General features: G+C 39.9%; 1 pseudogene; it reads left to right on the top strand.

Annotated features, from left to right (window-relative positions):
• The first annotated feature begins 27,225 nt into the window (after window positions 1-27,225).
• On the top strand, window positions 27,226-28,244 carry LOC137235103 (GPI mannosyltransferase 3-like; annotated as a pseudogene).
• The last annotated feature ends 43,845 nt before the right edge of the window (window positions 28,245-72,089 follow it).

Here is a 72,089-nt window from a genome sequence, read left to right as displayed (position 1 = left end):
TACTACTAATACAATTCAGTCCTAATGCGTTAAAGCCCAACAAACACTTCTTTACTGTATTTGGAAATAACTTCAAGTTTATAAAAGAAACGAAGTGAAAACGTTTTCAATATTAAAAATAATTTTAATCTTCTTCAATAATCATTTCGCAAGCGTCGAGACTGAATATTTGTTCATGATTTAGTTTTCTAAACAAAAATCAAATGTATTGCTTTAAAAAAAAATATATGTAAGCATACATTTTTAAGCTTCGAACCAACGTGTCTTTTCGATTATTTTACGTTTTCCTTCAAACGTTTTGTAAACGAAAGATCAGCGTTTTAAGCTTCATATCTATTTTCGCACATATATAAGTACAAATATATAGGACTAACTACATATATGACTATGCGAACATATACGGCTTCCCAGCCGGCAAATTTCAAGTAGACATCATACCCCAAAATGATTAAAACGTTCAGATTTAAAAGTATTTTCGGTTTAAAAGGAAATTTATTGTCAGGTAAAAAATGTATCTTAAATGTGATTATGCTTAAATAATCATTTCTGATTCATATCTCATACAACATAAGATCTTCAAAGAGAAGTAAAATTTCAACAAGTAGAATGGTCATTATTCAGTCAACCGATAAGCCGAAAAGATTCAAAACGCTGAATGAAAAATGATTAAAATTGTTGATCACCTAAAGTAAACATATTCGCATCAAATATGATTCCAAAAGATGATTGAAAAACTATATTTAGGTTTTGATCATCAAAGTATTCATATGGTTCAGTGGTTATCTCTTTGTTCAATTAACTCATTATTTAATCAGAAAGAGTAACCAAATTATACCGAGATGTAGAGAAATTCATAAAGGTCTACTGATTGTTTGGTTGGCGCAAACGCGGATTGAAGGAAAAAAAGGGAGGGAACACCCACGGGTTTCAATCTAAAAATTTATTACAGTTAAAACCCATACAATTATACAAGCCCCTCTTGAAATCCTATCATACAACCTAAGTACTCACATCAAAACTAAAAATAATATAAATTACAATAACAAACGTGCATATTAGCTCACCTCTTACCACATGGACCATGCCAAGGTGCCATTATGGTGGGGCTGTAATATTAGCCACTGGGATTGTATATGCCAGATATGAAGCGGCAATGCTGGTATTGCCTTCACACATTAGGGCTGCATCTCTGTCAATGGCTATCTCTTGCCAACGTGCGGTGTATGTACTTCGCTACCTAAATTTACGCAAAATACAATTTTTAATATTCCAGAATACAATGCTAATAAATTAAACGAATTATCTCATACCTTTAGGAGCCCACTGACTATTACGATGCTCATTCAAATGTTGCAATATTGCTAGACGTGAATCGGTGGAGAATAAACAATCAGCTGCCAAACATTTGAATACACCAAAATAGAAGACACCATTTGGATAATGACGATCCGTTTTATGAGTTGAATTGGACAGCAACATTTTATTATTGGCGCACTTTTCTTTGTTTATTGGAGGCGGCAATAACCACATCTCTTCCCTTCCTTCTCCGGTTTTTTTTTAATGGCACCTAACGCTACCGCATGTTGGCAAGCGGTTTCTTTCGGTGTCTTTACATCGGCAGCAGTTGTGTCGATTTTGTCCTCCAGCCTTTTTAAAAATTGCAGCAATGTCATTTTCAGCTTGTCCATATTCAAAACTATTGTCTGAAGACACTTCTTTGATTTCGACGTCTGGAGTGGATGGAATTCTTTGATCTTGCGTTATGTATTCATCAGGTTCGTATTTTGATAGTAGTTTGAAACGTTCTGTACTTGATGGTATCAGATCTGTTGGATTATGTTGATTTGCTTCACATGAGTTCGATTCATTGGCTTAGAGTTTATCATTTTTTACCAACCCGCGCTGACGTTTCTGCCAATAAAATATCATGTATGCTGCTTTGCGTGCCTTGCGTTGTTCTTCAGTAGATAAATACTTCGTATCTTCTTCAATGACATCTTTTAACTTGGAATTCATCACGGAATCTGATGTAAAATCCAGATTCCGTAACAGAATCCGCTACCGAATCACCGCGCTGCCGTTTTTGCGAATCAGCTTTCATGAACGCTTCGCTACCCCTACGTTTCGGTTCAATATATTATGGATCCTTGGTAACAGAGTCCACTGACGAATCAGAGTCTTTTTCAATGCCGTACCGACGTTGTTGCCGATAAAATCGCATGTACGCTGCTTTGCGTGCCTTGCGTTGTTCTTCAATAGATAAATTTGTCGTATCTTCTTTGTTGATATCTTTAAATTAGATTTGATAACAGAATCTTCTGCAGAATCAGATTCCTCACAGTAACTCATCCTTCTTTAAAAGGCTTAATTAAGATCTAAGATCGATCTGCAAAAATCGATTTCCTAGACGTTTTCAATTAGCCTGAAGCTGCGATCGTATTAAACGGCATCATTCCGTTTAACATGCAAATAGTTACGCAGGTTGAGTCGCTAACTATATTTGTATTCCTATTAATGAAGCAAACAACGGTTATTTCACTTTGTAACTTGCTCTACAATGCTCCCAGCTAGAATACAACCAATTAGGATATATAGTGCACACACAGTATATTGGTTTTTACCTGTAACAGCGAAAAACAACAATGGAAGCAACCCATATCTTGCAATTTATTAACTTCTACCTATTATGTTCGTACTAACAATATTATTGATCGATTACGGTAACCTCAATTGGAGGTATAAACTTCCAAATATGCTCCTGCTGCTCGTGATAGCTAGCTGGGCTTCCTATTATGTCGCAAAATTGCATACCACGCAAGCCATTATCCAATCTTTGCACAGTATTCTGTTGTGCTATGTGGGGTTTAGAGCAGCACTGTATGCTTGCCTTAAAACGACCTGTAGCCCGTTTCTGTATCCTCGCGATACGAATTATATCGCAAAAAGCAACCCTGATGCATTCTTATCGCAAGGTAGTGTTTCTGTACGAGTGGTGAATATGTATTTTCGTTATTTCTTGCGATATTCATATCGCTAGCTCCGAAGGTGGTGATAGCATACATTTTCTGTAATTTGAATTTCACTACAATTTGTGTGCTAAGCCGCTTTTCATTTTTTCATTCTTGAGTTTGTCAATTTTAGCATTTAAAAAAGCTGAAACAGCATAAGTATTTCACGGTGAACGTGTGAATACTTAATAGAGAACAGAAATTTGTTTTTTAGTCGAGACTGAGCAGAATAGCGAGGAATCTTCTCTGAAGAAGTGTGAATTTGGAGGAAGAAATATTGATCAATTTATTATATACATCTAAGAACTGTCCATACATATATCAGTAATGGAGTTGGATGCCAAGCTTTTAGTTTTAAAGAAAGTATTGCATGAAACTAGGTTCATACGACGTGATTAACCAATTAACCAAGCTTTTAGTTTTAAAGAAAGTATTGCATGAAACTACGCTCATACGACGTGATTAACCAATTTTCGTATACGGTTTATTTGGACAGCGAAGTCGATATTAAATGGAATATTTCACTGAGAAAAGCTTTTCCGGCACTTATACGAAATGATGAAGACCTTTTCTTGTTTTGTAAATATGCTGTACTTATACAGCGTGAACAAAAACGTAAAATATTTTCTAAACCAACCAAAAAAGCTATTAGGTACATCCTGGTATGATGATCAATCACAAGACAGAATACGCGAAATGTGGCTAGCACATCGTGGTGCACATGGTTATACGAATAAATCATTGCATAAGCTTTGTCATATTAGTGATGAAACAATTGGTGCTGTGGATGTTGTTACGCCCTTCTTTAAAACTTGTACTGAAAACAGCTAAACAAATGGAGATGCAGGAGAGCATGTGGAAAATCATATACACGCCGATGCCGTATCAACGGTAGCAAGACAGAAAAGGATGTTAAATCAGATGGCGGCGATGTCGAAAAGACTAAAAGTAATACAGAAATGTCGGAATCAGCTATATTGTTTGTGAGAAAATTGCGCACAACTAAAAATAAATTCGAAGCATTTAAAATTGTACGTAAATTCAACCTACGTTTTAATCAAGTGCCAGTACTGTAGCATGATACAGTATGCCTTTACGCCAATGCATTTTTACTGACTCAAATGACCACTTGAGTTCATTTGCATTGACCAAACCATTCAATCACCCAACTTATGTATGAATCATACATTGAGTTCATTTGCACTTACCAAACCATTTAACCAACTTATGCATGAATCACAGTAACGGTATTTAAGTCACTACACATTATGCTGACTAACCATTATTTATTATGAAACTATGTACATTGTAGTATGTAAGCATTAATGTAAGTACGTATGTGTAGGTTAAGAACTTTTGTATAAATAGGAAAGAATTTCTTTAATAAAGAGAATTATTGTCAGACTTTCAAGCTGAAACCTTTCGTCTTATCAATTTTAACTTTTCATGGCGATCCTGCCAGTTCAGATGAAATCAGCACAACTGCTAAAAACGATCTGACTGGAAAAGATCCTGCCAGTTCAATCTTTTAATTAAAAAGTTGCTGATCAAGCAACGCTAAGAAGATTTTATCGGTAAAGATCCTGCCATTTTGAAAAGGCAGGACATTAAAGAAATCCTGTGAAATTGGCAAAACCAATACTTTGGAAGGAGCAAAGGATAAATAACGCATACCCAAATGCAAACACAAACCAAGGAATTATTTCCAAGCAACCAACCAAAATCAATTTAACGCATTAGCATATACGCAAACGCAATTGCAAACACAAACCACAGGAATTATGTTCAACCACCTAATAGAATGCATTAATTTCAAACAATCAACATACGAGCAATTTTGACAGGCGATATTTACATCTTTTACAACGCATAAAAGGATGGAATAAATCTGAGCAATTTAGCAGCAAAACAGGAAACAACTGGCAGCATAACTGGCGAGCGGGCATAAATCAAGTGGAATATCTACAATAACAATAGATCAGCACTAAGACTGGCAGAGTAAAATATGAAGATTGGCAACCAGCAACATTCTAACTGGCAGCAACATAAAATATAAGTAGGTATAAAATTTAGAAACAAATTGGGCGGCCTTTATTGACGCTAAACTATTAGCTAAAATGAAAGTTTTTGCTTAGGAATTTTTTTTAAGTATGGTAGGATGAAAAAAAATTTATTTTTTTTTTTTCAAAAGTTCTATGTCAGCCTTAAAAATGGCACAAACTAAACCTAACAAGTAAGGAAGGTTAAGTTCGGGTGTAACCGAACATTACATACTCAGTTGAGAGCTATGGTGACAACATAAGGGAAAATAACCATGTAGGAAAATGAACCGAGGGAAACCCTGGAATGTGTTTGTATGACATGCGTATCAAATGAAAGGCATTAAAGAGTATTTTATGAGGGAGTGGGCCATAGTTCTATAGGTGGACGCCATTTAGGGATATAGCCATAAAGGTGGATCAGGGTTGACTCTAGAATGCGTTTGTACGATATGGGTATCAAATGAAAGGTGTTAATGAGTATTTTAAAAGGGAGTAATCCTTAGTTCCATAGGTGGACGCCGTTTCGAGATATTGCCATAAAGGTGGACCAGGGGTGACCCTAGAATTTGTTTGTACAATATGGGCGTCAAACGAATGGTGTTAATGAGTATTTTAAAAGGGAGTGGGCGTTAGTTCTATAGGTGGATGCCGTTTCGAAATATCGCCATAAAAGTGGACCAGGGGTGACTCTAGAATGTGTTTGTACGATATGGGTATCAAATTAAAGGTATTAATGAGGGTTTTAAAAGGGAGTGGTGGTTGTTGTATAGGTGGTCGCCTTTTCGAGATATCGCCATAAAGGTGGACCAGGGGTGACCCTAGAATATGTTTGTACAATATGGGCATCAAACGAAAGGTGTTAATGAGTATTTTAAAAGGGAGTGGGCCTTAGTTCTATAGGTGGACGCCGTTTCGAAATATCGCCACAAAGGTGGACCAGGGGTGACTCTAGAATGTGTTTGTACGATATGGGTACCAAATTAAAGGTATTAATGAGGGTTTTAAAACGGAGTGGTGGTTGCTGTATAGGTGGTCGCATTTTCGAGATATCGCCATAAAGGTGGACCACGGGTGACCCTAGAATTTGTTTGTACAATATGGGCGTCAAACGAATGGTGTTAATGAGTATTTTAAAAGGGAGTGGGCGTTAGTTCTATAGGTGGATGCCGTTTCGAAATATCGCCATAAAAGTGGACCAGGGGTGACTCTAGAATGTGTTTGTACGATATGGGTATCAAATTAAAGGTATTAATGAGGGTTTTAAAAGGGAGTGGTGGTTGTTGTATAGGTTGTCGCATTTTCGAGATATCGCCATAAAGGTGGACCAGGGGTGACCCTAGAATTTGTTTGTACAATATGGGTATCAAAGGAAAGGTGTTAATGAGTATTTTAAAAGGGAGTAATCCTTAGTTCCATAGGTGGACGCCGTTTCGAGATATCGCCATAAAGGTGGAGCAGGGGTGACCCTAGAATTTGTTTGTGTAATATGGGTATCAAAAGAAAGGTGTTAATGAGTTTTTTAAAAGGGAGTAATCCTTAGTTCCATAGGTGGACGCCGTTTCGAGATATCGCCATAAAGGTGGGCCAGGGGTGACTCTAGAATTCGTTTGTGCAATATGGGTATCAAACGAAAGGAGTTAATGAGTATTTTAAAAGGGAGTGGGCCTTAGTTCTATAGGTGGACGCCTTTTCGAGGTATCGCAATAAAGGTGGACCAGGGGTGACTCTAGAATGAGTTTGTACGATATGGGTATCAAATTAAAGGCATTAATGAGAGTTTTAAAAGGGAGTGGTGGTAGTTGTATATGTGAAGGCGTTTTCCAGATATCGACCAAAATGTGGACCAGGGTGACCCAGAACACTATCTGTTGGATACCGCTAATTTATTTATATATGTAATACCTGCCAAGATTTTAAGGGTTTTTTATTTCGCCCTGCAGAACTTTTTCATTTTCTTCTACATAATATGGTAGGTGTCACAACCATTTTATAAAATTTTTTCTAAAGTTATATTTCGCGTCAATAAAACAATCCAATTACCTTACCATGTTTCATCCCTTTTTTCGTATTTGGTATAGAATTATGGCATTTTTTTCATTTTTCGTAATTTTCGATATCGAAAAAGTGGGCCTGGTCATAGTCGGATTTCGTTCATTTTTCATACCAAGATAAAGTGAGTTCAAGTAAGCACGTGAACTAAGTTCATTAAAGATAAGTCGATTTTTGCTCAAGTTATCGTGTTAACTGCCATGCGGAAGGACAGACGGACGACTGTGTATAAAAACTGGGCGTGGCATCAACCGATTCCGCCCATTTTCACAAAAAACAGTTAACGTCATAAAAGCTATGCCCCTACCAAATTTCAAAAGGATTGGTTAATTTTTGTTCGACTTATGGTGTTAAAAGTATCCTAGACAAATTAAATGAAAAAGGGCGGAGCCACGCCCATTTTGTAATTTTATTTTATTTTTGTATTTTGTTGCACCACATCATTACTGGAGTTGAATGTTGACATAATTTACTTATATACTGTAAAGATATTAAATTTTTTGTTAAAATTTTACTTAAAAAATTTTTTTTTTAAAAGTGGGCGTGGTCCTTCTCCGATTTTGCTAATTTTTATTAAGCGTACATATAGTAATAGGAGTAACGTTCCTGCCAAATTTCATCATGATATCTTCAACGACTGCGAAATTACAGCTTGCAAAAGTTTTAAATTACCTTCTTTTAAAAATGGGCGGTGCCACGCCCATTGTCCAAAATTTTACTAAGTTTCTATTCTGCGTTATAAGTTCAACTCATCTACCAAGTTTCGTAGCTTTATCTGTCTTTTGTAATGAATTATCGCACTTTTTCGGTTTTTCGAAATTTTCGATATCGATAAAGTGGGCGTGGTTATAGTCCGATATCGTTCATTTTAAATAGCGATCTGAGATGAGTGCTCAGGAACCTACAAAATTCTTCTAAGATCTTTATAATTCCATATAAATAAAGGAAAATAAATCAGCAAAATGACATAAAAATTAATTAAAAAAATTTTTTTTTTTAAATTGAAAAAAAAAATAAAAATGCTAAAAATTTTTTAAGTTAAACACATTTTTCCGTTAAGAACAAAAATTGTCTTATACTTTAATAATGTTAACTAAATAAACAAGTAAAATGGAATGCATAGAATAAATAATAAAATCAAAAATTTTATTAAAAATTAAATTTAGTTCATTTCTCAGAAAAATAATTATAGAAAAATTTTCAAAATGTCTTGGTGGACAAAGATAGCACACGGCATATTGATAGCATTAGCCGGATATGAACTAGGGAAGGAAAATTCAGCAAGTTCAGAAAATAAAGTATCTGAAAATAGGATAGTTAAATATGAGCCACCAGACCAACTAGACACAAAAATTGCCCCAAAAATTCCAGATGTTTGGATAGGAGCAATGATTTGCGTAGTCGGGCTATTGATCATTGCAATGGCCACGATACTAAGAAAATATTTGAAAATCAAATATATGCAATTGAAAAACGTAAATTCTTTTTACCCAAAACTGCGGAAGAGCAATAGACAATTCAAATTAGACCTTCAAATAATAACCCCTAAAACGTCGCAATTTACAGTAAAGGCAGCCCTGCCTAAAGTGAACAACAAACCAAAAATTTGCATAAATTCCTTTGAGTGTTCCTGACAAAGATGGTCATGAAGCAATAGGAAATTCTAGTACAGTGGAAGTAAGCAAAACCTAACGAAAAAAAAATACAAAAAATTTACAACCAGCCAATAAAAAAAAAAATGAAGAAAAAGTCACAAAGAGAACATATAAAAATATATGTGAAGCGCTATATAAATTTGCAGCAATAAGACATGTCTGGCTGCTAAAATGGTAGCGTAAGTAATACAATCAACCTGATTGTAGATGATAAAATTGACTTAGGACAATTACTTATCAGGCTGTACACAAGTTGTACAAATGCCGCCAATCCAGGACTTGAAATTTATAAGGAAAACACAGTTGTCCTGAGGGACAAATTGGTGAAAGATAATGGAATATTTACTCGAGTAGGCAAATTTTAAATAATAAAAATAGGTACCCAAGTTCTCAAAGATCAAATAATTGCACTAACCAAAGAGGTTGTGTATGTGACAATCCCGGTATAAAAATACAAATAATTCTTCATAAAAGTCATGACGATTCTGTCTTGGTGGCCGCCGCAGAAATCGCATGACGAAAAAAACCAAAAATATATTGCTGGAAAATACGAAGAAAACATGAAAAGAACACTTATAGATATGAAAAAATCTTGCATCCACTGTACCTTCCGTTTACCCGTTAATTAAAACTACTATGCTCTTCCATCAATCACAACCCCAAACATTTTTTTTTTCGCACAATGAGTGACAGACTTCTTACTTTATGTGTCCACACAATGAAAGTCGTTGTTAATACAAAAATCGATCATCTTTAGTTATTAGAAATAAATATAAATATTTAGGCACCTGGGTCCCCTTTAAGAAAACCTCGCAATTCAAGAGGTCATAAGCACTACATAGTAGAAAAACATATTTTTACTTTAGCCACAGGTGGAATAGGAAATATTAACAAGAAAATATTTTTAATCTAACCTTCAGTAGAATAGGAGACTTAAATAATTTTTTTATTTATTTATTTATTTTATTTATTACGACTCTTAGAGCCTAGATCAACACTTAAAAATATTATTGCATTAATTAACAATAATTAACAATATGTACTATGAAACATGAGTTTGAATTTGTATTTGAAACATGTAACACAAATCCATTCGAATCCTAATATTTATTTTATATTCATTGACTTCGCGTGAGCATATAATTTTTCTTAAATAAGTTATTATCACAATTCTTAATATTTGCAGGTAATTCGTTGAAACATTTTAACCCTCTGTAAAAAATACTATTTTTTTCAGACTCCTTTCTGTAATTGGGTAATTTAAAATCATTTCTCTGCCTCGTATTTCTGTCATGAACCTCGTAGTTAAATTTAATATTTGTTTTTAGATAATCAAATTTCCGGTTTTTATGTTGTATATAAACTTCATACTGTGGAAAAATATTTGCTGGTTTACGCTGATCCAATCCAAACTTTGTAGCATATATTTAATGGGGGTATCAAAACCTTTCCCTAATATAAAGCGCATAGCTTTATTCTGCATTTTTTGTAGTTTATCGATTTGCGAATCTTTCAAGATAAAGGAAATAGTAGAACAATATATGAAGTATGGCTCAATATGGATCTATATACTTTTGCTTTGTAATAACTATTCAAGTTTCTACAGGTTCTTTGAATGAAATAAATTTTTTTAGCCATTTTACTTGTTATATAATCAACATGGCCATCAAATTTTAGTTTACAATCTATTTGAATGCCGAGATATTTAATCGTCTGCACCTTTTCAATTTAAGTATTATTTATATTAATAGTTTCAAAATGAGCAATATTCTTCCTTGTTATTACCATATATTTAGTTTTTTCAATATTAATTTTTAGTCTGTTACCACACAGCCAAAGATAGAGAGCATCTAAATCACTTTGTAGTTTTTCTCTTATTTCATGTTCATTCCTACCATTTATGAATATTAGTGCATCATCCGCGAATAGTTTTATGGTAATGAATTTCAATATAGACTTAATATCATTAATATAAATATTAAATAAAATTGGAGCTAGCACAGAGCCTTGGGGCAAACCAATCTTATCGTGAACTTCGTCTGATAATGCTGAACCAATTATTGTTCTTTTCTTACGATTTGTTAAGAAATTATCAAACCAGTCTAGTTCAATGTTTTTAATACAAATGCTTGATAATTTTTCTAATAATATTTTCTGATCGATAGTTTCAAAGGCTCTTTTGAGATCAATGAATACTGCAATAATCGACTTTTTGTTATTAAGTTCTTCTTTCCATTCAGCTATAACCATGTTAAAAGCTGTTTCGCAAGAATGATTTTGTCGAAATCCTGACTGTTGAGGTATAAGTATCTTATTATTTTCTAAATATTGAACTAATTGATTTTTAACTACCAGCTCTAAAATTTTCTAATCACTGGACAAAGTATTTATTGGTCTCAGCTCCTCTGCTTTAATAGTATTTGCAACTTTTTCTATTGGTACTATAGTCGAGGTTTTCCAAATCGTTGGAAATATGCCACTGCTTAAACTTTCATTTATAATTTGAGCATAGAAAAAAGCTAAATAGGGGTATTGCGTCTTTCACAACACCAACTGATAACAATTATTTTCCCCCTCTTTTGGCTTTAAATTTACTGACAATTTTTAATACGTCATCCGTGCTAACTTGGTCAAAATTAAAGACACAATTAGTTAGACTAGGTATATTGGCTTCTCTAACAAATACTTCTATATTACTACAAATGTCTTGGATGCTATCTACAAAATATTTATTTAAATTGTTGGCAATTTCCGATTCATTATCATATATTAAACCATTTATTACTATTTTCTTTATTGATGAAGTTTCCTTTCCCATACTTATTGCTGTTTCAAATGTTTCCACATCATTTTACTATCGTGGCTATTACTATTTATTTTATGTTCCATATGTTTGACTTTTTTAATTTTCACAAGCTCTTTGTATTTTTTTTATGTTTCTGTACTCATCCCATTCTCCTGAAGCTTTCGCCAGTTTATACAGTTCAAATTTATATTTATTCATATTGGCTAACTCATTGTCATACCATTTATTCATTAATTTTAATTGAACTACTGAACAAATCTCTTCGCTTCACTCTGCACTAAATAAAAGGGTTCAAAGTTTTTCTTAAAACATTATAAATTCCTTTAATATTATTTAATAATTAAGGTTTATCCTTTTAGTTTTGATAAATATTGAAATTAGATATTCGCTCTTCACAGCCTCACGATATTAAATTTTAATATACAAGAGGTAAACTCAAAATAAACGTATATATCAGAAGACGCGTCCGCGGTTGCCGATTGATAGTGCAAGACTGGTCGGTTGCCGTTTTGTTGATGGCGATGGCCCTTCGTGGGTGTTGGCACCTTCCAATTCGCCGCGCACGGCCGCGCGTAAGGATGGCGCGCGCCGCCATCTAATTAGGGATGTAGGCGGCTTAAACATCCTGCCCGCCCTGCAGGGAGGTGCTAGTGAGTACCTTCTGCAGTTCCTGCAGGGCGCGGATGGTCTTATCTAAGGCGCGACTGGTGTTGCGCCGTTTGCAGCCCTTGTGAAGTGCGCGCGATCGTGCGCTCGGCCGTCCGCTCCGTTTTGGGGGTTGCCGCGGGTTTGGTTACCGGGTGCGCCTTTTGTGCCCTACAGGCGCAGGTGGACTTCTTCTCTCTTTTCTTCTTCGCTGATTTTGGTTTTCGTGATACTCCCCTTTTTTTAAAGTTGGGGCTTTGTGCTGCCCTCGTCGTCCTTTCGGCCCCTCGTGTAGGAGGGTATCATGCGCCGGACTGCACGACCCTCGGGAGTCGCATTCACCCGTTGTATGTGTGAAGGCTACGCAATTGTAACAATAACCCTGTGCCCTGGCCACTTTTGCACGCTGCGGTGGCCGCATCGCCTTAAAAGCCGGGCAGGTCCGCAGCGCGTGGTAGCGGTGTCAGAGCCGACACTGAAGGCAGTTGTCGGTCTCTGCCGTGGGAGCCAGTGGACATGCTGGTCGAGATGTCATGATGGTATCGTCCTGAAAGTACAAGAGCAGACAGAGAAACGAGAAGTAGTTGTATACAGCGGATGATAAACGGAAATTTAATTATACAGGGGAAACGTATATAAGTTAGAGCGCTGTGCTCAAAGAGTGCTCCATTGGAAGGAAGCACAGTTTAACTAAGGGGCGCATGACAAGCCCATTTTGAGTGCGAACCTCTACAACCCGAGCATGGTTGTCAGGGCCGATGCCAACGTTCTCGATTCGTCCCAGACACCACTCGGTGGGTGGGAGCGAATTTTCTTTAATTACGACGAGGTCGCCTGGTTGAGGAATTCGCTGTGGCGTTTGCCATTTATAGCGCTTCTGAAGGTCCTTCAGGTAATCCTCTTTCCAGCGTCGACTGAATTGGTGATGAAGCGATTTGACTTTTTCCCATCGATTTATCTAGGAGAAGTCTTCCCCTTTTGGCTCAGGAATGGCTAATAGCGGTGCACCTCGAAGGAAGTGACCCGGAGTGAGCGCTGTGAAGTCAGCTGGATCTTGGGATAGTGAGGTTAGAGGCCTCGAATTGAGAACTGCTTCAATACGCACCAACAGCGTCGTGAATTCTTCGAAGGTAAACTTGTGGGAAGCAGCGTTTTTTTTGAAGTGGGTTTTAAAATTTTTACTGCGGATACCCACAAGCCGCCCATATGAGAGGCGCTGGGTGGAATATACTGCCAGTTTATTCCCTGGTGGGCATATTTCTGGACAATGTCCGCGGAGCATTCGTTAAGAAATTTAACGAAGTCGCGTTCGAGTGCGCTTTGAGCGCCAATGAACGTTGTACCATTGTCGCTCATCATTTTTGAGGGGTAGCCTCGTCTGCCAACGAATCGGGCGAATGCTGATCGAAAGGCTTCGGTGGTAAGGTCCGAGCATAGCTCGAGGTGTACTGCCTTTGTGGAAAAACTGACGAATACAGCCACGTACCCTTTTATGATAGTGGTCGACCTCAGAACCGATGCCTTTATTTGGAATGGACCTGCAAAATCTACTCCTGTGGTGGAAAAGGGGAGCGAGAAATTGCAGCGCTCAGGTGGTAGCGATGCCATTATTTGCGTGCGCGTTTTCTGTTTGAAAAGCGTGCACAATTTGCATTGAAAAATGCATTTCTTTATAAGTGGCTTTAGTTTTGGTACGTAGTACTCTTGCCTCACCATTTGGAGCATTAACAGCATTTCTGCATGAAGAAGCAGGCAGTGTAAAAACTCTAGATACAACTGGCAGAGCCTTGAATCCGGAGGAAGGATTACTGGATGCTTCTCGTTGTATTGCATTGTAGAATGTTCCAATCTTCCACCGACACGTAGGAGCCCGTATCCATCCAGAAATGGGTCAAGAGCCAGAAGGGAACTCTTTTTGTTGATTGGCATATTGTTTTGTAAGGCGCTCTTTTCCGCCCCGAAATGGTGAGTGTGCCATTGCCACAAGCCGCGTTTTCACATGTTGCAACTATTTGTACCTCAGATGGGGATTATGTGTTTTTGCCACCGATTTGAATTTGTTGCAGACATTGTTCGCAAAGCGGAACACGTATGCAATCACACGGAGAGCTCGAGAGTATGAGGAGAAACGTTGGAGAATATCGTCCTCTTCCTCGAGTGCGTGATATGCTTCGACCTTGCGTTTCTCGGGTGGAGAAGCGCTACCTGCTTTCGGCTTTGGCAATGCCGAAATGTGGCAAGAAAGCCATTGTGGTCCGTGCCACCGAATTGGAGAGCCTATCAAATCATGCGGCTTGCAACCACGTGTGCCAAGATCAGCAGGGTTGTATTGGCTAGATACATGGCGCCAGGTGCCGCTGGGAAGATATTCTCGAATTTGAGAGGTAAGGTTGGCCAATAAGCCTTCCAGGTCGATGGAGATTTCTCTAGCCAGGCTAGTACAATCTCAGAATCTGACCATAAGAAGGACTGCACCACATAGCTCTAAGCGAGGTAAGCTTACAGTTTTTATGGAGGCAACTTTGCCTTTCGCAACCAAAAGTGAAGATTTTATTTGGTTGCCCACATGTGTGCGGATGTAAATCGCTGCGCAATATGCTTTTTCCGAGGCATGACAGAACCCGTGGATTTGGGTGTCTTGCCCTGGAACGACATTAACCCATCGAGGGATTTCGATGTGGCAAATGGCTGGCAGATTTTCTGCGAAATGTTGCCATTTTGATAATGCTGTGGGATGGCGCTTTCATCCCAATCGCTGCCATCCAGCCAGATTTCTTGGAGAAGCATCTTGGCCTGGATCATAACTGGCGACTGCCATCCTGCCGGGTCAACAAGTTTTGCAACAGAGGATAAAATTTGTCGCTTTGTGACCGCATTTTGGGTGTGTTCCGGCAGAATGGTGTATGAAAATTTGTCCGTGAGCGTGTTCCATCGAATGCGAAGAGTTTTGGTATTGGAAGTGCTCTCAAATTTCAAGAAGTTGGAGTCTAGAAGATCCTCGTTCGGAAACTGTTCTAATATGGCCGGGTGATTAGCTGTTGATTTCTTTAGTATGAAACCAGCTGATTTTAGGGCGTTTAACACTTGAACGAGTGATTCAGTGGCGTTATCAATGGTATGACTTCCGGATAGGATGTCGTCGACATACGTTTGCGTCTTGTGAATTGTTGCGGCCAACGGGAATGTCGCTTTCGTGTCATCGGATAGTTGATGCAACGTACGAATAGCGAGATATGGTGCGCAATTGACGCCGAATGTAACCGTTTTCAGATTGAAATCGCTAACAATGGAGTTGGCCGATTTGAGAAATAGGATTCGCTGAAAACCTTTGTCGTCCTAGTGTATAAGGATCTGACGGTAAATTTTTTCAATGTCTCCATTGAACACATACTTATGCATGCGCCACTGTAGAATTAGTAGCATGAGATCAGGTTGGAGAGTTGGACCAGTGTATAGCACGTCATTCAGGGATTTTCCTGACCCAGATTTTTTAGAGGCGTTGAAAACCACACGAACTTTGGTGGTGACCTTATCTGGTTTGACTACCGCAAGATGTGGCAAGTAAAATGAGAAGACCTTGCCATTCGAAGTTATTTCGCATGGGTCGGTAGATTCCATGTGATCAAGGTCGAGATATTCTTGCAGCACATTGTTGTACATTGTACCTAACTCCCCCTTTTTCTGAAGCGACCGCTCCATGCTGAAAAACTGCTGCACAGCAGCCGGGTGGGATTTGCCGAGGGAGAGTTTTTCAGGAAACTCTTCCCTGAATGGAAGTCGCACAATGTATCGACCGTTTGGTGCACGTGTCGTGGTTGTTGCGTATATCTGCTCACACGCTTGATCCTCGGGGGATATCTGTGGAGGTTGTGGAATTTCCTCCTCTTCCCAAAATTTTCTCAGTTGAGAACTGAGTATCTCGTTTGACGCTTGGACTTGCGTCGAGAATGACACAACATTTTCAGTTATTCGACCACTGAGAATCCAACCAAGAATGGTTTGTTGCGCAAGTATGCTACCGCCCACCTTTTTTATACCTTCCAGCAGAATTTGTGGAAGTATGTCGCTGCCAATGACCATATGTCAGTCTGACCCGGTATGTGGCAACTGGGATCAGCGAACTCAAGGAGTTTCAACTGCTGCCAGATTTTGCGACTAATGGTGGATGTTGGCAGATTCTTTGTGAGTTGCGGCAACACAATGGCATGAGCCTTTATCCTCTTCATGGCCTTGAATGCAACCAGTGTCAAAGGACACAGTTTGGAGGACTTTTGTACGACTTGTCCACCCATGCCAGAGATTTCAAACTTTGAATGTTCGAATAGAAGTTTCAACCGTTTTTGAACTTTCGAGGAAATGAAAGTTCTTTCCGAGCCCTGATCGATAAGGGCCCTTAGTTGAAATAATTCCCCTTCGTGTTCGACTGCGACCATAGCAGTAGGAAGGAGAATTTGGTTATCATTGGCTACAAGCAATGATTGAACCGGTGCGTGTTTTGAACAACACGGCAGCTCGCTAGAATCGGAGCTATTCTGCGTTTTTCTAAAGGGAGATGTTGACTCAGCAGTTGTGTGCTGTACGTTTGGTGCAATCGTTCGCGGGGTGGAACGTTGAGCTTGTGGGCTCGCATGCGACAGCGTGTGATGCCGTTGATGACATGTCGAACATGACCACTTGCTCGTGCACTCATTGATGATATGAGTGCTGCTAAGGCAGTTTGTACACAGCTTATCTTGTTTTACGAATTGTGTCCGGTTTTACACAGACATTCGTTTGAATCGTGGACAGAATCTAATAAGGTGCAGGGAGTTGCAACATTGGCAAGTTTCCTTTTTAGATTCTGCCACAAGGGTTTGCGTCCTGTTGAAGGACCTGTTTTGCGCAGAATTTTGATGAGCGACTGGTTTTTGTTTGCTTGGTTGAAGCCTATTAATCCTTCCAACGACTTCATATCTCGAGGTGAGAAAGTCGTTCATTTGTGACCATGAGGGTAGATCTCTTCGAGAGGAGAGAGATTGTTCCCAAATTGACAGGGTTATTTCTGGGAGCTTTGATGAACAAATGTACACCAGAATCGGATCCCAACTGTCTGTCGTAACTCCTTGGGAGTGAAGGACGGATAGGCAGTTGTTGATTGTATTTTGCAATTTCTGAAATTGCTCACTGTTTTTGGATGGAATAGTGGCAAGAGTCAGTAAGGATTTTATCTGGTTGTCAACCAAGATACGCTTGTTTTCGTATCGTGACCGTAAAGCTTCCCAGGCAAGGTCAAAGTTATCATCGCTCAACGCATATTGTTTGACGATGGAGCCGGCTTTGCCTTGCGTTTTGTACCGGAGGTGGTACAATTTCTGAGCACGGGAGAGCCTTGGGTGGTTAATGTACACCGCTGTGAACATATCACAAAAAGTGGGCCATTCTTCATAGCCACCATAAAACGTCTCCGTGTCGCATGCTGGGACTTTGAGGTAAATATTGGCCTCATCCGGGGGTTGTTCCACGCGGGGTGGTGGACTCGGCGTTGCCATCATTTTGATCAACGAAAGTTGATCGGCAATCTTTGCTTTTGTCACTTCATAGGTATCAAGGCAGGCGCATTGTTTGCCTTGTACTGAACTCTTGAAGTCTTCAGGGAAACTTTCGTCTGGTTTAAAATACCAGATCGTATACCGATTGAAGTCGTGCCCAATAATCATCTAGTGATTTGTCCTTTATCATGAGATACGATCCAGTGTGATCCTGAATCGGTGCTTCTTTAAATTTTGCACAGTATCTCATCAGATTGTCACTTTCCGCGATGAACTTTTTTTTTTTTGTTTTTTTGAAAAATAGAGCCAAGCACGGACAACGGGACGTTCCTTAAATGATTTAAATCCGCGAAATTCGGAATTTAATAGGATCTATATTGTTTTGTAAAAATAAAACGTATAAAATTTAAAAAAATTTCACAAACACTTTTCACTAATATATACGTGTAAATATACGTGTGGAAATAAACGTGTATTTGTAAATTACTGGTATATATAGGTATGTATATAGGTATGTATATATTATAAAATAATAATACTTCGAGGTTTGTAGGGATATTATTTGAAAAGTTCCTATAGGGACGAAAATATCTCAAACTTGGTTTTGTACGCCAGAATAACTACAAATGTACGTGCGCAATATACAAACGTATGTATATATGTTTGTTTGTGCGAACGTATGTACGTGAATCAGACGAGCTTCTCTGTTTATGTTTACAAACAGAAGAGTTTGCTTTGATTCGCTTCTTCGTCGCTTTAATGACGCGTTTCTTTTGTGAAGCTGAGTGCGCTTGATTGCACTGTTGGGAAAGTGCAGCAAAGAAAGATGAAAAAATTGCAAATATGAGAGAGGTTGAGAAATTTGATCAGCAGTACACAACTCTCGTTGCTAATGTAGCTATATGTGCTGGGAGAATTTCGCTAGAAGAGCGATTTGAACGTGTGAGTAAACACGTATGATGTTCTCAAAGTGGAGAAATAGGAATGTTGGAAAAGCAACTTGAAATTATTTGTACATGTATGTAAGTATGTACATACGTTTGAATATTATACTTTTCTATATGCTGCGAAGCAGAAAAAATGATTTGGAAATTGAACTGTATGGCCAAGTTCAACGCTCTGTGCGAACAACGCGGTAAACTCAGCTGTAGAAGAAATTTTTGCTGATGTTGTTCTTGCACAGTGGGTTTGAGTAGGCAAGTAAACTGCAATTTTTTGTTGGTTAAATACCACTAGAAATATGTATACATATATATAAATATAATTGGCGGATTTTGCCTATTGGTATAGCGGAATATTTTCTACCAATTCTTGGAAAAAAGTTTTATTATTTTCTATATTTTTATGAAAAATAAAAAACTGCCTACTCACCAATTCCTCTATGTTCTGCTCCTTATTGTTGCTGTCTGCTCTGCTTGTTGTTGCTCGCCTGGTGATTATTAGCTGGTTGATGTTGCTGCTGCTTGGCTGGTGGGTAAAGATGATTTCGATAATTTCAAAACTTTTTCCACCCTGGCACTTAAGATTAGTGTGCCCACAATTTTCAAACAAAAATTCTGTCTTTTTTTCTTTTTAAATTAAAATTTTTTTGAAATATAGAAGTGTATGTATTTAACTTATTTTTGTACTCTTTTTTGGCTGAGCTTTTTCCCAATATTTTTATTTGTTTTTTTTTTTTGAATTTGGTCGATTTTCTGTTTTGGATGGTTTGAGTTTTGCACTTTTTTTCAAAATTTTTTTCGTTTATATTTGTATGCTTTTTTGTCTATGTATGTGGGTAAATGTTTTCTTTTTCCCACTCAATTTTAACTCACTGTGTTTGGTGTTTTTAAATGTTTATTTATTTTTTTGTTAAGCGAACGAAATTTTTCGATTAAAATTTAATAATATTTTTTGTGTTGGTTAATTTAAGCGCGGGCCAAAGATGGCTGCGAAGGACCATGAACAAATCTCACCTGGTCTTTCTTCGCTGCACTACTTCACTAAATAAAAAGGTCTGTTTTAGTTTTTTCCGAAAACGTTATAATTTTCCAAATTTACTTCCTTTGTTATTATACAATAATTAATGTTTATCCAAAATAATCTTCACTGATCTTAATTACAACGAAATTAATGAAACTTTAACTTCATATATAAAAGACATACACAAGTACTCAAAAGAAAATTATAGGATCGCGTCCGCGGTTGCCGAGTGATAATGCTTGACTGCCTTGACTAGCTTATTGGAAAATTGTTGACGCGCCTCTTCGTTAGTGCCTTTCCACTCGCCGCGCACGGCTGCGCATATGCATTTCGACGCCGCCGTCTAAATGGTAATGGAGGCGGCTTAAACACAGGTTTTAAGTGGGTGTCGACACACTTAAAATTCTGATATGTATAACACTTGATGCAAAACATTATTCATAATCACGAGCACATAACCGTACAAATATACATATATACATTATACTTCAAAACATAAACAAAAAATAATAATAAAAGCTACAAACAAAAGAACAATAGAAAAAAAAAAGTGTCAGCACAAAAAATCACACTTCAAATAAGATTAAGGGAGGGAAGGCATTTAAAGATAGAATGTATTCAAAAATTAAAATATGTGAAATATAAATGGAAAAAAAGTACGCAAACTAAATTAGAAACTTGTTTAAAATAAAATTAAAAGAAAATTTACGTCAAATACAGAGAGCATTACAAACTAAAGTTCAGGTCAAAATTTTAATTATGAAAAATGAAACGAGAATAAGGTTTAGTGAAAGGGGATCTAATTAAAGTAAGAAAGTCGCCGAGATAAAATAAGATTAAACATATTTAACATAAAATGTGTTGCGGTCACCCTGTTTAAAATTAGAAAGTTCTAATACGGTAAAACCAATATGTATCGGTTTATTGTACATAGTTGACACTTGTTTTAATTGAATCGCTATTAAATTATTAGAAAATTGGCTTAGAATATGGAAATTTGGTTTTGCTATTAAGGCCCAAGCACCTAATTTTTTTCTACCTCTTCCCCCAATACTAGTATTTTCCCAATCTTGTAGTAATTTAACATCTACTCTTTTATCTACATTTTCCATAGTTTCCCATACACAGTATTATTCAATAATTTAAAGAAATTTTCCACAAACTTATTTGCTGCTAATGTTCTATGATGATAATTTAAATCAATATATTATTTTAACCAATCTGATGGAACTTATTTAAAATATTTATAAAGAAGTTGATTATAAGTTTTTGTAAAAGTGACCATCATTTTGTAGCCTTCCTCATCCAAACTCTCTAGGTGTGAGCAATTGCAAGTGTCTGGTCCATCTGTGCTATTAGAATTCGACCAAACACAATTTTCATAGTGTTCACAGAAATGATTTATTATTTTACTTAATTTATCTCTATACTCAATTTTTGAATGAATTTCGAAAAGTCTTTTCCTCTGCTCTTCAAGTAAAATATGTTCAAATTTTTTCAGAAAATTAAATAAGTCTACTGCTGCTGACGACGACGACGATGACATGTTTGTGATTACTGAACCTTCATATGCAATGTTTGATAATAACGATCAACATGAATTATTGTTGAATTTATATCGTACGAAGTGTGCTCATATAATGCTTCTCGTTTATGTAATGTCTCCGTATTATCTTCCGGAAATTCAAAGCAATAGATATTTAAAGTACGCTGTATATAATTGCTGTAATAAGAGCATTTAATTCGTTTTTCACAATTATCGTAAACTAAATTGAAATGTCTATAAAAAACCTCTGGGCTTTCAAGAGTGCCCCCAATTTGTTTTCCTTTTCAACTAGCAATTCTTTAAAATTGTCAATAGCCTCTAGAATGGTGTATTCACTTTTTTCACACCATGTGACTCACTCTTTTGATCGCGGTTAGTTGGTCTAAAAGATCCCCCAGGGCTCTGTGTTGTTGTTGTTCTTGATGTTGTTTTTAATAATGATGGGGTGAGCTCAGGAAAAGTCTGATCTAACAATTGAATTGTTACATTTATTTTTAAACGTAATGAAGTGTTTGGAATATTGTATTCAAAACTAGTCTGTTTACTATTTTAAAAATTTCTAAAGCTGTTTATATTTTGTTCTTGATTCATAAATTGATTATAGGGATAACTTGTTTCATAGCTTAAGTGAAACAGGTAAATAAGTAAAATTTGTATTAAATTAGCTAATTTCATATCGGTTTTTTATTTTTTTTATTTTTATCTATACACGTGTGAGTCACATTATACAATGATCATATTATATGTTTGTCTATAGTTTTTCACATCAATTATTTCTATATGTGGCCTTTTAAATGAAGTATCCTGGGCTAGAATTTTTTCAATATCACCATTACTAAGAATTCATTCAGTTTCAATTGCACGATATTCAAATCTTTATGCTCAAAATTTTTTCCATGTATCTACTATCATAAGTACAACGAATTGGTAGATCAAAATTATCATATTCCAATTTAAAATGTCGATAAAATGCTTGTTTTGCCTCAATTATTCCTCCAATATCAGATTCCTTTTCAATGAGCCCTCTACGAAATGCCTCTATAGCTTCATCTATAGTAAAAATTCTCATAGGCTTCCCTTCCGTTGAAAAATCACCTTTAGATGATGGTGCGATTGTTGTGGTGGTGAAAACATTGACAACACTTCAAATTCTTCTTCATCATTCATTAAAAGAGGCTCACTTTCTTTTAGTAATAATAATGAAATGTTGATTGATAAAATATCATTACTATTCGGCAATGTTAAGTTAAATTGAATAATTTTCGAGTTTTGAGCCAAGGGCGATGCAAACGATCCGGCTCGAAGGACCACAATGTTCGGCCTGGGTGCGTCTGAAACCGGCAATGGGTAGGCGCACACGGGTCGATCTCGGGTTGATAGTGCACTCGAAAGAAATACGAGAAAGGAAACACCAAGAGGAATTCCTCGTTATAATAATGTATTTAATTGAATTGAACGGAAATGTACAATGTAAAGATGACAAGGGTTATTTTACCTGTATAACAAAGTACAGCGTTGATCCTTGGACGATGCGTATCGGTAGGCGGTTGATCGAAAAAGAGGCCGGTTGTGCCGTTGATGGCAACCGCTAAGCCGCGAAAAGGTCTTCTGGTATTAAGGAGGGGAAAAAACCACACACACAACCACCCTTAGGTATACGTGCATGGGTGCTGACAACCTGCACACACACATGCACGTGTACGCAACGCATGCATGTGCCTGCATGCACACAAATGCGGCGTGAGTGTGGGTGGCTGGAAATATTAAAACATTAGGGAGGGGCGCCGTCAATCAAGTGAAAGTTAGGCATTGGGCCTAAACATGCCGCCCCCCTTGCGGTACGCAACCTCACAGTCCTCCAAGGATCACCGACCGTAAAGAAGAGGAACAAAAAATAAAAAACTTATAACTAACTTAACCTAACGACGGCCAGTCCGCCGGCTTGGCAGCACGCACGATGAGTTGCGTAGTGTGCGGGCTTGGTTGCGGATGCCTCGGTCATTCGCCACTTTCCCGTCTTGGATAGAAGCCTGAGCCATGTTTGCCTAGAGCTAGGGATTGCAAAAAAGTAAAAAGATATATATGTTCATATTTCTTGCCGTTTATTACAAATTCATGGGAAGTGAACAAGCATAGAATTTTGTATGAAGAAAATTCAATAAAAAATAACTTATTGTAATGATACAGGATTTTAAACGCACACCTCCATTGTGAATTCATACAAGTGGCGAATTTTTGATAAAACGTTCACATTAGTGAACAGCGAGTGAGTATTAATCTGTAGTTTGATTTTCTGGATACAAATTTAAAGGAAAAGCTGATTTGAAACAAAATGCGCAATTCATGGCACTTCAATTTAATAACGTCGAACACAAGAAAAAGAAACCTTTCTTCCATTCTCTGGCCCTTCGCGACAGCCGTCCTCCCTGTCAGCTATGATTTGCCACGTAGGTATGGCAATGGGGGGACAGAAAGATTTTTCACTTGTACGAAGTCACAATGCACACCTCTTGCGAATATGTACAACAGAAATTCAATAAAAAATAAACAAAAAAAGAATAAAAAGTGTAAAAATTCCTGTATTTCGGTCATTACCGAACATTTTCATGTTAGGCCTTGGTTGTGCCCGAGAGTACCCAACCGAAGATGGTACTCTGAGCCAGCAAAAGGCCAAACGTGGTGGGCAGAATCCCTGGTAATATTATCTCCGCATATACATCTGTTCCTAGGATGAGGCGGATCGGCGCGGATGCATGGAACTGCGGATCCGCAAGACGGAGATGTGCATACGGGGATGCGATGGCGCTGTCGACGCTGGTCGTGGGGGCCATTCGCCGAAAATTGGACACGACCGCCGCATGGGTTGCAATTCGTTTATTTTGACCGTGTCTTCCTCGTATGCGTAGTAGGCATCCTGCTTGCCCGCCAATGGTGCTGGTAGGGAGTTGGAGCTCCCGGGCGAGCTCATCTGCGATCACGGTGATGGGGGAGCATCCGTCGATTAAGGCACGGACGAGGTGTAGCCGCCCCCCAGCCTCTATCTTCACGACCGCGGTGGGTGTGATCGCTACCGTTGGTATCATGGTGGCGGTGGCCGCTGAATGCAGGGCTACGAGCCCTGATCGAAAGGCGGACACTGTGGTGAGCTGCAGCGGGTTGCATCCGTGGCTTCGATCTTGTGGCTGATGTCGTTGGTGCAGGCGAAGAGGCCTTGTCTCCGCTCTGCGGTTGCGCGAATATCATTTGCGTTGGGGGTTCCTGGTTTGCCGGCGAAGAGACCGGGTCTCCGCTCGGCCGTTATATGCATGGCGCTGAGCCGTTTCCTCTCGTGCTGCAGAAGTGGTCGAAATGATTTGGCTGTAAGCGGTATGGTCGGGCGAAGAGACCGCGTCTCCGCTCCGGTTCGGCTGGAATCTCGGTTTCGGGGTGGACGAAGAGGTCCAGTCTCCGTTCCAGCGTCCGACGCATATAAAGAGATTGAGTCGTCTATCCGCTCTCGGGGTGAATCTAGCTCCTCTTCCACTTGGACGCTCCATGGCTTGGAGCGGGCTTCTCGTAATAGCTGCTCCTCTTCGTCGATCGAGGCGATGTGCAGCATCGTGTGGTGCTTCTCGCCGCACCGTTTGCATCGCCCTTGGCTTGGGCACGCGTTAGAGCGGTGATCAGGTGCCAGACAATTTCCGCAGTAGCTTTCGCGAATGGTTACGTAGAGGCGCTCTTCTGGCCTTTTCGCCCGAAAGGTTGGGCACAAGCGGATAGGGTGTCGCTCAAGACACACTCGGCATTCCGATGAATAACGCGCTGCGTTCGTGGCAGCATTACGTTTCAAAGCGGCAAAACGACCCATTTTCCTGAAAGAAGTGCAATATGTTTGACTGGGTCGAGTCATTCTCGAGATGCAGGGGCGAGTGGTCCCTAATTGTACTATTGAGATTTGGGAACTTTTATTAGGGCGTGCATAAACATCTGTCGCTGCATAAAAAAAAAATATTCATATGTGACGCGCATTATGTGCATGGCCTCTTTCCCCGCACGTTATGTGCCTGGGTCTTTAGTGCCTTATTTTGTTTATTTTGTGTCACCCGGTAGCGTTTTAGTTAGCCACGGGCACACTAATGCTGCAGAAAAATTAGCATTTAGGATTTTCGGTTCGCACATTCTGGTACCGAACCGGGTAGAAAGTGTGTAGCGTGGGTTCTTTTGAGTCGCTGTTATTTGTGTTGTTGATGCTAAAAACCAACAACTTCCCTGCCCGCCACAAAAAAATGTTTGGACAGCAAATTGTATGCTATGTAAAGAAAAAATAAAAAGATCTTCGTTTTGGACGAAGAGAAAAATTTGTAGAATGAATCATTTTTTTTTTTTTTTTTTTTTTTTTTTATTACCCTTCGCTTATTTCTTCAACTTTTCCCCAAGTACGCTTATAGTCCTGTTTCATTGATGGCCTTTAGCAAACGCCACGGTTCCCGAAGGGTATTTGGCTCCGGTACCGATTTTTCCGGAAACGGGTTTTTGGGTACCCGTTTGCATCGTTTTATGCATCCCTAATATAATGTGCATTTAAACTCGGCATATATGTGTACATACGTTGGTGTAAGTATATGGACAGTCAGTGCACGGACCTTACCGCATTGGTAGATTTACTAACTTTTCTGACCCATTTTTCATTTTCTACTACTTCTACTACTTCTGCCACCAAGACTTAGATTCTGCCAATATTTCAGTATTTTCGCGCTGAAAGCGTATACTGCGATCATTTTAAAGTGTCTAATTGCCAAGCCCACCCAACTCACATTAGGAGGGGTACTGATTAAAATCAGTCAATTTTTGAAAAATTTGTGAACAACTTTAAACAAGAAATGAATTTTTGTTATTAAATGAATGTAGTGAATGCGCACGCATATATTGTGTCCTGCTCTATTTTCATCAGTTTGTGTGCACAATTCTGAACGAAAATAAAGTTTAAAGTAAGAGAACATGTCGGTGGTTTTATGGCAGTATTTTTGGCACATTGGAAAAATCTACCACTACCAACATTTTCATTATTTAAAGTCCGCGCCCTGGTATAAGCATACCAGCGGCAAAGGCAAAAACGAAAAAATACTCGCGGACATTGATACATACATATGTATATAACGTAAATTCCACAGAATTGAAGCAAACGGTAGATTGCTTCATTCTTTTCATTTTTACGCGTGGTTGGACAATGATGGTGATCAATGGCTAAACATGGTAAGTAAATTTTAATATTGATGATTTGATTATAATTAACCATTTATGGTATTAGTTTATATTATTAATTTTTCTTTTATTTTTCAGGAAATTGTTACTGGAACAAGACTTGTTATGTCTTTGTCAATCCCAACGGGAGGAAAATCGACAATTGTCCCTCATGTAGGACCTGCGTTTAAAACGTTCATTAGTGCACGCTTATGTAGCGCATCTCGGACATACATTTCCGACTGTGATGAAAACTACAATTATTGGGAGCCACTCCATTATATCTTCACGGGACATGGCAGGTACATATGCGAATATAGTCCCAAGTATGCGTTGCGCTCCTGCACATATCTGCTAATGCACGGAGTACCCGGATGGGTATATCAGAAATTATTTAGTCCAAGCCCGATACGTATATTTTATATGATCCGATGTATTTTATGCTTTGGTTGTGCAGTTATGGTACGTTTTATGTATAAATCAATTTGCCAGGAATTTGGTGTACATATAGGTAGCTTTTGGTATCAAATTCGCTGTGGGGTTTGTTGTTATTTTTAGTTACTTCATGATCAAAGTTTATTAACATGAGCAAAGTGAAGATATTTTTTGGACAAAACTCCGTGTATTAAAGCAACTAAAATTATAAAAAGGAGTCGCAGCGAATAATCTCTTTCGAGCAATAATCGATTTATATACGTAAATACAGTACTCTTCACAGGCAGCAAGTTAATGCCCAATAAATATCACTGCCTCTTTAAATTGAAATGAATCTGCTATTCGTAGTTCTGTTAATTTTTTTCGGTGAGGATTTTATCAGTATTCATTGTACAAACATACTATGTACCCGACTAATACTGGCCGAGTTTGGAAGTTGCACATAAGCTAACGTTTGGCTACGGCTACTTGACATCGAAATGGAGACAAGGAATTCGAAGTTATATCTATCCATTAATTATTGCAGTGTTTTATAAAGCACTCGCTTTTCTGAATTGGGACACTGTGCAGTTATTGATAATATTACCGCGCATGTTGTAAGCCACATTAACAACATATTCCGACCATAGATTTTTTTTTGTGTGATCTGGCAAAAGGAAATGGGAACTCTTTCTTATACATGTACCGTGGTTTTGGTTATATACAGGCTCGCGTACTTTATCGAACACCCTTGGGTCTTTAAATACAATTGCCTTGAGTTACTTTCCTTGGGTTGGAGACGGCTCAACTTATTTGTGGTTTGCAGCTGTTTGTCGTTTTTTGAGACCAACAGCGGCAGTTATTTGGATACCATTATGTATTTGTCATTTACGTAAAGGTCGTTTGCCTGCAAGTGAACTTATTTTTCAAACAGATTTTATTAATTGGATTCCTAGTTGGCGGAATTGGTGTATGTATTGATTCATACTTATATGGTAGATTAATCGTTACACCATACGAGTTCTTCAAATGCAACATTATACATAATATTGGTAGTTTTTATGGCTCCCATCCGTGGCATTGGTACTTCACAGTTGGGTTAACAACCGTTTTAGGAATCAATACGTTACCGTTTATTTTCGCTATAATTAACACCGTGGGTTCTAAGAGAGATTCTCCTGTACGCAAACAATTACTGGTCGTGATTTTGCTGTCAGTAGTTGTACTAAGTACTATAGAGCACAAAGAGTTTCGCTTCGTAACATCGCTGTTACCTTTATGTCTTTACATTACCGCGGATACATTAGCACGTTGTTGTAGTATACATTTTAATGCCTTGCCATTCAACCCCGTATTACAGCCACGTTAATCTCTAAAATCAAGTTTATAAAGTTGAGCCACCAGCTATGCAGGCATTTTAAAATATGTAAATAAATCAAATCTACAAAAAGGTTTGAAAACCACTGGTGAGGTAATGATCTAAGTAATCGAACAGCGATTGAGCAGGTGATTGTGGCTGTTTGCTATTGTGCTATGGAGGCTGATGTTGCTGCGATTGTGATTTGTGTACCACCACCACTTGAAGTTACTGTTGCGTTAGGATTATTGTTGAGCTGTTAAACCACTCAACGTCGTCATAGCCTGTAGTGGTTGAGTCTTTAGCATGGTGGCGGTACGTGCTTCATTGGTAGGTGTGATGGTGAAACTATGTGTCTGTTGGTCGGCTGTAATTTGTATTGCTGCTGACAAATTTGTGGGCAATCCTGCATTATCGCTTACTAATTGAGTTTGGGGTTGTTGCATCAAAATTACATGTTGAAAAACTCCATGGAGCTGATGTGGCAGATGATTTGCCTGTATTATTTGTACTTGCCCCAGTCCTGGTAGGTTCTGTATGGGCAATGCTTGAAGGCCAGGCAGTGACTGTAGTTGTACTAGATTGGAAGTGTTCTTCGGAACACTTTGTGCTGTTGCATTACGAAGTTGTTGAAATTGTGGTCCCGGTATAACGATTAACTGTTGGCCCTGCGCATTTGTAATTGTGATTGATTGGTTTGTTGGCAATTGTATGCCCGATTCCGATGCAGCGTTCAATGCTTGCAATATCTGTTGTTGGTGCTGCTGCTGTTGTTGTTGTTGAGCGACCTGTTGCTGTTGCTGCTATTGGGCATTAACCACATCTTGGACAGCGGCCGCCACAGCTTGCTGTTGTGGATTACCCGCCGAGGATTGTTGTTGGGTATGCTGAATATGTATAATATTGGCATGTGGCGGCAGTTGTTGATATTGCATTGCATTCAAAGGCGCCAGCTGCACCTGTGGTATTTGTTCATTAGGCGTAACAATTTGGGCACTTTGTGAAAATTGCGGAATAAGTTGCATTTGTGTTTGAGGCAATGAATGAGCGGCGGGCACTATATTATGCAGTCCAGCTGCGTTTAATTGATGTAAGGGTACATGTACTGTTTGATATATGGTTTGGCGGCCAGCGGTCTGTATGGGAACTTGTGCGGCAACTGTTTGTTGTAAAGATGGTGCGGCTTGCTGTTGCAATTCTGCTTGTGGGAACTGTATGAACTGCGGCATTTGTGCGGTTGATGTGCTTGCGTTAGCCGCAGTCGCAGCAGGTCTTATTGGTACATTTTGGGGAAGTTTGACCATTTTTCAGCTTGATTATGCCGTTGCCAAGTAACTGATTCAAATTTCCCAGCAAGCTATTCGACGCTGCCATAGATGTTGGTATCTGAACGTTAGTACTTGGATGATAGCTGATAGTGGTCCGGTAATACCAAAGATACCAGCTGTTGACGGTTGCTTCGTAGGGTCAAAAAATATAATCGGAGTTATCGATGCGGATGGACGTTCCTTTACGGACTCGGGCGTCGCACTCTTAGGTGGCGCTGCTACAAAGCAGTGGTGGGAGGTGGTGGCACAGTTGGATTTGGAACTGACGAGGGCTGTGAAAATCAATGCGACGTTTATTGTGCAATGTGCGCTGGAGCTGCTTGTGGCGAGTGAAACTGCGTGATTCCCGCTGGGACTGAGATATTTGTGCAGGTGTAAAGAATTTCGCAGCTGATTGGTTAAGGTCTACACTTGGTGGAGAATAGCTTTGATGTGGGGCTGGAGGTGTGATCCCAGGCTCTGAAGGTGTTTGCTGATAGCCGTAGAATGGCTGTTGGCTTAACTTTTCGCCTGTTGACTTGTTTGGGGATGGCGTAAATGACCCGGTTGCCGGCTGGACTAATCTGGAAATATTCGAAAGAACTCCAGTCGGTACCAAATTGCTTATGGTCGCAAAAAGACCACCAGCTTTCTTTTCCTCTTCCCTAAGCGAATGCGCGGTTGGTTGATTAGGGTCGTATGGGTTCAATTGCGCAGATAAGGTCTGCGTTGGATAACCGAAAGGACCGCCTGGAGTTGCAAGTTGGATTGGGAGTGGTGGATAACCCTGAAACGGAGCTGTACTGCTTAATGGACTCAGCGTTGATGGTGCTGAAAAGCCGCCCACAGTCCGCTGCGCTGACAGCCCAGGTATGGGAGCGTAAAGTTTCTTCTTAGCAGCTAATCGATAGGTATTCTGGCCACTTTGTGACGTGGGAGGAATCGAGCCGACGGCAGGTAAAATTGGCACCTCTGAGGTGCATAAAGTTTGGGTGGCTCTTGTGTAGGAAGGGTTGTCGCGTTGCTTTATGAAGCTGGAATTGACGTCACAGCAGTTGAGGCAGACACAGTCGGTAAGGATGTGAGCGACCTTGGCTGCGGAATATTATTATATAATGAATACTGTTGTGGTGTGGACGGCTGGAAAACGTTTCCGGACCATTAGATACGGACTTTTTGAAGCGTGAATGCAAGTCCATGGAGCAGCACACCAATTTTAATAACGCAGTTTTAGCTAATCGGAAACGTTTGTCGACCGAATTATCTGCAACACAGCAACAGAAAGATGGTACGACTAAAAGGGGTCGTGTCAGTGAATCGCAAACAGAGGACATTTCACGCATGTGGAATGATTCACGTACACGTATGTCAAGGTTAAGCACAATAGCCTACGGTTAGTACAATTTGTAGTCGAAAATATGTATCGTCGGTGAAAGTTCCAACCAACTGTTCTTGTTGTATTCTTTGAGTTTTTGAAGTGATCATATCAAATCGCCTCCCAGACTGTCGGTTTACCCCCGGGCTATGAGATTATCTCCACTTTTTGGTATTAAGGCCCATCTATGGTCTAAAACTTTTTATATGTGGTTTGAGCTTTCATAGACGATATAAACGTATTTATATCAATGAATATGTGCGATGGAAAACCTCATATTTCCCATCAATAAAATTAGGTGTTATAAAATACGTGACGCTTATGTGCATCCACAATTCATTGCGGACGTTATGAAACCAATGAAGATTTGTGGAATCATGGATCAGGAAGTACCTAATTTATCTGGTGGTGGAACGAGTGACACTTCCCTCTCAAAAGACTGGATCTAATAATCAATGAACAAAAAGAGGGTGAGTTTGAATTACTACTAATGTAAAGGTTTGCATTTTAACTTGTTTTATCATTTGTTGCCAGTTTTTTGCACAAAAGTTTCTGGTTTTGCTAGTCTTTCGATTTTTTTTCATTGGAAAACTCAAAATTTATGATTTTATTTTATTTTTTTTTTCACAAAAGATTTTGGGGGTGGGATGAATTTTCGTAAATTCTGTTGGCCGAGAACAGATGCATTATGTGGCAAATCATGGATCTGCGTTAGGGTTCTGATTGGCCTCGTTTCGGTGAACGAGAGCTGGGTTATGAAATTTTGAAAATTTAAAAGATTATGGGCCGAGTGCCTTTGTTTTCTGTGGCAGACCGAGGGTCTGCGTAAAAGCTTTCCTGGTATACTCGTTATGGAATAACGAGTGCGTGGGGAGATTTCTGGTGTCCTCGCTCGGGGTGAGCGAGTGAATTTGTGGGATATTTTTTGAAAGGCGGGATGTGGAGGAACGGGGGGATTGTTAAGAGAGGCTCTTGGTCCTCTCACAATCTATCTCCGTGGGAAGAAGGATCACTTTGACCAAAGGTCGTCTGACTTGACCCTTCTCGGTTATGAGGTCGACTACACGTACTCGGTTATCTTCGCCGGGGTGTACGTTGATGACTCTACCTAACCTCCATTCGTTGGGAGATAAGTTGTCCTCTTTGATGACAACTAGATCATCCACTTTAAGATTTTGCTTTGACTGTTTCCACTTCACTCGTTTTTGAAGTTCGGAAAGGTATTCAGTTTTCCAACGAAGGCAGAAGGTTTGATGGAGGGCCTTGAGCTTCTGCTATCTGTTTATTATGGAGGCCGGGCTTTCGTTCACATCCGGTTCTGGCGGCGCCAGAAGATGGCTGCCCGTTAGGAAATGTCCTGGGGTTAGTGGTTCCAGGTCCGTTGGATCATTCGACCCTGGACTGAGAGGGGGCGAGTTGAGGCGCGCCTCAATCCTGCACAAAAGGGTTTGGAACTCCTCTATGGTGTACTTATGGGGAGACGCGATCTTTTTGAAGTGGCTTTTGAAGCTCTTCACTCCCGCCTCCCACAAGCCGCCCATATGTGGAGCGCCAGCGGGAATAAAATGCCAGCTCAATGCTTGATGGCTATACTTTGAGACTATTTTGTCTCGGCTTTCGGCCAGAAAGGCTTTAAATTCGGATCGTAAAGATCTTGATGCTCCGACAAAGTTTGTACCATTGTCGGAGTAGATGTTCTTCGGACATCCTCTTCTCGCGATAAAACGCGAGAAGGCTGCGAGAAAGCATGGGGTGCTGAGGTCACTAGTGGCCTCTAAGTGAATGGCCTTAGTGGAGAAACAGACAAAAAGGCATACGTAGCCTTTTGACAGTCGACATCCTCTACCGCGGTAGCTTTTGATGTCGAAAGGCCCCGCAAAGTCTACCCCGGTATTGGTGAACGCGCGGGTAAAAGTAGTCCGTTCGCAGGGAAGGGTACCCATAAGTTGGGACTGTGCCTGCTTTCGATGAATAATGCAGGTTTGCAATTGTGGATGACGGCTCTGACCATCGTCTTGACATTCGGTATCCAGTATTGGGTTCGAATAAGACGGAGCATAAGCTGGTTCTCGCCATGAAGGGAGTCATGATGAGCCATCACAACTGTAAGGCGAGACAGCCTACAATTGTAAGGCAAGATGATCGGATGGCGCTCGTTGTATGATATGTCTTTTGAAGCCCCTAGACGCCCTCCTGTTCTGATAATACCATCTTTGTCGATGTATGGGTTGAGTGACAGGATTTCACTCTTCCGATCAATAGGTTCCCTATTTTTTAATTTTAAATATTCTGTACCGTAAAATTTTTTCTGGCAGACTCGTATTAATGCTTGAGTCGTTGCCTTAATCTCATCGGCTGAGATTATACACGACCTTTCATGGAACATTGCTTTAGTTTTTAGGTGAGTTCGTTTATAAAATCTCCTAACAAAGGATAGAACCTTTAAAGCCCTGGGTAAATTTGAAAAACGGTCGAGAATATCTACCTGATCTACCCTTGTCGTGGCATATGTTTGTGCCCTCCTCAACGGACGTTTTGTATTCGGTCTCTTGTGCTGGCCAGTGGGAATTGTCTTCTTGCAGCCAAGAAGGTCCCTGCCACCACAACGAATTGTTGACCAACTCTGAGGCAAGTAGTCCTCTGCTTCCTAGATCCGCTGGATTAGATTCCGAGTCCACGTGAAGCCAGTCCTTTCTACCGACCATATCGATGATTTTAGTGATTCGGTGTGCGACGAAGGTTGACCAGGAACAGGGCGGCCTTCTTATCCATGCGAGTACGATAGTTGAATCCGTCCAGAGGTGAACTTTTGCTGGCCCCAAATGAATGTTTCGGAATATTGATTCCATGATTTCTGCGAGCAGCACGGCGCCGCAAAGTTCTAAACGTGGTAGTGAGATGGTTTTCACTGGGGCTACTCGGGTTTTGGCTAGCAAGAGATTTGTGAAAATTGTATAATCCATTTTTACGCGCATGTAGATTGCTGCTGCATATGCCTTTTCCGATGCATCGCAAAAACCATGTATTTCGATGTCGTCCTCGGGCGTAAAATTTACCCATCGCGGTATCCTAATGTTATCTATTTCGTTATAGTGTTGGGTGAAGGTTTTCCACCGTTCTAATGTATTTGGTGAGACAAGCTCATCCCATCCGGTGCCTTCTAACCAAATATTCTGCATTAATATTTTTGCTACTATGACCATTGGCGCAAGCCAGCCTAAAGGGTCGAAAAGTTTGGCTATAGCGGATAGGATTGCGCGTTTGGTGATGTTCTCGCCCTTCTCTAAAACTCCTGCGGTGAAGTAAAACATGTCTGAATGCGCGTTCCATCGTATTCCGAGTGCCTTCACCGAGCTAGCCTCTTCAAACGCTAGGAAGTCCTCGCTGAGCAAATCCGTTTTGGGGATTTCCTGAAGGACTTCCTCACAATTGGATGTCCACTTGCGCAATGGAAAGCCAGCTGAGTGTAATGTTTCGCGAATCTCGTTCCTTGCTTTGATAGTTGACGCTATTGTATGTCCTCCAGATAAAACATCGTCGACATACATACTTTCTCGTAATATACCCGATGCTATTGGGTGCGTATTTTCTACATCATCAGCCAATTGTAGAAGTGACCGTATCGCGAGGTAAGGGGCGCAGTTTACACCAAAGGTGACAGTCTTCAGTTCGTAAAGACTGATGGGTTCGTTGGGGGATGTTCGATGGACAATTCTTTGAAATTTGGCGTGATTATCGGTCACCCAAATTTGCCTATACATCTTTTCTATGTCACTATTAAAGACAAAGCGGTACAGTCTCCAACGTAGAATTAAAATAGGCAAGTCTGCTTGGAGTACTGGACCTGGGTGGAGTATGTCGTTTAGACTAATGCCATTTGCTGTCGGACTTGACGCCTTGAAGACGATGCGCACCTTGGTAGTGGTACTTTCCGCCTTTACAACGGCGTGGTGGGGCAGGAAATAAATATCCGAATCGTCGGATGGTATATTATTCTTAATTTTTCTCATATGTCCAAGTGTTTCGTATTCGGATAACACCCGAACATATTCTTTCCCTAACTCTTGGTTTTTTAGTAATCGCCCCTCATTTCTGAAGAATTGTGAACATGCGCGCTTTAGGGACGGTCCTAATTTAATATTCTCAGGGTAATCCTGCCTGAATGGTAGCGAGACTGTATATTTTCCACTTTCATCACGTTTTGTTGTGTCCTTGAATAGTTGTTCACAATACCTTTCTTCTTCATTAAGCATTTTATTTTTGGGAACATTTTCTATCTCCCAGAAAGCTTTTAATTGGTTGTCCAATGCAACCTCGTTATAAAATGACATGATGCTCTTCGTTGGACTCGGTGCTTCGATGCGACCGGTTAGTATCCAACCGAACACTGTCTCTTGGGCCAAAAGTGTATTTAGTACATTCTTTTTCAGACCGCTCAGTATAATTTGGGGATATATGTCTCCTCCAAGTATGAGGTCTACGTCTTCGTTGATGTAGAACCTTTTGTCTGCCAACACCAAGTCTGGGAATGCCTGCATAGTCATGGCGTTGATATGGCAGGATGGAAGATTCCCAGTGAGTTTGGCTAGGACTAGAACGGGTGTAGTCAGGCTGAAGCAGGCATCCACTGGTGAACGTAATTCAATTTTGGATGCCTTTTTCACCTGAGCTGACACCGCATTTGTGATGCCTGAAACTTGGGCATGCATTTTTCTCGCTGGCAAATTGATTCTGCGTTTCAGTCTTTCAGTTATAAAGGAACATTCAGACCCTGAATCAATTAATGCCCGCGCGGAGAAGTCAGTACCATTATGGTGAATGTGTACGCGAGCAGTTCCTAATAGCACACCTGTGCTGGAATTCGTATGACAGGATGTCACATTTTTGTTCCCGTTTGAACCTGGTTTTTCTGTTTCCTGTCTCGCTAATGCCTGTATAGAAGTAGAGGGCCTATTATCGTAGGAGTTTTGGGGCGGGTTGTAGGTGGTGTTTTTCTGCAGGGTATCCGCATGCAGGAGCGTATGGTGACGAGAGTGGCACGTATTGCAGTTGTAGGAACTGGTGCATCTGGTCACTGTGTGTCCTGGGGATAGACAATTCAGACAACCACTTGTAGAATTTATGAATTTAATCCTTTCTGGAGGGGTTAACTCGCAAAAGCGTGAACAGTTTCGTAATCTGTGCTCTGCGGACTTGCACATTTTACACATTGCCTTTGACGTCGGTCTGGATACCTTTGTTTGAAAGGCACCAAGTCTTTTCGTAGGGGGTTCTGTTGATTGTCGCGACTCGTTTGGTTTTTGCACTTTCGAAGTGGCATGCCCTGTAAAACCAGACACTGTTTCAAGTGTCTGAAACCGATTAGACAGGAATTTATCCATATCCTCCCACTTGGATATGTCCATTTTATGGTCTATACTTTGCTCCCATAGAGCCAACGTGCTCTCTGGTAGCTTGGTTGAGCAGAGATAAGTCAGGATTGCATCCCAATTGGAAGTGTCAATTTTGTGGCATTTGAGGGACGAAATACAATTATTTATATCATTTTGCAGCTTTTTTATTGAACTGCCACACTCACTTTCTACCTTTTTTAAGTTAAATAAAATTTGTAGTTGTGTGTTAACTAAGATACGTTTGTTTTCGTATCTTTCACACAAGTTTTTCCAGGCCATCTCGAAACCTTCATTTGTGAGGGGGCATTTTTTAACGATATCTTTTGCTTCGCCCTGCGTTTTGTTGTTGAGATGGAATAACTTTTCCACCCCTTTCAAGCTGGAATTGTTTATATAAATTGCCGTGAAAAGGTCGCGAAAAGTTGGCCAAGACAGATAATCCCCTTTAAAAACTTCCGTGTCGCAAGCAGGGAGGCGAATTTTATGCGCATGAGGTTCTTGCTCAGGGTTGACGTTCTTTTCATCCTTCTTGTATTTTTCTGCCTCAGCAGATATAGACGCTGAACATCGCACGTAGATTGCGTATGCTGCCTTTTGCTTCTTTCTGATCGCCATAACGTCATCCGCTGACACCTCATCAGATCCCAATAGCGAATCAAACGCAGACTTTACCTTCTTCCACAAGAGCCGCAACTCTTCCTGCTGTATTGCAAGGGTGTGTTTGCTATGGTCGCTCTCCAGAATAAGGCTGTAATCTTTATCAAACTCTGCGATTGATTCTGCTAAACGGATGTAGGTTTCCATTGTTTTATTTACGTTTATTAACGAGAAAATTTCCGATTAGAAAAATAGAACTCTTCTGAGTTAATATGCCTGCCCAGCCCTAAATAAAAACTATTGAACTTCGAGTTTATTATTTATTTTGTTTATTGCAGACTCTTTGTCTTGGTAGCGACAACGAAAAGGGTTTATTTTATGGACTTTTTTGTCACAACAGGGACAACAAAAAGGATTTATTTTTGGACTTTTTGTCACAGCAGCGAAAACAGCAAAAGATTTAATGTACAAATTTTTGTCTCAGCGGCAACAACAAAAGGGGACCACTCGCCACCTCCACAAATAATGGGTGTATTTTTGAAGAAGTGAAAAAATGCGTGCGATATTGTAAAAAAGCGCCAAAAAAAGTGTAAAAAGTGTTTAAAAAGTGAAGTGAGGACCGGATTAATTAATTAAATTGAACTTAATTTCGTGTTTGTGAAGTACAAAAGAAACAACAACAAAAACCTATTTAGTATCGTGCGGAAAGTGAGGTTAGGTTACCCTCTTCCTTGTGTTGTGTCTGGAAAACCTTACCACTGGTGGGGGGATGGACCAGATAATCACAAGGACTGAAAATAAAGGCTAACAAACCGAGTGATTTAACCTTTGAAATTAGAAAAATAAATTTGGTGCTCACTAAATCACTTCACTGTTTTCACTTTTATTTTTAATTTTTCGCGCACTACACGGGGTTTTTTTCTTTACTTTGCAAAAAACAACACTCAAAAAAAAAGTGGCAAGAAATATGAACTTACTTTGTTTTTGTGGAAAAATTGATGTGATGGTTGTGGCTCCGGCGGCTGATAAAGTCGTGTATAGTATCAAACTTCCAACTTTTTGGTGGTTCTGCTGGACTATGCTGTGACAAATAAAACTTTTGATGATTTTTTGTGGCAATTCGTGCAAATTTAGTAGTAGGCAAATGTGCTGTGTTGTGGACTGTATATATAAAGAGGCGCTTTTAGTTCCTGGTGAGGAGGACCAATGTTCGGCCTGGGTGCGTCTGAAACCGGCAATGGGTAGGCGCACACGGGTCGATCTCGGGTTGATAGTGCACTCGAAAGAAATACGAGAAAGAAAACACCAAGAGGAATTCCTCGTTATAATAATGTATTTAATTGAATTGAACGGAAATGTACAATGTAAAGATGACAAGGGTTATTTTACCTGTATAACAAAGTACAGCGTTGATCCTTGGACGATGCGTATCGGTAGGCGGTTGATCGAAAAAGAGGCCGGTTGTGCCGTTGATGGCAACCGCTAAGCCGCGAAAAGGTCCTCTGGTATTAAGGAGGGGAAAAAACCACACACACAACCACCCTTACGTATACGTGCATGGGTGCTGACAACCTGCACACACACATGCACGTGTACGCAACGCATGCATGTGCCTGCATGCACACAAATGCGGCGTGAGTGTGGGTGGCTGGAAATATTAAAACATTAGGGAGGGGCGCCGTCAATCAAGTGAAAGTTAGGCATTGGGCCTAAACACAAGCGCATTACTATCTAGGTTTTCCCAAAATGGTGCTCCGTAGGTAGTTTTGAAAACAAATAATAATAATAATAATGAGATATAAAAATTAAAATTCATTGTGATCCCTTTGTTCACGTCAATTTAAAATGAGGTTGATATTAGAAAACAATGTATTTATATATTTACTTTACTTCTTCTTCTTATTTTATTTCATTATAAATTTAAATTACTATCCGATATGTATTTGAACAAAATATATGCTGATTTTAAAGCACAACGAATTTGTCGTTGGTTGATTTTCACATTACCATCAGTATGAAAATGATATTGACAACGCACAACACCTGGGTGTAAACTATATAATCTAGAGAGATTCATTCCATCACATCCTGTACCCTCCTTTTCAATGTTAAACACCGCCTTTTGGAGGAACTCTGCTATCCATACACTTTTTTCTTGCCCCTTAACATAAACTTTTATGTTCTTTAATGTTGACATCAAATAGTTTTTACAGATTTAAAACTATCGCTTCCATAGGACCATAATAAATTATAGTGGTGTAACATTAACCAATTAGCGTGTCGTTGATTATCCTTACTCAGATCCGAAAATTCAAATGGAGCTTTTATGTGGAAACAGTGGAATTCTTCATTCCTCCACACTTATATAATTTAGAAATATGAGAGGTCATTTAAAAATGTGGGCCCTTTAAAAATTTGGAGCCCTCTTTTAAAATCTGAGCTCGATACTCTCCTTCACTGATGAAATTTTTTTCTTACAGTTAGAACACAAAACAAACAATTCGAAGCTTTTTCTTATAGATCAGCCAGAACGAATGCGCCTAAATGCAGGCACACAAACTTACAAACTAAAAAGAAGATAAACAAAATGTTTAGTCTTCATATTTATTTGCGGTTTTATGAATTTCTCACATGCATATATATGGGACAGCATGTACACACAAACTTACAATCTAATATAATGCCAAACAAAATGTTCAATCTTCATATTTAAAAAATTATAATTTATGTATATGCTGTCATCTTTAAGGAGCTCAAATGGAAAATCATAATTTCAATATTAAGATAACCTTTAGTTAATTATGAAATTCTCACATGCATATATATGGGCCAGCATGTACACACAAACTTACAATCTAATAAAATGTCAAAAAAAAAAAAATTCAATCTTCATATTTAAAAAATTATAATTTATGTATATGCTGACATGTTTAAGGAGCTCAAATGGTTGTAATCAATGTGAGAACATGTTTTATTGAAACACAAAAAAATAATCAAAACTTTGTGATAAAGAAATCATAAGTTCAATATTAAGATGACCTTAAGTTAATTATGAAATTCTCACATGCATATATATTAGGCCGGGTCGATTTGTGGGGAGGCAAAAAAATCGCCCATTGCTCTGTGAAAATCATATTATAGGGATCAAAATAAGAAACTTTGCCGAAGGAACCATACCTCTAAAACGAATTCTGATTTCCCCCCCTTTGGGTCGTAGGGGGCAAATTTTGAAAAATCCCACTTTGAAATGCCTATGTTTTTTCTTTTTGGAGCTTATTTTTCTCTTTAGAAATTTATTTAGTCAGGACATATGTAAATGAAAAAATGAATTTAACTTAGTAATAGAAAAGAAATTAAAAAAAATTATTAGAAATTAGCGTTTTTACAACCCCCTTTTAAAACCAAGGCATCACTGTGATGCATTTGCATGTCGTAAACATAGTTGTGTGGTTTTTTATTCAACCGTTTTAAAAAATGAAGGTATCACTGTGACACAATTGCAGATCGTAAAATTGCTTGTGTTGTTTTTTAAGCCACCACAAGAGACAGAAGGTAGAATTGAAATTGCCCCTACCCAAAAGTTCGACCCAAAGGGGGGGGACATCAGAATTCGTTCTAGAGGTATGGTTCCTTCGGCAAAGTTTCTTATTTTGATCCTTAGAATACGATTTTCACAGAGCAGTGAGCGATTTTTAAATCGACCCGCCCTAATATATATGGTACAGCATGTACACACAAACTTACAATCTAATAAAATGCCAAACAAAATGTTCAATCTGCCCCTGATCGGGTTTCTATGTTTTATACTTATGGAAAATCTGCTAACGAATTTAATTAAATGAAATACAGCATGAGGTTTTATTTACTTATCTCTGCATATAATAAAATTGTAACAGGTTGATGTCTGTGCATTGAAGATATTCAAGAAAAACTGAGGGGAGAGGTCGTTATTGGACCAACGGAACCCAAATCTACAATTTTTAGAATTTTTGTCTGTCTGTCTGTCTGAATGATTGTCCGGGCATCACGTAAAAACTACTGGTTAGAATTGCATGAAACTTCACCATTCTATCACATGACGCCTAACTTAAAACTTAGGATAACCTTCATTTGGATATCTCACCCAGTTCCCAAGTTATTGCCCAAAATGTGGAACCAGGGTGACCAAAAATGTTGTTTTTTAACGATTATGCCCACCACAAACAAAAACTACTCCATTGAATTGAATGAAACCTTCACTATTATATTACTAGACATCTATCCTAAAATTTAAGACATCCTTCATCAGGATATCTTATCCGGTTCCAGAGTTATTTACCCAAAATTAGTTTTTCCAACATGGGTGTCAAACGAAAGGTAGAAATGAGCACTATATTGTGATGTGAGATCTACTTCAATATCTCAAATTATTTCGGAGATTTCACACAAACTGTGAAGAGGGGCAGTCGTAAAATTCGTTTGTAAAATATGCCTATCAAACGTACGGTACTAGCGGTGTCTTTGGTAATTGGTATTGGTAATAGCTTATCAAGAAACTTTCACCATTCTATCACATGACGTCTAACTTAAAGTCTAAGATAGCTTTCTTTTGTGTATCTTACTTGGTTCCACAGCCATTGACCAAAACATGGACCCAGGGTAGCGAAAAATTATTTTTTACCATTAAGCCCAAAATACACAGAAGCTCCTGCATAGAATTGAATGCAACTTTCACCATTCTATTACTAGACTACGGCTTCTTACAATTGTGCCATATGCAAAAATCGGTTATTTAATCATGTGGTAAAATAGATTGTAAACTATAAGTTACGCCTCCAACAATACATCGGCGAAAAATTTATTTTCTCTGCATGCTTGTACTCATTGGAAACTTTTTTATTACCTGAGGCAAAGAGCGAAGAAGCAAAAAACATTCAGAAATTACAATAAAAATTATCCGCAAGAAAAACAACAGCTTTTTCAAAAAAACTTAGAACTTATATTCCACTTTATATTTCCCAACAATTTATCAAGGCTGCCGAAATATTTATGGAGTTCTCGCTTTAAATGAAATTAATTATTGAAAAGAAATGGATTAATCCACTCAGCCAACAACAACTGTGATCACCAGATTTTCGGAGTTATTATGTTGCTTTCATCCTGCGTCTCTTTCTACTATTCGTTCAAGATATGAGCTCTCTTTGGAATATAATTCAACCATGCTTTGGAAGAGCAGCCATCATGAATTTGATACACAATATTCTGCCTAAGGCGGTAGTTACACGGTCAATATTTATCACGATATTTGGATAACGATAAAGGTGTATTCATCGTTTTGTTCTGAACTAATTTTTGTTAGCATTTTGTTAGTTCTTTTTTCACTTTATTTCAGTCAGAGCTTAACAAAAATTTTCTGAACACTATTTGTTCGGATCAAATTGATTTTGATTATCTGTCTGGACAAATTATGTCAAGAACATTTTTCTGTGTTTATCGTTGATTTTTGGGCTTTGCAAATAACTGCTGCCGATAACCCCTTACCGAGCTCTAATCAGCGTAAATTGCACGGTCAACTGTAAAATTTATCGGCGATTAGTGAAAATCAGCTTTTATGAAAGCGGCCGTGAAGCAACAATTCGCGACTTCTTAGTTCATCAGCAAATACGGGGAAGCGCGTTTTCTAAACGGATTCTCATAGTAGTCAAAATAATAGCGTGTGGTTATATACGTAGGGTAAAAGTATGAGTTATTTTCTCTGCAGCAATGTTGGCGGCCACCGTGGTGTGATGGTAGCATGCTCCGCCTACCACACCGTATGCCCTGGGTTCACACCCCGGGCAAAGCAACATCAAAATTTTAGAAATAAGGTTTTTAAATTAGAAGAACATTTTTCTAAGCGGAGTCGCCCCTCGGCAGTGTTTGGCAAGCGCTCCGGTGTATTTCTGCCATGAAAAGCTCTCAGTGAAAACTCATCTGCCTGGCAGATGCCGTTCGGAGTCGGCATAAAACATGTAGGTCCCGTCCGGCCGATTTGTAGGGAAAATCAGTAGGAGCACGACGCAAATTGGAAGAGAAGCTCGGCTCTCTTCGGAGATTATCGCGCTTTAAATTTTTTTTTATTTAATGTCATAGGAATGTAATGTATTTGACGTAAAAAGCCTCAAAATATACATTAAGCCAAGTGAATAAAAAACAAGAAAATACTTTTTTTTAGCTTTTATCTAAGTTTACCATTTTCTCAATATGAAATTATGTCCAATTTCCGAAATCTAAAGTAAAACCATTTACTTGATTTTTTTATTCACACAGGCCATTGCCTTTTATACATAAAAAGAAACATTAAAATGAATTCAAAGATGGAAATTTACAAAAACGCTGCACCTTCTTACCACCTTTGCTTGCTTTTTCTTATATCTCTCCTTACTATATTTTTTGCTTCTCAATTGCAGAGAGATAGTCACCAATTTTCTGCCACAGTGTTCTTAACAAATATTTTCAAATAAAGGGTATATATATTTAGCTTATGTTAGCGACTGTGCATACGTATAATTTTACAATATATATTTTTATTTGACAAAAATAGCTCAGAGCTGGAATAAAACCTAAGTGCGACCTGCAAACAGACGTGCGCCAAATTTCTGTGTAGGTAGGTAAAAATCACCACAAATAAAGGATTTTTAATACAACATATCTCCTTCTATGCATAGCATTAAAACCGGAAAATTTATAATGCCTTCCCGAAAACGGACCAACCTATCGTCGGCTTCGGCTGAGGCCAAACGAAAGCGGTTGGCAAGAGAACGATAAAATCAGTCTGAACGAGATTTATGCCTATCGTCCCAGCGGTCTAGAAACACGGCACCCCGGTCTCAAGAAACTTCTCCTCAGCGCGAAACGCGCCTTAGAGATAACAGACGTCGCATCGCCTCATCAAGATGTGTGGAAAGTAGCATACATCGTGAATGTCGATTGAATGCAGACCGGCATTACCAATCTGAAGCACGAGTCACGCAAACTCAGAAGAATGGGAACAGCGTTTAAATAGTGACCGTACCCGTCATGTAATCCTACGATCAATGCAAACGAATGAGGAACGATCATCGCGTTTATCTGCAGATCGCATGCAACATGAAATAGCGCGCTTTCTTCAAACCAACGAAGAACGAGACTCATGTTTGGCAACAGATCGCATTCGCCACGAAATTTAACGTTCTCAACAAAGCGATGAGGAACGACAGTCACGTTTGTCTGCTGATCGCTTGCAACACGAAATTGCGCGGTATATTCAAACCAGCGAGGAACGAGACTTACGTATAGCAGCAGATCGCATTCGCCACGAAATTTCACGTTCTCAACAACGCGATGAGGAACGACAGTCACGTTTGTCTGCTGATCGCTTGCAGCACGAAATAGCGCGGTCTCTTCAAACCAACGAGGAACGAGACTCACGTATGACTGCAGATTGCGTTCGCCATGAAATTTCACGCTCTCAAGAAGGCAATGACGAACGAGAGTCACGTTTATCTGCTGATCGCTTGCAACACCAAGGAAAGAAACTTGAATTTGACTGCTGACCGTAACCGACATCAAATATCGCGGATGTTGGAGACTGATGAGCTGTGTGACTTGCGTTCATTGGCTGCTCGCAGTTGGTAAAATGACAGGCAAGAAATTGTCGCTCATCATCTTGACGAAGAAAGGAGTCGCGTTCAAGAATCGCGACAAACACAATCGCCCACCATGCACCCTATGCGATTAGAAGAAGACCGACTACGGCATGTTGTTCTAAGACTACCTGTTAGTGGAGATGATATGTCGATTGCCTTTGAACAAGAAGAGGTACCGTGGATAGATAAAGAGAAGAGTGGATTTCGTTACGAGCCACGTATAAAGTATGCTGATTATACTAATCTTGACTCAATGATAAAATATGTGCCCATTGCCGTGCTCGGAAGTGGAATGGAGAACCAAAGGGAAAGTGTTGTTCATCTGGAAAAGTATATATAGAAGGAATGCAAGAACCACCAGAACCATTAAAAGGACTGTTAAATGGGGAACATCCGAAATCAAAATACTTTTTGGGCAATATACGGGCCTATAACAGCGCATACAAGATGACTTCGTTTGGGGCAAATCAAATCAGTGAAGGGGGGTTTTATGCATACTTTCAAAATACAAGGTCAAGTATATCATCTAATTGGCTATTTGTTACTTACAGAGGTTCCGAGGTTTCTTCAAATATACTTCATAGAAAATTATTAAGAGCATGCAAATCTTAGGCAACAACATATCCCTAATTTAGACTCGGACTTGGTAGGCAGCCAGCAAAATAAGCTTCATACTGTTAACCCGTATGTAAATAGTTTTAAAGCTGCTCTTGTATCCCTCCCAGATGACGATTACACTTCTTATAAGTTTGTAATACCTGCAGATAGAAGGTCAACAGGATCACATCCAGGTCGATACAATGCACCAACGGCAAATGAAGTTACTGTTCTCTTAGTAGACCAATAATGTGATCGCAGGGAGATCGTCCTACGAACTTATGATCATCAACTTCAGAGAATTAGTGAAACTCATCGCGCTTACGATTCGTTGCAATACCCTTTAATGTTTTGTCGAGGTGAAGATGGATACAATTTTCTCGTATATAACGTACACCCTACACCAAGAGCTCTAAATATAAATAAAAAGACTTCAGATATGCAGTTCTATAGCTTCTTAATCCAGTTACGAGTGAACGAGCTCATCCACTTATATCGATTTCGGGCTCTTTTTAATCAATTCTTAGTGGATGTATATGCAAAGATCGAAACTGAACGATTGGTATTCATCCGAACTAAGCAGAGCCAGCTACGTGCGGAAAATTACATCGACCTGAGAGATGCCCTACAACAAGATACTGATGCGGAAAATATAGGTAGGATGGCAATTCTTCCTTCGACATTCACTGGAGGTCCAATATACATGGCCCAGCGTACTCAAGATGCCTCTTGTTATGTTAGGAAATATGGTGAAAATGGGTACCCATCGTACCGCCCCCGAGCGCCTCAGTATGGCGGGTTCACTGCTGATTTAAATGTTCGCGGACAACTACTACACACAGATAGAGGAGCCACTTCATATACATATTTGAAGACCGTTGATGGCGTGGAGCATTCCACATTTCACGGAGCTTGCTGTGCGTTACGTCTGCTGGATGACGACCTAAATTGGATGGAAACTCTGGAAGAAGCTATAGTCAGTGAATCTCCTAGTGGACTGCGGCATTTGTTTGCAATTATGAAAGTGTTCTGTGGGCGTTCCCATTCTATGCAGTTATGGGAGAAATATCAACGGTATCTACTGGAAGATTTTCTTTTCGAAGCTAGGCGTATAGAAGGAAATAGTGTTGCAGGTTCTGACCACCGAACTATTAATCGTTGCCTTTGCTCGCTTCAAAACATTGTTATTTCAATTGGTGGTAATCCTTTGTGTCATTATGAACTTCCAGAGCCACGGCAGACGGCTGAACTTCAGCGAGTTAGCGGAGACAAGTTATAGTATTTCTGGGATGAACGACATAGTAAACAACAACATCAGCCTGCTTACAGATGAACAAAAGTCTGTATATGACAAAGTTTTAAATAGTGTCAATCAACAGGACGGCGAAGTGTTTTTTTTTTTTGATGCCCCTGGTGGTACAGGTAAAACATTTTTGACTACACTACTACTAGCTTATGTAAGAAGACAAGGCAAGATAGCACTAGCTGTCGCTTCTTCGGGTATTGATGCCACTCTACTACCTGGAGGTAAAACTGCGCACACCATGTTGAAGATACCCTTAAACCGTGACGCAAATGAAACCCCAGTTTGTGCCGTATCGCGAAATAGTGACAAGGCGAAGGTTTTTGCAGAGTGCAGCCTAATTGTTTGGGACGAGTGTACGATGGCAAACAAGAAAGCTGTAGAAGCTGTCAATCGCACTATGCAAGATATCTGACGAAATGATTCCATCATGGGAAAGGTAACAAATTTATTTTGTGGAGATTTCCATCAGAAACTTCCCGTTATAACTGGGGAACAAGGGCTGATTAAGTCAGCGCATGCCTCAAACACTCGGTGCTCTGGCCAATGGTACATAAATTAAATCTCACGCGCGACATGAGAGCGCACATAGATGGCAACCTCAATGCGCAAGAATTTTCGGATATCCTGCTAAAAATCGGCCAGGGTTTAGTTCTCGAATCGAATGGATTAGTAGCTCTGCCAGAAAATCTTTGCAATATTGTTCCTTCCGTGGAAGAACTTATTTCTTCCGTTTATAGAGACGTTTCTCAAGTAACTAGCCAGAAAAATGCTTGGCTTTGTGAACGAGCAATACTTACGCCCAAAAATGATCAAGCAGCTGAAATAAATTTCAGTATTTTAAAAAAAGTTGATGGAGAAGAGGTGTTATACCGATCAATAAACACGGGTTTAGACAGAGCCGATACTACGAGTTATCCTGTTGAGTTTCTCAGCTCTCTTTCTGCGCCCGGACTTCCCGCTCATATCATCGTTTTGAAAAAAGGGATTCCGAATATGTTGCTTCGAAACTTATCCACTCCAAAGTTATGTAATGGAAATCGCCTTAAAGTTACTTCGCTTCGAAATAATATTATGGAAGCAGAAATTCTTACAGGTTGTGGAGCAGGCGAAATAGTTTTCATACCACGCATACCCATAATACCAAACAATTTTCCATTTCACTTCAAACGCGTGCAGTTTCCTGTGAGCGTGTGTTTCGCTATGACAATTAATAAGCCACAAGGCCAGACACTTCGAGCAGCCGGTATCTATCTTAGGACGAATTTTTTCTCACACGGACAATTGTATTGAAACGAATTTACTGCAAATCCTCTTATTTGCAATCTTCTGCTAACGTTCGTATCGCTAAACTGTTGAATAAGTAACTCCAATATTGAATAATGGAAAAATTGCCTTTATTAAAGTACTTCACAATAACACTTATACTTTGCAACTAGCTTGCTTAATAACCAAACTGACTGATTGCTTGAATGAAACTGACCTATTGCCCGACAGATAGCGTGCTTAACTGAAACTGCCCATAGCGCCTCTACCACTGATGCTTTTATACTCTGTGATTTCCTCGTGGCATCTTTTAGGCGCTTCCAGAATTTACTTAGTTAGTTATAAATTGCTCAGCTGCAACTACAGATGTATAATTTGTATAGCTTCTCTCATACCCCATGCGCCTTTTTGTCTGAGCGACACTTCCACAATCACAATTGCATACCTTTAGGAGTATTTCAGATAAGATATCTGCATGTGCTTGTGCGTTGCTCTCAGCTGCATGTACCTACATATGTGTAGACATAATGATTGATTTCTTTATGTAGATACATAATGATTGATCTATAGATGTGCGTGCAAGGCGCTGCTTAGCATCGGCTTAGAGATGGCAGTACACCTTACTGTTGCTAATATTCGTAACACTGCCCTCCACCTAAGTCTGATCGTCCCGATCAGACAAATCTCCCGATCTAAACGCTGCCAGCCGTTCCAAATGAACCACTTTCATTTCGGTTCGTGGTTTGCCAATGGTTTGTTTGCGGTACACTACATCGTTGATGCGTTTTACAACTTTGTATGGGCCTTCCCAATTACACTGTAATTTCGGGGACAAACCTTTTTTCGTTGTGGGTTGTATAACAGCACCAAATCTCCTTTCTGAAACCCTCCCGAATGAATTGCTTTATCGTACCTCGCTTTCATCTTGTCACTCATAATCTTTGCTCGTTGCCTTACCAGATCGTGTATCTCTCTCAGCTCTTCTTCCAAGACACCAGTGGATTTCTTGACATTTCTCTCCGCATCGGCATCTATCCCATACTTCAAATCAGCTGGCAGTCGAAGGTGATTGCCAAAAATTAACTTTGCGGTAGTTTGGCCCGTTGTCTCATGTACTGCCGATCGGTAGGCCATCAAGAATAATGATATGTGTGTATCCCAGTCCTTATGGTACTTGTCTACTACTTTCCTTAAATGCTCCTCCAATGTTCTATTGAAACGTTCCACCATACCATCGGACTGAGGATGCAATGCAGTTGTCCGTGTTTTCCGAATGCCCAACTTCTTGCACATTTCTTGGAACACAGCTGATTCAAAATTCCTGCCTTGATCAGAATTTAACTCCATTGGTACACCATACCTTGCAACCCATTCGTTTTTAACCACTTCTGCTACTGTTTCTGCTTCTTGGTTTGGGATTGGGTATACCTCTGGCCATTTACTCAAATAATCCATAACCACCAGTACGTATTTGTTTCCGCGGTTGCTAGTAGGAAATGGACCTGCGACATCCATGGCGATCCTTTCAAATGGTGAACCTGAAATATACTGCTTCATCTGGCCATAACTTCGGGTTTTGGGCCCTTTCGCTCTGTTGCATACCTCGCAATTGGCAATCCACTCGGTGACCGACTGACGGCAACCAACCCAATAGAATCTCTGCTTAATTTTCTCAAGTGTCTTCGTGATTCCAAGATGACCTCCACTTGGACCATTGTGCAGCTCGCTGAGCACGTCAGGAATCTTCTTTCTGGGAACAACTATCAGTTTCTTCTTGCATTGACCATCCTCACTCTCCCATACTCGATGTAAGCAACCGGATATCAATTCTAAACTGTTCCACTGTGCCCAATATGACTTCGCAATGGGACTCTCTGCTGACATTTCCTCTCTGCTTGGTCTTTGGTTTCGTTCGAGCCCTTGCATAACATGTGACAGATCTGTATCTTCTAGCTGACACTTTCTTAGATGTTCCTTGTCCCATTCATACGCACACGTTATAGTCATTAGCCGGACATCTATAATGTCTTCTTTAGCCTCGGCCTTTGAACAGTGCTTGCATTCCAAACTACATGGTCTTCGTGACATTGCATCAGCATTTCCATGGGTACTACCTTTTGGATGCTCAATGGAAAAGTCATAGCTTTGTAGTCGCTCGATCCACCGTGCCAATTGCCCTTCCGAATTACGGAACAGCAGAAGCCATTTCAACGCTGCGTGATCTGGCCTGACACGGAATCGCTGGCCATAGAGGTATTTGTGAAAATTTTTAATGCTCTCTACCAATGCCAACAGCTCTCTCCGCGTAACGCAGTTGTTCCACTCTGGTTTTCCGATGGAACGGCTGTAATATGCAACTACCTTCTCCTGTCCATCGACCAGTTGTGATAAAACGCCTCCTATATCATATCCACTCGCATCTGTATCTAGAATAAATATTGCTCCTGAAATCGGATATTCTAACATTGGGGCAGTGCACAAACGCTCCTTCAATGTTTGGAAAGCCACTTCTTGCTCCTTCTTCTATTCAAAAGCTTTATTTTTTCTTGTAAGCTCATGGAGGCTATGGGCAACGCTGGAAAAATTTGGTACAAGTCGGCGGTAATATGTGCACAGCCCAAGGAAACTTCTCAATTCATGTAGGTTCTGTGGTCTTGGCCAATCCTTTACAGCCTCTATCTTTTCGTTCGCAGTACAGATGCCCTCTGTCGTTACTTTGTGACCCAAATAATTTACTTCCTTTTTAAACAGCGCACACTTTTTGGGACTTAACTTCAGACCAGCGCCAGCTATTCTCTGGAAAACTTCCTCCAAGTTCTTAAGATGTTCATCAATGTTCTTGCCCAATACGATGATGTCGTCCAGGTACACCAAGCATGTTTTCCAATGTAGTCCTTTCAGTGCCTGGTCCATGAGTCTCTCAAAAGTAGCTGGTGCCTTAAAAAGTCCAAAAGGCATCACTGTAAATTGCCAAAGACCATCACCGACACTGAAGGCTGTTTTATCTTTATCTTCCTCCTTCACATCAACTTGCCAGGAGCCGCTTTTCAAGTCCAGCGTGGGAAACCGTTTCGTCCAGATAGCGAGTGTCATCAATTCTTGGCAATGGGTAGCTATCCTTTTTCGTTACGTCATTCAACTTGCGGTAGTCCACGCAAAACCTCATTTTCCAATCCTTCTTCTTCACAAGTACCACAGGTGAGATCCATGGACTAGCTGATGGTTCGATGACGCCGCTGTCGCTCATTTCTTGTACGATTTTACTCACAACTTCCCGTTTTGCTAGTGGAACACTACGAGGAGCTTGAAGTATCGGCCTCGCGTCTCGGTGCGGCCGGGTTTGGAACCATCCTGGTCAAACATGTTTGCGTACTTTAGGAGCAGTTGCTTTGCCTTACTCTGATAATCTTCCTCTAGCCCCTCCGTCCATGCCGTGATGTCATTTGAAAGATCAGTATTACTAGATGAAACGTGTTCCTGGAGCTGTTCACAATTAATAACTACTTGACCCTCTTGGCATCTTCCCCAAATAGCTCCTTTGGTTAGTTTGAGTGGTGACTTGAACCCATTGAGTACTCTTATCGGAATACGCCCATCTTGTTTTGTCATAGCCAGGGTTTTTCCTACAAGTATGTTCGGTGCTGATTTGTTTGCTGCTTCGACAACCCACAATTTGTTTGTCCCACAATCTCCATCAACCTTTGCCCACATGACTGCTTCAGATTTTGGTGGTATTTGCTGACTCTCTTCCACCAGCACTCGTTTACTGCCGTAGCCTCTCTCGTAGCCGAAATTAAGTGGCACATCCATGTTCTTATATCGCATCGTCTTGCTTTGCATATCGATCTTGATGCCTTGGTCGATTAAGAAGTCCACTCCAAGAACTTTGTCGCCCCTTGCGGATTACTCGCTTTAGTTTAACGATTGATTGGTCTTGGAGAAATGCTCATCTCCTTCAGCTTTGCGCTTACGACAACCCACATTGTTGGAACTGTAGGTGTTGCAATAATGCGCAATGAGCCCTGGCTATCCACATTTAAAGCATTTGACTGCATCATTATTCTTCTACTGCGTACCCTTCAATGCTTCCAAAATTGTGTCTACCCAGTCTGGCCTTTCCACTTCCACGCGATGAGCTTTGTATGCGGGCTTACTCAAAAGCGACGCTGTTTCTTGGGTCAGTGCATGGGATACCGTTTCTGCGAATGTGGGTTTTGGGTTTGCATATGTCGCTCGCTTCGTTTCTACGTCTCGTATGCCATTTATAAAACTCTGGATTTTTACCCTCTTGGTGTACTCCACGGGTGCATCCGCATTTGCCAAATGTGCCAACCTTTCAACATCCGAGGCAAACTCCTGCAAAGCTTCAAGCGCGACTTTTTAACTTCTTCCTACCAGCCAGGTATTTGAGCGTCTCGAGGACGAAATACGGCAACGAAGGCAGCATGTCCGCGAAAGATATAAAGAATATGTACTAGCGATACATAGCTTGATAGGACATGCCGGATACAGCAACGAGTAGCGCCATTTATGAGGTGGGTTTTGTCGAAGGCTGAGGTAGCACTCAGTCAATCCAGGGTCGAGTAGAGGTCCCACAAACCCCCACTTAATAAGAACACAGTAGTTATGTGCTAATGATAAATACACGCATAAACACACGGCTTGAAGGGCAGAGGGGGCAGCAACTTTCCTTATCAAGATGGCGGGGGAGGGAGGCGACCGGCGGCTAACGGCCGTTGTAGCAGAGGAGGGGTCGGTACGCCGGTTGAACGGCGGTGCAGTAGCGGGCGGTTTGGTACGGTGGCCTGGAGGCAGCGGTGGGATCAGCACGGCGGCTGGACGGCGGCCAGTATTAACGGACGGGTTGGTACAGTGGTATGGGCGCAGCGACGAGATCAGCGCGGTGACTGGACAGCGGACAGTATTAGCAGACGGGCTGGTGTGGTGGTATGGGCGCAGCGACGGGATCAGCACGGCGGCTGGACGGCGGCCTGTATTAGCGGGCGGATTGGTGCAACGGTATGGGCGCAGCGAAGGGATCAGCACGGCGGCTGGACGGCGGACAGTATTAGCGGATGGCTAGCGGTGGTCGTAGCATCGGCGGCAGGATAGCGGGCGGCCAACTGTCGGCGTAGCAGCGGCCTGAGTGGCGGTATGGTAGCGACGGCAACAATAGGGCGACGGGACGCGTACCATTGGCGTTGCTAAGGCGAGGTGTCGGTACAAACGTTCAACCTGATTACCTTTTAGGGCGGGTTATCAATAGCGGCCGTTGCGGGTGGCGCACAGTGGACCGAAATTGAAAAGTTGGGACTTAGGACTTTAAATGTACATTTTCGTATTCTGTGATCTCTTTCCATAATTTATTGTTATATAACCTTTTTCCTTAAGCTTAATTTAAAAAAGTTATGACACTTTTAGTAACCGGGTTTCATATCGACATACCCTAACGAGCATATGTGTACATCTAGGTACTTTTTCCAATTTCCAGCAATTTTGGCTTCACTAAAATAATTTTTACTATTTCTCAATAAAAATCAAGGTCTAACCCACAAGCTTTCGAATTTATTTTAGAAATGTGTGCAAAATTCGCAAAAATTCGACGAATTTTTTTCAAATTTGTGCAAGAAAACAAATATACTATCACTCAAGAAATGAGAGCGATTCAATTCGAAATCGACAATTTAACGGAAACAAAATGTGAAAAAGTTAAAGTCAGTCACTCATTAGTATTAACCATGATTGATGGAAAATTTTCATCAATTTTGAGTGATACATCCACGCAACGTTGTGACATATGTAAGGCTAACCCAAGAGAGATGAATGCCCTCACTTTAATTTTTAACATAGACGTTGATACTGACATTTACAAATATGGGATGTCAACTCTGCATGGGAGAGTTCGGTTTATGGAGTGTATTCTTCATATATCTTACCGATTACAGTTTAAATCATGGATAGCGAAAGGAGGTAATAAATCTAAATTGGAAGAAAAGCAGAGAGCAGTACAGAATTCTTTCAGAAACCAGACTGGTTTATTGGTAGATGTGGTAAAGCAAGGACACGGTACAACGAATGATGGAAATACCGCTAGACAATTTTTTGCTGACATTAAAACTACCGCCTCTATAACTGGTGTTAGTGAAAATCTCATTCAAAGATTCTCTACAATATTAGGGGCACTTCCATGTGGGTGTCCAATAATTGTACAAAAGTTCAACATGTACGCCAGAGAAACCATTCGAGTTTACGTCGAACTATATGGATGGTATTACATGCCTTCAAGTGTGCATAAAATTTTAGTACATGGAGCTTCAATAATAGAGCATCTTGGTGCCATTCCTATTGGAAAGTTGTTCGAAGAATTCGCTGAGTCCAGAAATAAAGATTTTAGAGAATATCGTCGAAACCATGCAAGAAACATTAGCCGCAAAGCCACAAATGAGGACATTTTAAATAATTTGTTAGTTACTTCTGACCCATTTATTTCATCGAGGAGATCGAAATTACCTAGTAATCATGAGGAAATATCCGAAGAAGTGGAATCTCTACTACTCCTACCTCAAAACCTCGACTATGATGCAGAAAACTAAATATTTTAGTTTCTCAATTTTAATTGGGTACGAATATAAATACTACATATGAAACGCAACATTTACTTAAAATAATAAAAATTGTTTTTTTTTTTTGGTCATATACCTATATATATATTTGGAGATTTCATGGATTATTGACCGATCGAATAATTTTTGCTTTTAATTACTCCTTTGGTACTAACAAACAAACTGGAATAGTAAGCATCATATAAGCAAGAAAAAAAAAGTAAAATTAACGAACAAGCTGGAATAGCTAAATTTTTTATTTGAAACTTTTTTGGATTGTTAAATATAACTTCAATATAAATTAAATGTATAATATGAATTATCAAATATTTTTTTTTAAATATTACCCAGAATTAAAAAGTGATTCTCAATACTAACATTAAAAAAAAAAAAACAAACAAAAAATATTTTTGTTTTTAAATTCTACCCAAAATTAAAAAGTGATTCGCAATACTAAAATCAAAAAAACAAAAAAAAATAAAAAAAAAAAAACCCGAATCTTTTCGAACCATGAAACCGAGTACATTGCATAGTATATAACCCTAATTATATAAATAAATTAATCAAGTTTTGAGGGAAATGTGAGGAAAATGAGTTAACGGTAAAAATGTGATTTTTCCCACACATACATTTTTTTTATTTGCTATAACTTCTTTGTTTAAGTCTCTATGAAAAAATACTCATATATCAAAGTTTTTGTGTTATTAACTAATATTTTTTTCATTTCCCTAAGTCTGACTGAAAACCAACTGAAAGCCAAATCCAGTCAACTGTGTGGCGGCTTCCTGTGATGACGCTTGCCTCAGTGGCGACGGCGAGGGAACCTGCGAAGAATCTTCCGCAATAGCCACCCCGATTATTTACTCTATATTCGCCGAAGGGATCTCAACACACTAGGAGAACTCCTCTCCCTTGCCGAGGAATATGACGGTATCCACGAAGGATACCGACGGACATCAGACGGATCACGTCGCGAAGTAGCGAGGCACGTCGTCGGTGCCAAAACCACAGTTTCATCACCGCGGTCACAACGATCATCCCACCAGCAGCCACGAAGCGTACAGCGCCACCTACCGCCAGGCACTCGGGTTATCGATCCGAACAGCGCATGTAGAAGGTGTGGCCAAGAAGAATCCTATGCAAGGAGAGCGCGGTGAGCCCACTGAACCCCCCGCCGAATCAGCAGAAATCATGTACCAGGAACACGGTCGCCTTTACGCCCTAGCTCAGCTTGGGGCAGTGTCATCGGAGGCAGTTATCGACACAGGGACCTCAAGGAGTTTCGTTCCAGCCACCCTAGCGAGTCATGTGGTGAGTTCTGGAAGCGGAGAGAGGGTAAGAGTGGACATCGAAATAACAATGGCCAACGGAGTTAGCACTACAATATTCGACGCCGTAAAGACAGAGGTACGGCTCTGAGACTCGTCGCTTCACACAGTCCTACATGTGATGTCCGGGGAAATTGATGACATTATACATGGCCTTGACACGCTAGGGAGCATACGACCAGCCATATCATATGGAGGAGGCCATCTCGTGCTTACCAGACCCCTTGCTCAGCATGCACCGCCTACTGGAGCCACGTCAGAGACCATCCAGTGCATAACACCACCGAGTACGAGTAATGACAGGTACGACATCATTAATCGGATTAACGACGACCTACCCAGCAAGGAACACAATGGTATAGAAGGCGAGGCGGATCGCATACGAGAATTCCTGGCAGGAGAACTCCAAAAGTTCGAGGCCATAAGCGGAGTGACGACGGTAGCCGAACACAAGATCATCCTGACTGACGACCGTCCATAAAGCAACGGTATTTCCCACGCAATCCAGCGATGCAGAGCATAATCAACAGATCGACGAACTCCTCGCGAAGGGATGCATCGAGCCATCCTGCAGCCCACACAGAGCCCTGATCGTATTAGCTAGGAAAAAGAACGGTAAATGGAGGCTGTGCGTAGATTATCGACAGCTCAATGCTAGGTCAGTTCCCGACGCATACCCGTTGCCGAGGATACAACACATATTGGACAAACTACGACAAGCAAAATACATATGCAGCCTTGACCTGAAAAATGGCTACTGGCAAATACCACTGTAGTCAAACAGTCGCCCCTACACGGCTTTCACAGTACCAGGACGTTGCCTATTCTAGGGGCGTGTCATGCCCTTTGGCTTGCACTCGGCACCCGCAACGTTTCAGGGGGCGCTCGACCAGGTAATTGGGCCAGAAATGGAGCCCTATGCTTTTGCGTATCTGGATGATATCATCGTCATAGGCGCCACTTTGGAGGAACACATCCAAAATTACGAGAGGTGATGTTACGACTGCAGCGCGCCAACCTCAGGATCAATCCAGAGAAGTGTGATTTCTTTAAGACAGAACTCAAGTGTCCAGGTCACGTGGTCAGAAATTAAGGGATTCATTTTCATTTCATTTTCTTTTCATTTGTTAATCATTTTCTTAATGCAAAATCATTATTTAAAAATTACAATATTGTATAAGATACATTTAACTTCAATGCAGTAGGGAAAAGAATATGGTATTTCATAAATTAGGTAGTAAAATAGTACTAAATGCCATTTCAACTTGTTTTAACAATTAGTGTGGGGTGTACATCTATTAGTACTTTGATTTAAGACTGAAATATTGAATTCAAGTTGTGAGAAAGGAAAAAATAAATAATAAATAATAAACAATAAATACAGAAACTTGGAGTAAGTAAAGTTTACAATGTAGTCCTCAGCAATGTGTCAAGTTCAAAATGATTATAGCTAAGCTATAATTTAATTTAATTAATACAGTAGCGGGAAGAGAGTTGAAAACTTTACGCGACGTGTACGTATACAAACTTCTAAAGTGAGACGTCCTGGAATGAGGTATTTGTACCGACGTACTATGGAGCCTTTTGAGTTTTTTCTTTGCAACAATCATAACTTTTGAACTAATGAAAATATTTTAAGGATTTATACTGCACCTGAAAGCTAATTATTTAGACTTTGCACAATACAGGGTGCCAGAGTAACAGGGTGTTTCACAATAATTCGTCAAAGTTGAAAAATTGTAGAAAAATACAAAAAATATTTGTTTTTGTTAAAAGCTGAAGGAAAAACTTTGAAATTTTTTTCATGAGGATGAATATGAACATGAAATCAGATAAATTTATGATTTGTATGAAGGAGTGTGGCTCTACCCACTTATGATTAAAGGTTTTGTATTTATTGATTTCTTTTTTTTTTTTTCATTAAAATAACAAAACTAAGTACTAAATAATTTTTTCTTCTTGTTGTGGTAGTGTATAAGCCAGTTTCAAAACGAATTCCATGCACCTTATCCTCACATGCAAAGGAGATATTCCATACTCATAACTTAGTTCGTCAATAATTGAATCATCAAGATTTTCAAAGTCTTTTTGACCCTTCTTACAGTTCTGACATTTCAATGTAGATGATGTGTTTGTTAGTAAGTTTAAAACTTTTCCATCGACCATCATGCTTTATGGTAATAACATTCCCGTCTTTGATTTCAATTATTGTTGGTTCTAATTTCGCGATTTAATATTTTATATCCCTCACTGTAGCTTTTATGATTTCTCATATATAAATAATATCGGCCGGCACAATTTAACTGATGACGGCCGTGGATTTTTCCAATATTCTGAAGCTTCATCTTTTGAACGGAGGGGAACAATAGAAGCCATTTACATATTACCATCTGTAATTGTTCCATCGTCTACATTTATTCTTTGTTTATATGCGCTTTGTCCTGATGATCTATACAGCCCCATTTATTTATCAATGTTAGTCTTTTTGGCAGTGATTTCAATACTTTTCAAGAGTCGCATAGACGTATGATCCATTAAGCTTTGGAGCTCAAATTCAGCTGATACTTCGGTCATTTTGGCTCTTGGAGGAACTGCTTCTTTCTTGGTTTGAGTGATTTGTTTGTATCCAGGGAAAAGATCGGCATTATGTTGCAATAATGACTCACGCAATATATTATATTTATCCTTCGATAACCCGAGATCTATAAACAGCGCCAAAGACTCTTCAGTGTATCTTCTAGGTAGCGCATTTCGGGGTGTGGGAATGCTGTTTTTGATTCTTTTCAATTGCCCTGGACTTGCTAACGCAACTGCTCCCATGATATGGGACTTGATGTTTTCTTCGTCCTTTTTATATTTAATAGCCAATGCTTCTGAAAGATGAGTCGTGGCGATAGTTCTAGTATAATCTGACAGCTTCCCTTTTCTTGTGTAGGTCGAACATTCTTCTATGGGTTTTGTTGGTCTTCCTCTAGTTCGATTGGTTGATGTTCTAGGCATTTCTTCGTCTAAAAAAGTTTTACCAGCTAAGCCAGCTTTCATGCTTACTTATAAACCTTGAAGTAGAACGACTGACTGCTTGCCCTTTTCTTTGTATTGGAATGTAGAGGAAGCCAATTTTTTCTTTCAAGTCTTCGTCTTCTTTGTTGCATGCTTCATTTGGTAATTCTGACATAATAGCCTCAACGAACTCCGCTTTTGTCTTTGAAGCTTTGAACATTTCAAATAGTTTAGAGTTTTCTAGAGACATATTAAAATTTGCCATCGAGTATATCTTACTAAAAAATATGTGAGCTATATTTATGTTAATTTAAATAAACTGAATACTTTATTCTATAGACTCCAAAAAACGACTGATTTTGGGCGTTGTATTAATCATTGCTTTATATACTCAAATTATAGAAACGAGTTCCAGGTATATTATGCAACTTGTAACCGAAAAATTTGGTTTTATTAACAAATTCCAACAACAAAAGTGACCGTACTTAATTCGCTCCTTCTTACCTATACCTGCTCATTCGCGTATTTATACTCAAGGTTTCTTCACTTTATTTGATGTAAAAAGTGAAATCGCAACTGGACGCAGGTAGACCTTATGAATTCAGGTAACTGCATGTTTAGCAAATACCTACTGTAAATTTCACGGAGACCTATTCGTCCTTTTTTTTATTTTCCATCAAAGTTCGAAAAAGGTCCTAAAAATAGGCTTTTCGAAAAACAGGTAGATCTAACAACTTTTATAATAGAAAAACAAATTTTATGTTTTGCTTCAACCCAGAATTAAATATCCTTTCGTTATAATACAAGAAAGCAGTAGCAGGCCGTTTTATTTAGAGACAAAACAATTTTTAATAAAACAAAAAAGAACAAAAACCACAAATTTTTTTAAGTGTCAAAAATTAATCAATTTTAAGCGGCTCTGTTTAATAAGTGTTACATATTCGTAATCTTTGGAAAATTCTCTATTAAATACATGTATTAGGTTTATCGAACGCTTTCATGAAATTTTTGATTTTTGCCAAGCTTTTCGGGCAGAGGTGCCATAGTGCGACGGAAGCAGATTACTTCTTAGGTTGTAGACTTCAGAGGGAAAGCTTTCGAGGTACGCAGACCTAATAAAGTAAGTTTTTAGGACTTTAAATAAATAAAGATGGCGACACGGAAGTATATCCAGTCTCCGAAAAAATAACATAGAAGGAGACCTTTGGTTAGCACTGCATATTCGTCTCAGAATTCCCTTTTGAATTGTTACAACTGGTGAAAATTTATTAGCCGTATTCATCGCTTATATCAGATGAATGAAAGTAAAGAGCACTGAATTCTCTGCCAACATGGCTAAAATACATAAGCTTAGTTTTATCACTTACAAGGAGTTTGTGGGTAGCAAACCAGGTTCTCAAAAAAACTAAATCAAATCTAATGTTACATATTAATTCAAAGTAAGTCGTTGTACTATACGCAATTGCGAGATCATCTGCAAAAGCAGTCTTTTTGCCTTTAAATGGAAGGGAAAAAATTGAATTAATATATATCAGTAATAATACCGGGCCAAGAACAGAGCCTTGTGGTACTCCCAAGTTAATGGACTGTAAGCTACTGTAGTTGCTCCCCACTTTAACTTTTTGTGCTCTATTGGAGTGATAGGATTCAATCCATTTAAGCATAAAACCTCGGAAACCCGCATGACGCATTTTATTCAAAAGAATATCCCTGTTAACCATATCGCAGGCTTTTGTTATGTCGATAAAGAGACCTTTGTAAACATTTGAACAAAACTCGAGTAGAGCGTCCTCAGTTGAAAGTCGGGAACGAAACCCAAATTGCATAGGGCTGAAAAATTTTGATTTATCCAAAAAATGGACAATTCTGCTTTTTAAAAACCTTGGAGATCGTTGAAAGTAGCGATATGGGTCTGTAATTGTTTGCGTCCATCTTATTCCCCTATTTATAGATCGGAACTACAGTGGCGCATTTTAGATCACTAGGAAAAACACCTTGAGTGACACTTGAATTGAATAATTGTTTCAGTATATCAACTGTGTTAAGAGATATCTTTTTTAGCATAACCACTAACTCATTGCTCCCTATAGAGTTGCGATGTAGAAAGCTGTTGACAATTTCCCATTATTTTCTTGTATTGCCAAGTGCAGAGTTAAACTTATTTCTAAAGAATTTTTCTCGCGTCGAACGTATGGCGTTATTGGTGTGGTTGCTATTTGTAGCGAATACGAAGCTTCCTATTATTAGGATGCTTAGCGCATTTTTTGCCTAATTTATTTTTTAAGCTGATTTTCTTTAGAAGATCTCTGGTAATCCCATGTTTAAGCCAAATTTTTTGTCTTCGCTGTCTATGTGTATACTTACAATTATTAATATTGACTTGTAATGTGTTCAGGAAAATACCATAAGCTGCTGAAACGTCACTTTCTGCGTATACATTAGACCAATTTTCGAAGCGCAGTTTACAGTTCAGCATGGAAAAATTAATTTTAGTAATATACTTACGACCATGACTGACGTTAGGTTTATCAAAGATAAACCCACTGAACTGTATACCAGTCATGGTGTGATCAGTTATTTTCAGGTCCATATTAAAACTAGTACAACTTCTATTAGAAAACATGATCAATGCAAGTACCTGTACTTGGCCGTGTCGGTTCATTTATGTAAGATAACATACCATTTTCAGCCATTAAATTTGAATAGTCGTCAGTTGTACTACAATGATGCATAATGTATAAATTGAAGTCACCGAGAATAAACAAATTGGCAGTTTTTTATTGGCAAATAAACGCGAATATTCTTCAAGAAAGGTAGATGTGCATACATAATAAAATCTATATACTCCCAAGAAAACAAATGACTCGCCTTTAAAGTTTAACGAAAGCTTTAACGTATCTGCATTTTTAAGGCTATTACTTACTGACGTGCAGACGTGCAGGTATCACGTACAAAAGCTCCAACACCTCCTGCACTGTAATTATCATTCGCATTGGCATACAAATTAAACTGGGGAATTTTATAATCGCTTATTTCATAGGAAAAAAATCCATATTTCAGTCAAAAATATTATAACTGGTTATAAATTTAACGCATCAATATTGCTAACAAATACATCAAAATTTTGTCTAAGAGTACGTATGTTTTGATAGATAGTAAAAAAATTGTTTGAACCTGCTAAGTTATGCGAAATATTATTGCTAGCGATGATTGGGTTATCATTAGGCCTAACATCAACGATCATTATATAATTTTAAATTAAAGCTCACAGTTGAAGAGATAGCTAACAGCTAATTAGTTATTGAGTTTAAATCGTCGAATGTTCTTATAATAATAGCCCTCTCATTATCAGCTTTTTTATACTCAGTTGAGCAGAGATCACAGAGTATATTAACTTTAATTGGATAACGGTTGGTTGTACAGGTATAAAGGAATCGAGATAGATATAGACTTCCATATATCAAAATCATCAGTATCGAAAAAAAATTTGATTGAGCCATGTCCGTCCGTCCGTCCGTCCGTCTGCCCGTTAACACGATAACTTGATTAAATTTTGAGGTATCTTGATGAAATTTGGTATGTAGATTCCTGGGCACTCAACTCAGATCGCTATTTAAAATGAACGATATCGGACTATAACCACGCCCACTTTTTCGATATCGAAAATTTCGAAAAACCGAAAAAATGCGATAATTCATTGCCAAAGGCGGTTAAAGCAATGAAACTTGGTAGATGGGTTGACGTTATGACGCAGAATAGAAAATTAGTAAGATTTTGGACAATGGGCGTGGCACTGCCCACTTTTACAAGAAGGTAATTTAAAAGTTTTGCAAGCTGTAATTTGGCAGTCGTTGAAGATATCATGATGAAATTTGGCAGGAACGTTACTACTATTACTATATATGTGCTAAATAAAAATTAACGAAATTGGATGAAGAACACGCCCACTTTTTAAAAAATTTTTTTTTTTTAATTCAAATTTTAACAAAAAATTTAATATCTTTATTGTATATAAGTAAATTAAGTCAAAATTCAACTCCAGTAATGATATGATGCAACAAAATACAAAAATAAAAGAAAATTTCAAAATGGGCGTGGCTCCGCCCATTTTCATTTAGATTGTCTAGAATACTTTTAATGCCATAAGTCGAACAAAAATTTATCAATCCTTCTCAAATTTGGTAGGGGCATAGATTCTATTACGGTAACTGTTCTCTGTGAAAATGGGTGAAATCGGTGGAAGCCACGCCCAGTTTTTATACACAGTCGACCGTCTGTCCTTCCGCTCGGCCGTTAACACAATAACTTGAGCAAAACCCGATATATGTTTACTAAACTTAGCCCACGTACTTATCTGAACTCACTTTATCTTGGTATAAAAAATGGCCGAAATCCGACCATAACCACGGCCACTTTATCGATATCGAAAATTACGAAGAATGAAAAAAATGCCATAATTCTATACCAAATACGAAAAAAGGGATGAAACATGGTAACTGGATTGGTTTATTGACGCAAAATATAACTTTGGAAAAAACTTTGTAAAATGGGTGTGACACCTACCATATTAAGTAGAAGAAAATGAAAAAGTTCTACAAGGCGAAATCAACAGCCCTTGGAATCTTGGCAGGAATACTGTTAGTGGTATTGCATATATAAATAAATTAGCAGTACCCGACAGATGATTTTCTGGATCACCTGGTCCACATTTTGGTCGATATCGCGAGAACGCCTTCACATATACATCTAAGGGTCACTCGCTTTTAAAACCCTCATTAATACCTTTAATTTGATATCCATATCGTACAAACACATTCTAGAGTCACTCCTGGCCCACCCTAATGGTGATATCTCGAAAAGGCGTCCACCTATAGACCTAATGCCCACTCCCTCTTAAAATGCTCTGCAACACCTTTCGTTTGATATCCATATCGTACAAACATTCTAGAGTCACCCCTGGCCCAACCTAATGGCGATATCTCGAAAAGGCGTCCGCCTATAGACCTAATGTCCACTCCCTCTTAAAATGCTCAGTAACACCTTTCGTTTGATAACCATATCGTACAAACATTCTAGAGTAACCCCTGGCCCACCCTAATGGCGATATCTCGAAAAGGCGTCCACCTATAGACCTAATACCCACTCCCTCTTAAAATGCTCAGTAACACCTTTCGTTTGATACCCATGTCGTACAAACATTCTAGAGTCACCCCTGGCCCACCCTAATGGCGATATCTCGAAAAGGCGTCCACCTATAGACCTAATGCCCACTCCCTCTTAAAATGCTCAGTAACACCTTTCGTTTGATACCCATATCGTACAAACATTCTAGAGTCACCCTTGGTCCACCCTAATGACGATATCTCGAAAAGGCGTCCACCTATAGACCTCATGCCCACTCCCTCTTAAAATGCTCAGTAACACCTTTCGTTTGATACCCATATCGTACAAACATTCTAGAGTCACGCTTGGTCCACCTTTATGGCGATATCTCGAAAAGGCGTACACCTATAGAACTAAGGATTACTCCCTTTTAAAATACTCATTACCATCTTTCATTTGATACCCATATCATACAAACACATTCTAGAGTCACCCCTGGCCCACCCTAATGGCGACATTTCGAAAAGGGGTCCACCTATAGACCTAATGCCCACTCCCTCTTAAAATGCTCAGTAACACTTTTCGTTTGATACCCATATCGTACAAATATTCTAGAGTCACCCCTGGCCCACCCTAATGGCGATATCTCGAAAAGGCGTCCACCTATAGACCTAATGCCCACTCCCTATTAAAATGCTCAGTAACACCTTTCATTTGATTCCCATATCGTACAAACACATTCTAGAGACACCCCTGGTCCACCTTTATGGCGATATCTCGAAACGGCGTCCACCTATGTAACTAAGGATCACTCCTTTTCAAAATACTCATTAACAGCTTTCATTTGATACCCATAGCGTACAAACATATTCTGGAGTCACCCCTGGTCCACCTTTATGGCGATTTCTCGAAAAGGCGTTCACCTATAGAACTAAAGCCCATTCCCTTTTAAAATACTCATTACCACCTTTCATTTGATACCCATATCGTACAAACACATTCTAGAGTCACCCCTGGTTCACCTTAATGGCGATATCTCGAAAAGGCGTCCACCGATAGACCTAAGGCCCACTCCGTCTTAAAATGCTCAGTAACACCTTTCATTTGATACCCATATCGTACAAACAAATTCTAGAGTCAGCCCTGGTCCACCTTTATGGCGATATCCCTAAATGGCGCCCATCCATAGAACTATGGCCTACTCTCTCTTAAAATACTCTTTAATACCTTCCATTTGAGACATGTGTAGTCATACAACCACATTCCAGGGTTACCCTAGGTTCATTTTCCTACATGGTGATTTTCCTTATTTTGTCTCCATAGCTCTCAACTGAGTATGTAATGTTCGGTTACACCCGAAATTAGCCTTCCTTACTAGTTTATTAAAAAGCTCGATTTCCCCAACCATAGATATTTAAATTGTTTCTCTTTTTTTAGCTTGAATGTAGCAGTAAACAGTGCTCGAGTATATCTATTGAGAGCATCATTAATAAATAACTTGTTATTGCTGTTTTCATCAAACAGCTTCGCAGTCAGCGTTCGCGCTTTTGCTTTTTTGGCGGTCGTACTCTCTTCTTTGTGTCATTAGAAGAGAAATACACACTTATGACAGCACGTGTACTCAAAGAGTCGTTTTTAGATTTTATGTTATTAACTACACATTTGGTGATTTCGTTAGGTGCAATTGACACTCCCAAAGTGTCTACAACAATTTTTTGCACAAAAAAGCATCAGCGTTGCTGCTGTGTTGTTGTGGGATGCCAGTTATTTCAATATCATTTCCATATGCTTCCTGCCCTATCCAATTCAATTTACTCTCCAAATTTGTCACCTTCTTCTTCAAAGTATCATTCTCCTCTATCAACACACTCGAAGCGTTTAGCACGTCGGTTTTAACTTTTCTAAGCGCAACGATCTCTTCATATAAAATCTGCAGAGTTATCGCCTTTTTGCCGATATCAATGTACTCGCAAGTTTGTTGACCCGTAGGTTTCTCTTTTTGCGCTTGCACATTTTTATGATTATGCTGTTTACTGTGCATGCCAGCAGCTTTAGCATGAGGACATTACCTTGTCCAAGTGCACTGCCTGTTGGTGTCTGATGTTGTTTTTGTTGTTCCACACTTGTAGTTGCCAGCATACCTTCATTTGTTGGAGAATCCCTGGATGCAGTAGCTAGCCCAGGAGTAACCGTAGGTAGAGGCAAGGACTGGATGTGCATTGACTTGCGGCGAGCGGAGCTGGATCCCTCACATCTGTATTTTGTGTTGTTGCTTTTCATGAAATCACCGTCAGCAAAAACAGTGAAATATGTGGTTACAGTCGGCACAGCTGACTTTACCAGTGTCTGCGCGGTCGTTTTTTTGTTGGCAAATTTTGCAGTTCATAATTTAAATAAATTTTAGCTAAAGAAACTTTAGTTAATGACTTAAAGACGTATGTTTAAAATGCGCGCACCCCACACACTGAAAAAACACGTTCGCTCTTGACAACGATCAACTTATTTGCTCACACGGACACAGAAAATGTTGCTGCTATTCGGGACTGAAGCCACGGACCAGCGTGAAAGAGGTACGCCAATACCTAGGGATAACATCGTGGTACCGCCGTTTCGTGCCCGTTTTCGCCACTGTAAGCCAGCCGCTCAACGCCTTGCTTCGACATCATCAAACGAAAACTCACTGAAGCACCCCTACTTGCGTAACCGGATTTCACGAAAACGTTCACCCTGCAGACGGACGCGAGTAACTATGAGAGCCCTTCTGGCTGCATAGCGCGATGGGCTTTGGAACTACAGCAGCACCCCTTCGACATTGAGTATCGCAAGGTAAAGCTTAACATGGTGGCGGACGCTCTATCTCGAAGCCGCTGGAGACATTACGACTTACAACGACGACGGAACAATGTAAGTGTTGGCACAAGCGTGTCGGCGAAGTACGCACCAACCCGGAGAAATACGCCGACTATACAATACAGGATGGACAGTTATACCGCCATATTCCCTGCCGGTCACACGAAGAAGAGGCGGTACCATCGAAATTGTGTGGGCCCACACCACTCAGACAGCGAGTATTAGAGGAAAATCATGACATACCAAGCGCGAGACACATGGCATCCGCCGGGTAGTAACATGAATCGCCAACCGATATTATTGGCCCGGTATGTTCCGTGATATCAGCAGGTATGTACGTCAATGCGAATCTTGCCAGAAATACAAGGAAACACAACAAAAGTCAGCCGGAAAAATGGTCTCACAGGTAGCCCAGGAACCATTTGCAACGGTATGCGTCGATTTGGTTGGAACCCTACCGTGGTTTACACACGGAAATACTATGTATGTTACTGGTATTTTTCCACCGATTCAGCAAGTGGGTAGAATTGATCCGCATGAGGCGTGCTACCGCAGATGGCCTTCGCCGGGCTTTCAGGGAACGGATGCTCGCAAAATTTGGTGTCCACAAAGTACTGATATCCGCCAACGGCGCACAGTTCTGTAGAACGCTCTGGCAGCGCTACCTCGAGGAAGTCGGGGTACGACAACAATACACCCTATATCCCCCAAGAAAACCCAACCGAACGGGCAAACAGGACCGTTAAGCGGATCATAGCGCAGCTTACCAACTGAAAATACAAGCGATGGGATGACCTCCTTCCGGAAATAGAGCTAGCGATAAATACCAACGTTAACGCCTCTACAGGCTACAGCCCAGCTTTCTTCGAGCAAGGACGGGACCCACAACTCCCAGGAGCCCTATTCGATGAAGTTAACTTTGGGACAGGTGCAGCTCTAACCACGGCCGAGGAGAAGTCCAACAGAATGCAGGAAGCCTTTAGAATAGTGGCGGAGATTATGGAGCGAGCTGCAGTAGATCAAGCACATCATTATAACCTACGGCGGAGAAAATGGATCCCCGTTGTCGGCGAATTGGTCCTTGCCGGAAAGCACCACTTCTCCAAGGCAACGGAGGTATTTGCAGCGAAATTGGCCCCTAAATATGACGGCCCCTACCAAACCCTGGGATACGTTTCACCAGTAATTGTCAAACAAAAGAAAATCGACGGCAGAAAGGAGAAGACGGCAAGCATCGCCGAGCTGAAGGCATACCACTCATTATAAACCATTAATTTGGCCCACACAAAACCACAGGCGCCTACAACACAGGATCAGTAACACAGACAACGCAACACAAATAGAACTCTACATAAGAACACGATCAGCAATATAGCCAACACAACACGAAATACAAACAAGTCTCTAATACATCACTAGCGCAACAAGTTGCCGCAACACTCCACAGCAACACCGTAACCATGGCAAAGCAACGAAATAAGCTAGCAATATCAAGAGCATTGGCAATGAAAAGGGCAACAGAACAAGACAGCAGGGAGTCAGAACGCGGTTGTGGTTGCGACCGGAGCTACTATTGAAGCGTTCTGGAAGGCATATGGGTTTTGACCATTGCAAGCCAGTGCGTTTCATAGGAAAAAGTCGTGGCCTGGGAATTGTGGGTAAGCTGGTTTTGACTGCTCTATAGCGTTTTAGACCATGCTCGCTCCCTCGCAAGCAAACGTCCTCCACCTCATCGTGATCCCCCGCTCTGCCAAACGACAACCGCGGAAGAAGTAGGTCGGGATTCGCAGCAGAGTTACCCAAGCACACGACGTTGGCCACGGCAGAAATAGCCTACGCACACATACGACGCTGGCCGCAGAAGAGTTACGCAAACATACGACGGTGGCCGCAGCAGAGTTACGCAAGCACACGACGTTGGCCACGGCAGAAATAGCCTACGCACCCATACGAAGTTGGCCGCAGCAGAGTTACGCAAGCCCACGACGTTGGCCAAGGCAGAAATAGCCTAAGCATACATACGGCGGTGGCCGCAGCAGAGTTGCACAAGCATACGACGTTGGCCGCAGCAGAGTCTGCGCTGTCGCCAGCCACACCAGAGTTACACTTATGCAGACGCACCGACATAAGCCGCTATCGCTGATGCGCAGTCACTAACCGTAATAGAAACACGTGGACCCCAGTAGTAGAAACACGTATACCCCAGCAATTATTGAAGAAGCACCGGGGAAAGGAAAAGCTTCATTACAACAAACACAATTTTGGAAGCATCCCTTCAGTACAACAGAAAAATGTCGGAGTTATGAAATGTTTCAAGTGCAGTAACCCAGGCTATACTGCACGTTTTTGCAGCACCATCCCTATTAGTTCCAACAACGTGGGTGGTCGTAAAGGCACATCTGAAAGAGGTGAGCAAATCTACAAGTCCACTCAATCGTTAAACTAAAGCGAGTCAGCCGCAAGGGGCAACAGCTGGCTCTCGCAATTGAATGGCCCATAATCTCTATCTCGCAAATTGGAAGAAGTTCGAGCAATCTTACTGTCAGAGAACATGTGGATGGAAAGGAACGTTTACTGACTGTAGATACGAGCGCATCTCATTCCATAATTCCATCGGATTTAGTCAACAAGAAGATAAGATCATTGCATGGAGCAAGATTGCGTAAGTCAATTGGTGTAATTGGAGAAGCAGCAATTGGGAACGTCACGGTACTACACAATTTTATAGTGGCAGAGATTGTTGATGAAATCATAATTGGAGTGGATTGCTTAATCGACCAAGGCATTAAGATCGACATGCAAAGCAAGACGATGCGATATAAGAACATGGATGTTCCACTTAATTTCGGCTGCGAGAAAGGCTACAGCAGTAAACGAGTGCTGGTGGAAGAGATTCAGCAAATACCGGCAAAATCAGAAGCAGTGATCCAGGTAAAGGATGACGGAGATTGTGGGACAAACAAATTGTGGGATGCCGAGGCAGCAAACAGATGAACACCGGACATACTGCCTATGACAAAACAAGATGGACGTATTCCGGTAAGAGAACTCAATGGGTTTAAGTCACCACTCAAACTGACAAAAGGACCTATATTGGGGAAATTCCAAGAAGTTGAAGTAATTATTAACTGTGAACAGATCCAGGAAAACGTTTCAGCTAGCAAGACTAATCATTTAAATGACATCACGGCATGGACGGAGGGACTAGAAGAAGACTATCAAAGGAATGCAAAACAATTGCTACTAAGATACGGAAACATATTTGACCAAGATGTTTCCAAACCAGGCCGCACCAACGTTGTGAAACATCAAATTGACACTGGAGATGCGAGGCCGATCTGTGAAGCTCCTCGTAGTGTTCCACTGGCGAAGCGGGAAGTTGTTAGTCAAATCGTACAAGAGATGAGCGACAGCGGCGTCATCGAACCATCAGCTAGTCCATGGACCTCACCGGTGGTACTTGTGAAGAAGAAGGATGGAAAAATGAGGTTTTTCACGGACTACCGCAAGTGGAACGACGTTGCGAAAAAGGATAGCTACCCATTGCCAAGAATTGCCGATACTCTGGACGCGCTATCTGGTACGAAATGTTTTTTCACACTGGACTTTAAAACCGGTTACTGGCAAGTGGAGGTGAAGGAGGAAGACAAAGAGAAAACAGCCTTCAGTGTCGGTGATGATCTTTGGAAATTTACAGGGGTGACTATAGAATTTGTTTGTACAATATGGGTGTCAAATGAAAGGTGTTAATGAGTATTTTAAAAGGGCGTGGGCTTAGTTCTATAGGTGGACGCCTTTTCGAGATATCGCCATAAAGGTGGACAAAGGGTGACTCTAGGATATCTTTGTACGATATGGGCATCAAATGAAAGAGGTTAATGAGTATTTTAAAAGGCCGTGGGCTTTGGTTGTATAGGTGGACGCCTTTTCGAGATATCGCCATAAAGGTGGACCAGGGGTGACTCTAGAATTTGTTTGAACGATATGGGTATCAAATGAAAGGTGTTAATGGGTATTTTAAAAGTGAGTGGTTGTAGTTGTATATGTGAAGAAGTTTTCGAGATATTGACCAAAATGTGGACCAGGGTGACCCAGAACATCATCTGTCGGGTACCGCTAATTTATTTATATATTTAATAACACGAACAGTATTCCTGCCAAGATTCCAAGGGCTTTTGATTTCGCCCTGCACAACTTTTTCATTTTCTTCTGCTTAATATGGTAGGTGTCTTACCCATTTTGCAAAGTTTTTTTCTAAAGTTATATTTTGCGTCAATAAACCAATCCAATTACCATGATTCATCACTTTTTTCGTATTTGGTATAGAATTATGGCATTTTTTTCATTTTTTGTAACTTTTAATATCGAAAAAGTGGGCGTGGTCATAGTCTCATTTCGGCCATTTTTTACACCAATACAAAGTGAGTTCAGATAAGTAGGTGAACTGAGTTTAGTAGAGATATATCGATTTTTGCTCAAGTTATCGTGTTAAAAGCCGAGCGGAAGGACAGGCGGACAACTGTGTATAAAAACTGGGCGTGGCTTCCACCGATTTCGTCCTTTTTCACAGAAAACAATTATCGTCCTATTGTCTAAGCCCCTACCAAATTTCATAAGGTTTGGTAAATTTTTGTTCGAATTATGGCATTAAAAGTATCCTAGACAAATTAAATTAAAAAGGGCGGAGCCACGCCCATTTTCAAATTTTCTTTTATTTTTGTATTTTATTGCACCATATCATTTCTGGAGTCGAATGTTGACATAATTTACTTATATACTGTAAAGATATTAAATTTTTTGTTAAAATTTGACTTAAAAAAATTTTATTTTAAAGTGGGCGTGGTCGTTTTCCGATTTGGCTAATCTTTATTAAGCATACATATAGTAATAGGAGTAACGTTCCTGCCAAATATCGTCATGATATCTTCAACGACTGCCAAATTACAGCTTTCAAAACTTTTAAATTACCTTCTTTTAAAAGTGGGCGGTGCCACGCCCATTGTTTACAATTTTACTAATTTTCTAGTCTGCATCATAAGTTCAACTCACCTACCAAGTTTCATCACTTTATCCGTCTTTTGTAATGAATTATCGCACTTTTTCCGTTTTTCGAAATTTACGATATCAACTGAGTATAATAAAATTAAAATTTCAGGCTAAACCTAACAGTATGGCAGTATGTAAAGCGGCAAACCAACATTCAAAGCTAATGCAGTTATACAAATCATTGTAACGTGAGCATCAATGACGCAAGGTCTGATAGATTGGGGACCAAACACATAAACAGTACTCGAGAACAGGACGTACCAGCAAGGTATAAAGAATCTTGGTGAAATAAGGGTCATCAAACTCTTTAGCCCAACGTTTGATAAATCCTAGTACACCAGTTACTTTGTTTATAGTGGTTGAAATATGTATGGTAAAACTTAATTTCGGATTAAATGTAACACCTATATAAGTTACATCAGATATTCTCTCCAGAGGGTTGCC

This window comes from Eurosta solidaginis, chromosome X (genome assembly GCF_040869045.1).
Source record: "Eurosta solidaginis isolate ZX-2024a chromosome X, ASM4086904v1, whole genome shotgun sequence".
NCBI lineage: Eukaryota > Metazoa > Arthropoda > Insecta > Diptera > Tephritidae > Eurosta > Eurosta solidaginis.
Note: the sequence above shows the minus strand (reverse complement) of the source record. Positions and strands in the feature narration are given on the sequence as shown.